This window comes from Jatropha curcas, chromosome 5 (assembly GCF_041381405.1).
Source record: "Jatropha curcas cultivar XTBG-Jc1 chromosome 5, XTBG_Jcur_1.0, whole genome shotgun sequence".
Taxonomy (NCBI): Eukaryota; Viridiplantae; Streptophyta; class Magnoliopsida; order Malpighiales; family Euphorbiaceae; genus Jatropha; species Jatropha curcas.
In genome coordinates, this window is record NC_143155.1 from 3,521,031 (window position 1) to 3,593,119 (window position 72,089).

Below are 72,089 nucleotides of genomic sequence, written 5' to 3' on the forward strand. Positions count from 1 at the left end.
ATGTATATTAAATTTATTTTACATATAAGTTTATAAAAATTCAAATATTTAAATAGTTGATAAAGAATTATTCCTTGAGATTAGTTTAATTTTAATAAATTTATATAAAAATAAAATATTTTTGCCCACATTGCATCTTCATGCAATTAAACAAATGAAAATTATAAAATAAAATCTAAAACGTCAGCAATGGTACTCAAAAAGGACCAGTAAGCAAGTTATGGGAGTCAATTAAGCCTAACCTTAGGAAATAAATAATAATTTTATCTTTTTTATATGAAGCCTAACCAATCATTACGCCCAAAACGATCATGAGAGGAGAGGATTGAATTATTAAAAATTAAAATTGAGAAAAAGAATTAAATGTTGCGAGTAAGTATTTATACATCTAAAAAATACATATAAATTATGATTAAATAAATTGATGTAGGTGAGACAAAAAAAAAAAAAAAAAAAAAGAAGATAATATTGTACTTGAAAGCAATTCCGTGGGTAAAACTATAGTACAAAATTGAAATTATCTGTACTGATGCAGAATTTTTTTCCCACCATTAGATTTACACTAGTTAAATATGAACCGTTAAATATAAAATTAATCACATGACTTATTAACTATATAATATGTTATCAAAAAGTAAAATATTTATTTTTTTATTATTAAATATACATTTTACTATTTAATTGTGTAACTTGGAAAAAAAAAAAAAAAACTCTTTACAACACAACTATAAAGAAATAAAAATTTCAAAGGTAAATAATTTATCTAATAAATAAACTATTTAAAATTGTACAAGCAATATCAAATTTAATTTATATTATTGTTAAAGTATTTATCATGTATTTATGTAATTGAAATTGAAATTATATATACATGACATCTCATAGTATTTTAAAAAATATTTTTTAAATTAAGAAAATTAAAATTATATAAATCAAAAATAATTTTTTTATATTGTTTACTCAGAAATTTTTAAATAAACTTTATTATGTTTTAGAATTCATATAATCTAAAAGGCGCATATAGCATGAATTTTACAACCTTTAATTTGTAAACTGGAATTTATATTTTGTACATAATACATTTTTATAAGTTTTTTAGAATAAATCTTATATTATTTATGCCCATATTAGTTTTTTTTTTTTTAATTATGAACTTTGAGATTCTAATTAAGTTACTTATATTTAATATTGTACTTGAAAATTATATATATATATATAGTGCTTCATATAATTCAACATCACAAAATAATCTAATATTGATAGAAAATGTTTGTACATATGTAACTTGCCATAACAAGTGTATATTTATATTAAAAATATTTTATATTTTTTATAAAATGTTAAGAGGATGGAAGATAAATAAGGGAAATGAAAAGATAAAGTTTAAAAATATATAGATACAAAACGGAGTAACAAGTTAACTAACCTACTACAACGAGTTTCTCTAGACACTTGTCAGTTATAGAGTATTCTTTACCAAAACATAATTATTGCAATGTGTATACTGGTAAAAGTCGAATTCCATATTGTTTTGAAATTACATCTATCTAATAATAAATAGCTAGAGGCAAACACATGTTTTTTTAAGAGAGGTTGTGGTTCCCCAAAAAAAAAAAATTTTAGTTTTGCCCATCATTATGTAAAGATATCTTTTGACCCTCTAACTACTTGGGCTAGGTCCACTAATGTAAGCCAACCTTGCTAGATAGGGTGAGATCCACCAAACATTAAACCCTGTCTTATTGCAATGTATTATATAAAAAGTATTGTTAGTTGACTCATAATGATTCTGCATCATTGCATATAAAATTGACTAATATAACCCTTAAAAAATTTGGAGGGATAAATAGATGGATTGGACATAGTTTTGTATAGAAGTAAGCTTATATTTACATCTTCCCATAGCCAATTGGAGACAATTACTTTACGTCCTAATTAATTATAAAGTCATTTGATAATAATGAAATATTTACATATTAATTACTTGGATGAGAACAGAAAATAGTTTGTATGGATTAAAATTGGATATTGGCACCTAACTTTAGGTAAGTCTTTGGCATATTTTTTTTCTTTTGTTATTGCTAAATATATGTACTTTATATAGTTTTGGCACACCTAATAAACGAGTCTTACCAAAGAAAGTTGTAGCTCACTTAATGCTTGTTCGCAGTCTTGTTCTAATATAAAAGTTTGCTTTGACTTTAACGCTATAAAAAAAGGGAAGACTTTTTTTTTTTTTTTTGCTGAATATGAGATGAACCATTCAAGAGTTATAATTTTGCCATTAAACTTCTGAACATCATGGATTGACTTTTAAGAAGAAACATTAGGAATGTCTTTTCTTTTTCTTTTTGCTTTGCTCTAATTCCTCTTTTTAGAATCATGCATTCAAGAATTTTCCTGCTTTAATGTCAAACGTGCATTTTTTTGGTTAAGCTTCATCTCAACCTTATCTAGGATATCAAATATCTGAGAGATGTCTTTTTCATGGTTTAAAATGCTTTTACTCTTAATAAGTATATTATCCACGTATACTTCCATAATATTTGTCAATTATGTCTTTCAGTAACTCATTGACCATTCTTTGATAGGTTGCTCCTGCATATTTAAGGGCAAAAGGCATGACCTTTAATAACATACCTATGTTTCAGTAATAAAAGCCCTTTTTTTGCATCTCGGTGGTCTATCATGATCTGAAGATATCCTGATATGCATCCAAAAAGGAGTAAACTGCATGGCATGCTATGGAGTCTACCAATTGATCAATAAAGGGTAGAGGATAATGGTCTTTGGAGCATGCTTTATTAAGATATATAAAGTCAATGCATATTCTCCACTTGTCATGGACTTCTTCATAAGTACTATATTGGCTACCCAAGTGGAATATTATACTTTTCGAATTAGACATACTTTTAGAAGCTTGTACGATTCTTCTTGGATGATCATGACTCGATTGGAGGCAAACTTTCGCTTTTTCTACTAGATTGATTTGGTTAATGAGTCTATATTCGAACCATGAGTCATGATGGAAGGATATATTCATGTGGCCTCTTTTGGTGCCCATGCCAAAAATTGTATCTTCTCATTGAAGTTGAGACACTATTTAATTATTTAGGCATTATAGGTCCTCTGCCATGCATATCTGTTTTCCATCCCTAATACTCGTCATTGAACTAAGTCAAGAAGCTTAGGTGCTATATTTTGCTTTGGCTTCTCCAGTATTCCAATGGGTAAGCTAGTCTTTGTTATGACGCTTATGCTCTCCACATAACATGCCTGAATTGATTCCTAACATCTCCGAGCTATAGTAATTACATTATGAACTTTATCAAATTGCAATGTTTTATGAGTCTTTCAATTTCATCCTTGAGTTGTCTACATTCATCTGTCTTATGACCATGATCATCATGAAATCTACAAATTTATTCTAATATATGTTATAGTGAAGCCTTTGTTCAATTTTTGAGGATAATTATGAGAATTTGAGATAATTGTATTTAAAGGAGTAGTCTTCTCCTAGTTTCATTAAGAAGAGTATATCGCCCAAATTGTCTTCGAGGTTGACGATTGCTTCCTGGGCTCTAACTCTTAATTCATATTGCTATAATCTAAACTTTAAGTGGAGTTGGCATCATCAAGACAATTTACTTTTAAGCTCGTTCCATACGTTGTTATTAGTTTGCGATGGATTTTTGACTAGGGATTCGACATATTTATTATTCTTGGTTCCTTTCCTGAGTGTATCAAATGCTATTTCGTAGTTCAGGTTTTTCACGTGATTCATTTGATACTGAATCGAACTATAAATTGCTATAAAGTCTCATTATTATTTTGTCTTATCTTTTGTTGATCAGGAGATATATTTTCAGGTGGAATTAAGGCTATAAAACAATCTTTGAAGCTTCAAGCTATTTCTTTAAAATTGTGAATTAACTCAAATGCTAAACTTTGATACCATTATTGAGCTGGACCATTCAAAGTTGATGAGATTATCTTACACAAGATTATATTTGTTGACATTCTAAAGTTACATGGTTATTCAGAATGTAGCCACGTGACTGCACATGTCCTTAGACCTATTGTGTTCTTTGAATACTGAAATTTTAAATTTACGATGGAGTTCTTTTGCAAAGATATCATCTAATAGAAGTGATTTCTCTCCTAGCTCATATAAATTTGCATTCTATTATGCTTGCAATTGTTGTTGTAGGACTTTGAGCATATTAACACCAACCTCTTGGGGGCTCTTTTATAGGTTGTTGTTTAAGGTTTTACTTTATAGTTATGTTATTGTAGAACTTATTTCTCTGAGTTTCATCATCTTCTTCTATTGAGGATTTACATGAATCGTCAAACTCTTTTGTTTTTAAGATTTGCAATTCTTCCCTAGTTGATGCTAACTCCTCTTGTAATAATTTAACTGTATAAATGAGTGTTCATGTATTGTTTTTAGTTTTAGGATTATTTTATGATTCTTCGAGTTGCTCAACATCCATCACTAACGCTCTTCGTCAATTATTCCATTAGCAAAGGGAAGTTCTTTATTATAGTTTTTCTTTCTTTTTGCGATTTTATGGCTATTGCTTTGGATGTTACTACTTCCAGCTATCATTGAATTGTTAATCGCTTGTGTGCTAAAGAAAAATCTTAGCACATTAATAACTGAGTTCTCCCAAATATGATGGCAATTGATACATGGTGCAACATAAGTTTGTAGGTAAATATGTGCATAGTAGATAAAGATGATGATTGGAAGCAAAACAACAGGTTGGAGGTTGTGGAGGGAGTTCATGCAAACACTTTAGTGCTTAAGTTAGAGAAGGTTATGGAATCTTTATTAATCAATTGGATTAAATGAATATATCTTGATGGAGGACGCAAAGTCCTTTACATAGAGTTTTGGAGGACTTCTTTTAGTGTATTAATTAGGAGATGACGACAATTGATATATGGTGCAATATAAATTTGTAGGTAAAGATAATGGTTGGAAGCAAAATGACGGGTTGGAGGTTGTGGAGGGAGTTCATGCAGACACTCTAGTGCTTAAGTTAGAGAAAGGTTATGGAATGTTTATTAATCAATTTGGATTGAATGAATGTATCTTAGTAAAGGACGCAAAGTCCTTTACATAGCATTTGGGAGGACTCCTTTTAGTGTATTAATTAGGAGATGATGACAATTGATACATGGTGCAATGTAAATTTGTAGGTAAAATGGTGCATAGTATATAAAGATGATGGTTGGAAGCAAAAGGACAAGTTGGAGGTTGTGGAGGGAGTTGATGCAAACACTCCAATGCTTAAGTTAGAGAAGGTTATGAAATATTTATTAAATAAGTGGATTGAATGAATGTATCTTGGTGGAGGACATAAAGTCCTTTATATAGAATTTTGGAGGACTCCTTTTAATGTATTAATTAGGATATTTCCTTTTAGAAGCATATTTAGAGAGTCAATTATGGAGTAAGAGTTGTCAAACAGTTCTAACTGATACAAAGCTGTGAGTTCATGATAGATCAAAATGCAAAGTTTTAATTGTCTAACAGCTCAAAGTTGGGTCGTGTAGTTGCTTCATCAATTTGTGCTCAACCCATGCTGATGTAGTTATACCAAACACTAAAATTTTTGGAACTTTATTTGCATTATTATTATGAACAAATAACAAATTTAACGGAATGAAGGGAGTAATATCATTAAAATTTAACTTTTATTTTCCTTAAAATCTCTAAAAAAACATAAGAATGTTTCATAAATTGGATAGGTAATAAAATTTTGAAGTAATCTATTCAAATGAAATTTTTTGAGCATATAATCAACATATTCAATAATTTATGAGCCAATTTATTCTTAGACATGAATTAACACACCTAATAAAAATATGGAGAATAAATTTAAAGGAATTGAAAAATAAATTTACTCTTCATCTTAATTTGTTGATTCTGATTCGATTTCTGGAATGAGATTAAAAATTTTTTTAATATTGTATTGATTCATTGAAAATCTCAAATATTAATTGGTAAGGCTATTTTTAATATATCAAATCAAAGAAGAAATTCAAAATTTATTGTTTGAAAATTACTCTCTTCGTCATGTGAAAATATTTTTAGCATTTTGTTTTTCTTTTTTAAATATATATATATCCTGAAGCGAAAATGTTTTTAAAAAAGCTGAGTTTGCACTATATGCTTTTAGCATTTTGTTTTTCTTTTTTTTTATAAATTTTCTAATTTTTTTATCTCCTTTCTTAACATTTTTTTTTCTTTATCTTAGTTATCTACAACAACATGATATTAAATTCTAAAATTTTAAATTTAAGAAAGATTTTCTTATCTCTTTTTTCCTATAATTGAGCTCGGTGCACAACCATCTCTCTTATTTGAGATTTCTAGCTCAATGCCATGATGGCAACAAGGACTATGAATGGGACTAACAGAAGGACAAGAACAGAGATAGAGATGGCTCTTCTCACCATGACCATGAACATGAAAGAGAAGATAAGTAAAATTCATTATTATTATTTGGCTTCTGTTTAGGAATTTTATTTTCGAGGTAAACGATTCCTTTATACAGTTTGTGTAGGATCTAGATTCTTCATGAACAAATTGTAGCTATCTATGTGAGGGTACAATGTGCTTCTCAAGTCCTTTGCCTTTCCATATTATGGCTACTACATTATTACATTTCTGACTTAATTAAAATTGCATGGATCTATATATATTTTTTCATTACCCTCTTCCTGTGTACATTTTAAACTGGAATGTTGCATCTAGTTTATTCTTTTGTGGCCTAGATTATGAAATGATATTTATCTTGGTGACAGGAAATTGATGAGAAGCAAAATGAAGTCATTACATCTACCTTGAATGAATTGATCACAGGAAAAGTGAGCTCGAAGAAAGTTTAAAATTGGCTTATGATTTAAATGTTTAGTACGTCCAACATATACTTATCTATTCATTTTTCAATACATTTTATGCATTTGTTATACCTTAAGTTATTAGGTACATGATCACATTTAAACCCAAGGAGAAGAATTGTGAAGAATTTAACATTCATTATTCTTATGTTTCTATGAAGACTCTACTTGGTCAAGGAGGTATGCTTTTGAAAATAAGCACTTTGACTGAGGATGGAGTGATTGCTATCAAGAATGCAGCCTGTAAAAGGTTTCTAGATCAGGGTGTGGAATTGAAGATGATATCTAAAAAGATAATGATTGAATGAATTCTATGTTGCAATGCAAAGCTTGTCGTTTTGGAAGCTAAATCAATGCAAGTTATTAAGGCAACAGAGAAGCAGGAGAAAAACTAAAAGGGATTTGGAGAAGAAAATGGTGGTGCAAGTGTATATTACATTGAATACAATAATTTAATAAATTTAAATAATTATATAATTTAAAAAATTCATTAAATAATATTTATTTAATTTTTATAATTTTAAAATTTCATCATATTTGATAAGCATCATTACGTGTTTCAGTTTAAATAAATAAAAAAATCTATCCATTACAAGATTTACCTTGTATTTAGTTTATTTAGTAAGGTTGAAATTAAATATATAATTATTTAAAATTTTAATTTTTATTATCTAAATGTTAGATATCAATCACAAGCCATTAATAATTTTATTTTAAAAATTAGTATTTATTTAAGATAATTATCTACATCTAAATCCAAGTTTTTGAATTTTTACTTTAGCTTTTTGTTTTATGATTGAATTATTTAAGTTATTTTATCTCTTAATAAGTGTGCGCATATATATATATATATTTTTTTTTTTTTCTTTTTTCCTTTTATAAATTGGACCACTTACTTTTTTTCTTCAAGTCACCATTTTAAAATATTAATTTTTAAACTTTGAAGAGCTCATGTACACTATGCAACAATATATGCTACATATAATTTATAAATTATAAATAAATTAAAAATTAAAAATATAATATACAGTAAAAGAACAACCCACGCAATGCATGGCCCTTTACCTAATATATATATAATCCTGAAAAGAAAAATATTCATACAATTTACTTGGCTTTCTCTCCTTCAAGTATTTCTATTTTTCCCTTTTTATAAATTTTCTCATTTTCTAATTAATTTTTAAACATTTATCTTTCTATATTTAATCTAATATATACAATATCTAAAAGTTTAAATAATTAATACTTTAAAATTTTTTAAATTTTGAAATTAAAACTTTTAAAATTTTTAATTTTTTTTTCTTATTTATATCTATTTACATATACCTATATCTATCTATATATACCTCAGTTCCAATAATTTCCAATCAAAGTGGTTTTCTCTTTTTTTTCTTTTGTTACTTTTCAATTCTCTAAGTTTTTATTATTACTTTATTTATTTATTTCTTTATATATATGTATGTTCAATTTAGATATGTCATTGCCTTTTTCTTCAATTGAGGTAATGTTAACTCTTTTGATCTCTTTTTTTATTTTTTTTCTTAAGATTTTTTAACTTTTTGTGTAATTTTTTATGGTCTCCCTTTTTTTTTTGCATCCCATGACTTTTCTCCCCTTTAATCTTATTTCTTTAATAATATTTTCTTTGTTATATCACTAATCATATGTGTGTAAGTGCAGGTCCAAAAAATATCATGTTGATAAAGATGAAGACGAAGAAAAAGCTAACTACAAATCCATTTATATATTTTTTTATATTTATTATATATTTTAGCAAATTGTAGAAAACTGTAAATTGTAAATTTTTTCCATTCATTGCTTCATATTCGTATATGTTTATGTAAATTTTTAATTATTTATAATTATTTTGATTCATGTGTTATTATTATAATATTTTTTTTCTCCAATTATTGAGTTAGTATATTACATACAATTCAAATATTTTATATTAAAATTGGAGATAGAAATATAAGTGTAATATTTATTTATTTATTTATTTATTATTACTACTACTACTATTATTATTTCACCATTTACATCAAAGAGCAAATCTCTTAAGTTATACATATATATATATATATATATATATATATATATATATATATATATATATATATAGCAAAGTCAACGTTTACATTATTTAAAAGAGAAAAAGGAAAGAAACATTAAATGTAATAAACATATTTAAAATAACAAAGGGATCATATAAATTAAAAAATAAATATATTTAATAAATTAAAAAAGAATTGAGATACCTTATTATTTATAGCTAAAATAAGATTTTTATCTAAATTTTAATTTTATTATCTAAATATTAAAAAATTATATCTAATAATTATATTTTAAAAATTAATATTCATTTACAATAAGTATCTATATCTATATTTCAATATTGAATTTGTAATTTTTTTATTATATCACTTAAGATATTTTTTTACAGTTTAAAAATTATTAGTTATTTAAAATAATTAACAATATTTATATTTATATTTGAATATTTGAATTTCTTTTAGTTTTAGATTGGATTTTTTTTTGTTCTTTTACTTATAATAAATCTATGTTTACATTTTTTTTTTGTAGATGATCTATTTTTACATCTATATATTTTTATTATTGTCTTTGTAGATAGATTTTTTCTACATGACTTTCAAATTTATAATTTTGTAAAAAATTTAAGTAATACTTATGTCTAGGGCTTTTATATTATATGTATTTACCCTATTTTAGTTTTTAATATACTTTTTATAATTTTTTTTCATTTCTCTAAAGTTGTAGGAATTTTTATAAATATTTATTTTTATATATAATAAAAAATAACCTCTAATACTATATATAATAGCAAAGTAATAATCAACCCGCGCAACTCGCAGGCTTCCTTCTAGTTAGGATATAGTTCTTTTGTCTATAAATAAAAGCAGTTTTGCAAAAAATCAATGAGTAATTAATAATATTAAATGCAATAATTATCTCTACTGTTATCTAAAATAATTTAGTCAAATTAATGAATATTTTGTTATAACTTAGAAGAATTAATTGTTTCTTAATCACCATGCAATAACCTTAAACACTTATATTTGTGGAGGGAGGAGTAAACTATAATATAAAAGGCTTCATTTGTTTCCGGAAAATAACTTATCTTTGAAAAAATTTTTCCTTGAAAAAATATTTTTCAAATGACTTATTTTCCGTTACTTGGTTATAATATTGAAAATTAGTTAAAAATATTAAAATTTTAACTTATAAGACCATAAAAAATATATAGAATAATAAAAATTTTGTAATTTAAAATTTTTGTTGATAAATAGGAGAAGAAATACAAAAAAAAAATGGTAAATTATGAAAGTCGCCGGTGATTGGTGGTGGTTAGTGATGAACGGTGACATGTGGTAGTGGCTACCTGTGATTAGTAAATTAAAAAAATATAAATTAATAAGGTTATAATAAGTTTGTCAACATTCGGAAAAAATTTTTCTCTCTTAAAAATAAGAAGTCGTTTTCTTTAAAAATGACTTAGTTTTCCTTTGACTAAATAATATTTTGGGTTGACTTATTTTTCTGAATATTCCGAATAATGAAAAATTATAAAAAATTATTTTTCTATAAGTTATTTTAAAGAAATAAATGCAGCGGATTCAAAAATTAAATAAGAGAAAACCCTTTTGTGAACATGCATGTGAATCATGTGATATTAAGCATAATAAAATTCAAAACAGTGATGGATGTGTTTGGTGAAGAAGTTATTTGATTGTTTGCCGCCATCCACCATTTTTGGTCCATCACTTACAATTTTGTCCCAGACACGGACAGCAAACAATGGAAGTTTGAAAGTGCTTTATGGTTTATGCTTCCAACACAAATTTTTCCTTTCATAGAATTTGAGTTAAGATGCAAATACTGTCTTAGTGCAAATGAAATTATCAAATTGAATTTGTTATTCTAGGTCAGCAATTATCTTTGTTTTTGTTATTCCGTCTTCTTCAATCCAAAATCATATTTTATAAGCAATTTCTGCTTTATTAGTTCAAATTAAGGGTGCGATTGCAGGAAAAAAAAAAAATCAAATTCGAGTAATAGATAGGAATGGCCCAACCATTAATTAATTTAGAGATTAGAATTGAAATGTTGATAGTATATTCTTGGAGACCAAATATTTAGAATGTTAGATTAGGTGAAACAAAAAGTGGGTGGGTGCATATAAATACAATACAACTTGCTTGAAGGAGTATGGTAGATTGATATAAGGGTTGACCCACCTGATCCTTATCACTCCCAAGATGTCAACTTAAGACAACATTTTGTGGTCGGTGACAGCACAATATAAAATACCAATTATAAAATCAACTTAAGTCACGGTACTAGACATGTCATGGTTGCATGAAAATTGCTATTTTTTAATACTTTTCTGCGGATTATTTTTTAATACTAGTGGTTTGTGAAATATAATTAGTCAATTTTGTGTTTTAAAAATAAAAGAGGTATTTCATCATTTCATAAAGTATTTAATAGAAAAGAAGTAAAAATTGGATAGAAAGACTTTATAGTTTAACGAAAGTAAACTATAAAAATACTTTAACTATTTTAAAAAAGATAAGTATGGATTAGTTGTATTTTACAAATTATATGATCGTACTATATTTTTTCCTTTTTTATTTTAAAAAATACAATTTTGTCCCTATAAAATATGCAAATTAACGCATGTGTCCTTGTATATTGGCAATTACACTAAGTTATGCCTAAATTATGTTTCTATTACAACAAGTTTGCCCTTCTATCCTAAATCCACCAATTTAGGGAAAAGACTAAATTGACCTCATATGTAGCTAAGACGAATGAGGCAAAAAAACGTTGGAGGGAAAAGAGGAAAAAGAAACCCTAGAGTTTCGCTGTCATGAGAATAGCTCTTGGGTTCTTCTCCTCATGCCCATGGCTGCAATAGAATATAAGCACTAAAGTTATTTAATAGCTGGTATTATGAGTCGAGAAGGATTGAAATAGTGTTTCTTTGCTCATTTCGTGAAAATTGTCTTTGGAGAAAAAAAGGTACGCCGTTCATACAACACTTTCAATTCAAAATTTTGGTTTTCTTGAAATCTTGATGGCTATAAAATAGTTGTTTTATTAAGTAGATGTGTTTCATTTCTTTTTGAATGCTTCTGTTATTGCGAAAACTGAGAAAAAAGTGAAGGTTTTGGTGTACTATATACTTGGATAGTTAGAAAAAACAACAATGCTCTATTTTTTCATTACAGGATGACTTTCCCTCAATACTTTAGGATATTTATTAAATTTGGAGCTAGGATAGTAACTATATCACATATCAACATTGATAGGTATTCATATCGCGAATTCGTAAATGATTTCTATAAGTTCTTCAGAATTAATGCTACATTTCTTGAGATAAGTTTATACAATGTAATGAGGATTTACTAGCAATGTTTGAGATGTTCAAGGAAGATAGGGAGGTTGAAATTAACGTAATTGCAAGGAATGTGGAGACCGTAGCTTTCAAAAGACCACCTAGTGACGATGGTGAGCCTATTGTTTTTGTTGGAGAACGTTCTGGATTAACAGTAATACAAATTATGTGCCACCTGAAACTTTTGATATTCCCGAACATGAACCAAGTCAATTTGGAGATAACATTGATTTAAATTCTGAGATGCCTGAACATAATAACCTATTAAGTTATTATAATATTATTCTTGAAAATTAAATCTTAATCAATAAGATAGTAAGTGAATTTTACTAATTTTATTAAGTTAATTATTGAAATTATTTTAATTAGTATTTTATGTTTATGAGAGCATTTGGACTTTGGAATAGACAATAATCGGTAAAACTAATTGAATCGAATCGAATTTGCTTTGATTTGCTTTTGGAAATTTTGCTTTAATATTATTTCAATAGAAAAAATCTTTTGTTTTTTTTTTAGTTTGGTATATTTTTTAAGACTAAAAAAAACTGAATTGATGTAGAAAATTAAATCGAACTGATTTGATTCATATTGGTCTTATAAATAACTCAATTTGATTTTTTATATGTAAAATTTCAGGTTATTCTATTTATACTAATTCAATTGGATTCAAATTCAACTGTTTTGGAGGATGGTTTTTTTCCCTCACCTCCGATTAGAAAATGAACTTTAAAAATATTTTCCAATCATAATAAAAGGAAAATGAAGAACTGTAATATATATCGTGGGGATGGGAAGTAGAGAATTAAAACCCATTACTTTTTACTTATCGTGGGGATGGGAAGTAGAAACCGAGGAGGACAGGTGTTGTGAGCCAAAGGAATCTAATCTAAGGGCATATGCTTTCTTCAACAAAAGGCTAAGCTTCACTATGGCCAGTCATAGACTCATAGTAGCTCCTCCTTTGTTGGCGTGTACTTCCACTTTTAAGGGAAAGTGCTTCTTTATTATTATTATTTTTTTAATTTATTTTTCTTTTCTCTTTTGTTTCATCAAGTGAAGGGTCTCCATAGATTGTGGAGCATATAGCATAGAATTGGTAAAAGAAAGATTTAACCCGGCCTAATAGAGGAATTTTAACTCGAGATCTTATAGTATTTTTAATTTTTTTTTATTAAATAGTTCAACTTATAAAATTACATATATTAAATAACTCAATTTAAAAAATCATTCTATTTAATGTTCAAACTTATAAAATTAAATTAATTATATATTTATTGGATAATTTTTTTTATTTATTAGAAGATCACAACGATTACACAACAGCAGAAAGTTGTTTTCTCTTTAGTTTATTAAATCGAGAAAACTCGAATTCAAAATCTTGCACTCTTTACATAAAAAAACAAAATTAACAAACTATACATGATTAGCATATGTATTGGATAGTTAAAAAAATGTGAAAAATTATTATTTTAAAGTTTTATTAATCGCACATTAAATTAGTATTATACAAAAGCTAAAAGCCCTAAAAAGTTTTATTGCTTATAAGAGAAAGGTGCAATATTATTAAATTGGTAATTTTATTTGTCGGATAAGTTTCTTGAAAAAAAAAAGAAAAAGAAAAAAGCACGAGTGGATTAATGTGTTTAACAAAAAAATTTAATATAGGTGTCTCTACGTACACCGTAGATGAGAGATTAAAGGGGATTTAAGGCATATTCCAAAATGTGAGTTGGAGTTATGAAATCTTTTTTCCGATTTGTCTCTTAAAGTTGAAGGATCTCATACATCATCTATTGCATTTGCTGCCGCACCAATTTTGTCACTACAAAAAGGCTCTCTCTTGCTTGGCACTCATCCTGTAATCCATTTCTATGATAAGATTAAAATTTGTATCATCATGATTCAATTTTTCTTTTTCATTAAAATTTGTATGAGACTCAACAATGGAAGCCCAACCCATTTAAATGAAATAAAATAAAGAACTACCTTTTGGTAGTTCAATGTCTCACAAGACTAAGCAACATCTTATAAGGGTTAAACTATAATGGGAGCCCAACCCATTCAAATAAAATGGTTGTGTTTGAAGCATTTTGGAATCCTACTTAATTTTTCTAATCTTACGCTGCCAAATATTAGTAATTTGGCTTAGCACTTTTTAGGAAACAAACGTTTACTTTATATATATTGATTATACAATAAATGGTTATTTTACATTTTAACCACTGCCAAAATTTTACGAAACACTAACATTCATCGATTAATTGCTATCATGATGTGAACAATTAAATCAAATATAAAAAAAATCTTCTAAGTTACAAACTTCTTTTAAGGACCGGCATCATAGGTTCAAACGTGGATGATAGAATTAATTAGAATCTTTTCCACCGGTTTAGAGCCTAAAGTTCCTCAAACAATTTAATTTTTTTCAACTCTAGCAACTTTGCAGCGGCATGCTCCTTCATGGTTTCACTTTTCTTCCATCCGAAACACCTTAAACTCTCTTTTTAAAGTGAGCAGCTTGACTATTTTCACTTGATAGAGGGGTGTCGGATATGCTCCATCCTCGACAACCTCCCATAAGTGTAAAGCTTCTAAATAAGCTTTCTCTTTAATTACCCAGTAATTTTATAAACACTGACTGGTTCCTAAAAAAATGCTACTAGAAGCCATTGTTTTTTTGTATCCCACACCCTAAAATAGGATTCTCACTTCTACAGGACCTTCAAGAACAAGTTAACTATAAGATTTTATACAAGAAAATCGAGGGCAAGAGAAGTTTTTTTGTTGCTTGATACATCCAGCTTTGGTAGAAGCCTATTTATACAAGAGTTTACAAGTTAACAATTAACTATTTAAAGAAGAGATCGATTCTAATATAAGAAGCTTTTGCCTGAAGAAGGCTGCCCAATTTTAGCAAACAGAATGTTTTAAAACTAAACTTACACATGCACTTAGTTTTGAAAATCTAGTTTTTCATAAAGCTACTGATTTATTAACTGAAACATAAATGTATTAGGAAAATTCTTAATACGAATCCAAACCGATGACATTTCTTTTCACTGTTTCTCATCCAAGAGGCATGCCCTGTTACTCGATATATGCATGAACAAAGAATTTGAAAACACAAACAAAGCTACCAGTATACTTCTACTAGGAAATATGAATTACATACAATATAGTTCACGATACTTGTACATCTCACAAAAGATCATCCCGACAAGCATAACAATGTCATGTATTAGTTGCAACAATTAGTGGTATTTCCGGGTCGAGTACCAAGTCACATTACAGCTTAAAGTATTTTAACTTCACATGCGAACCCACCTACATTTAACTCCAGTAATCCCAAAAAAAGCTGTGTCCAATACACTACATGTCCCAAACTTTCCATCAGAAAGCAACTGCAACCCAAGGGGACCATCACTTTCCTCTGCAATGCACAAGGGAAAAGAATTGCTAATGTCATGAGAAGAAGCTGAATGATATTGGGAAAGTTAGAAGAGGGCGTTTTGACTTACGAGTTCATCATCAGAGTAATATTGTCTCCTTTGAGAAGAATCCTTCCTGAAAATTTTGTAAACATAATATAATTTAGGGATTTTGCACGATTGACAAAAGAAAATGTTTAAAATGGGAATTGGCGATTTACCTAAAGACTTTCTGGTCTTTTTCTTGACATTGACTTCCTCAGCATCGTCAAGAACCAAATTCATGTACTCATCAAAACCCTGTTAAGCAAAACAAATGCCATTACAATTCTTGGAAGATGTTAATTATAAATTAATTATTGAACAGTAAATCAAAAGACAACCAAGCCAACGATGTGCGTTTAGCACATATGCAAGAGATTTGTTCACCCTAAGAACCTAAAGAGGGAGAGAGAGGCTATCAACAAGAATATTGCTATATGAAAAAGAACAAAACCTAAAAAGACTACCAAGTTAACATTTTCTAGTCCAGCTCATTATGAAATACTAATGCCTGGACCCCTCATAATTTTGCAAATCCAAAAGCAAAAAAAAAAAAAATAATAATAATAATAATAAGAAGAAGACGAAGAATCTATAAATAAAAACATCAACAAAGCATTATGATACGAGATACAGCTAAAGAAAGCATTTAGTGCAAATGATTTCACACACAAAAGCGCATCAATGTTCTTCCATCTGTTCATATATAAATTTAAAATATGTATATTGATATCAATTTCTTTAGGCAGAAAAGTAAAGTGTTGCATGACTTTGAACCAAAGAGTCAAATCTTTTTATTGATCCAAAGAGACCGTAAGAAAGCTCAAACCAATCAATAAATACTAACGTCAAAATAAAATAGAGGTACCAAGGTAATATAATGAACATAACACAAGCAGCGGGGGAATTTAAAAAATTAAAATTAAGAACTCAAAGGAGCATTGTAGTATATGTTTTTACTAAAAATAAGAACTCAAATAAGAGGCAAAGTAAAAAAGACCAATCAGCCAAGGAGCATTGTAGTATACGTTTTTACTCAATTCAAGCCAACAACATGGTAATAAGATGATCTATATATATATATATATATATATAGAGAGAGAGAGAGAGAGAGAGAGAGAGAGAGAGAGAGAACCCTTTACAACTTATGGAAGGGAAAGAAAGAAAAAGCTATAAGAGAGCAGAAAGACTAAGTGGCTCCATAATCTAGTCCTCGATTTGAAATTTTTTCCTGAATTAGTTAAAAGAATGAAATTGGCTGATATTATGACAATACCACGTGGGGTTAAAACCAAAAATTTTTTGTTGCCTTCCGATGTTTCCATATGCTTCCAATAACACTCTAAAAACTTCACTACACAGCAAGCAAGAGATGTACCATAAATTCCTGTAAATATGTAGCTTCTTAGTATCCACTTAGGTACATCCACAACCTAGAAATCCAACAAATATTGAATTACTCTTTGGATCATCACTCATTTGATTGGGTAACCAATCACTGTGCCTCAATAGTACAAGAAGCAACAGGAATTTATCATGATTTTTAACCATGCAAAAAATAAGTCCAGAGCCGAACATTACATTTTCACAATAGAGCAAAATCAGAGAAATGTGAAGAAAGAATGCCTATGGTTTAACTAAGGGAAAACATTCAAATCAGTGACTCACAAAAACCCTAAACTCATCTTTTACTACTAGACCCTGTCAGCAAGCTGCATGAACCATCAGCAGAGAATTATAGTCCGCAAACTATGGCCTTTAAGGACCACAGTTTCAATCTCATTACAAATCACAATTTCAATCTCATTACAAATGACTGTTGTGACTCCCAAAAGGTACAAACACAAAAGACGTGATATTAGTTTGGTGGTTATTCTATCAAGAGATTGCTGACATTTACAATAACTCTAGTCAAAGTACATTCATCTACCTGTACATCTTGGCATCTTCAAGACATAAGCATTAAATAGTGTCACCGAATGCAAGTCAAATACTCATCGAGGCAACCCAGCAAGATGAGCTGCAGCCTCTAGATCCAAGAAAGCAACTCCGGCCAAGCCTGCCTAGAGAAGCACCTAGGCAGAGGCAGATAGCTGTGGATTTTACATTTATTTGTTCCATTTTCTTAGTCACCTACTAAAATTTACTTTTAGATCGCATACTTTAAACACAATAATGGCAAGGCAAAGAGACACTACTAGTAAAATGAAAAGGCAACATTTATCTTCTGCCTTAGCATCTGCTAGGGCAAAAGGCATACAGCTTTTACAAAGACACCTACAATATGGAACACAATAGAGGCAGATTAGAAGAAGAAGAGTGAATATAACATAGTACAATTCGTGATAGAAACTCGAGTAGATTACTTAAATAGGCAAAGGCAGATAGCTGTGGATTTTTACATTTATTTGTTCCATTTTCTTTAGTCACCTGCTAAAATTTACTTTTAGTTCGCATACTTTACATGCAATCATGGCAAGGGAAAGAGACACTACTAGTAAAATGAAAAGGCAACATTTATCTTCTGCCTTAGCATCTGCTAGGGCAAAAGGCATACAGCTTTTACAAAGACACCTATAATATGGAACACAATAGAGGCAGATTAGAAGAAGAAGAGTGAATATAACATAGTACAATTCGTGATAGAAACTCGAGTAGATTACTTAAATAATTGTCTTTTAGATTTTAGTTTCTTTTCTATCCAATACTTCTTTGTGCTGAACAGAAAGCATGCATCGTGATGAGGAACTTTTTTTATGAAAATCTTGATGTGATGATGAAGCTTAATGTTTGGAAGTTTTTATTAATAAGAGAAAAAGGATTATCCGTGGATATTAAAAGAGAGTATGATAAAAGTTATAAGATAAAATAATTTTGTGTTTGGATGTATTATAAAGGATAGGAAATGATTCTAAATAGCTCACATTTGCTTGATTTACGGTTTAAGAGAGAGGAAAAGAAGTGATGATTTAATATTCAATTACCATATATTTTATAATCTAATAGTTCGCCTTTTAAATTTATTTATGGGCATAAAATTACCTAATTAAAAAATTATAGATGATTTGAGGAAAGGATATCTTTTATTCCATCAATTTTGAAGGGAAAGCAAAATGAGACTCTATGGGATCAGTAATCCCATGCTAGCCTCTCTTGTCCAATGTCATTAAACTCCCCAAAAAGGTTTGTTCTCCTACACACTTTCTTCTCCTTTCTTTTCTTATTCCCACCCCCATGTTAGGGACTTTATCATCAACTGCCTGTTTTGGAGTTCAAAACAAAAAGTTCTATCTAGCAACACTGGCATTAATTAAGCGGTCTTCCCACTTCAAGGGCATTTCTCGTTTTCAACAATAATAGTATTAACACTTTCCCCTTTAAAAAAAACCAATTAGCAAAACTAATTCATTCCCTAGTTACATATTTTCTTTCGCATCTTTTTTTTTTTTTTTTAGAGCTCAAGCCTCAATCTTTAGGGGGTTAAGATCATACCGGAATTAGGGTCCAACCCAATAATATTACTATCAAAGAAAAAAATGACGCCAGCAGAATAAAAAGCACAAATCCAAGCAGCCATAGAGTATACAACGCTAATGCAAACCCAAGAGGGAAAAGAAAAGTAATTAAAATTCACAAGACAGTAACAACTAAAAGCTTTTGGAACTTTAGTGACAAAGACAAAAACAATAACAGTGACCATTACGAAATGGTAGAAAGCTTATTTACCTACATCTTAAAAAGTAAAACGTGTATTCCTTTTAGATACCAGTAATCAAGAAACCCTCAAACTAGCATTACATTTACCAACACAACAAGCATGCCAACCTTCAACCATAATGAGATGTATTATAGCATAAACTACTCCGAACTACAAGAAAATTGAGATTTGTGAATGATCAAATTATTAAAAGCATTCCATTCAATGTTTTGGGGGTAAAGAGAAAAAGATTGTTGAAGCCATAAGTATCAGTTCCTAAAGGGATCGCACAGAAGAACTAGAACTCCAGGCATCTACAAATGCTGAGAATCAGAGAGAATAGGTACTTGCCATGATTATTAAGAAAGTAACGGTAATAGATTATAAGCAGAACCAAACTTTTGTCTTGTAGAAAATTACATTAATAACAGAATGATATTTCTCTATATTTGTCATGTGACTTGTGCTACTCTAGGCAGAAGAAGAAGAACTGCAACAATTAATCCAATAAAACAGCAACAAAATAACAGTATAAAAATGCATCAAAAGCCACAAATATATACTTATTATTAAATTAACATTTTACGAGTGAGCAACATCTTTAAAGAAGTATAATCATGGATTGTGTAAACAATAGCAAACAGATGGAAAAGAAATATAAGGAAAACTACAAAAAGCAAATTAGTTGTGTCCTTTAACCTTAGTAAATCTAAAAACTTAATATCATAAAATTAGAAGACATAGTTTAACTATAGCATACAAATTTCAATTTTTCTTAAGCTGGCCCAAAGACAACCATTCAATCCCATAACACCTATCAATAGTATTTTCCCTAACCAATAAGTTTGATCAACCAACCAAAGAACCTAGCATAACCACACATATTGCTTTCATACATTTAGTTGCTAATGAAACATCAATTTACAGAGAAAAAAAAGAATCCAAATAAATTTTATTCCCAACTAATAGGCACAAAAGATAGTTCTATTAAGATTAAAAAAAAAATTAAACATAAAACTTACTATAATTCGACCTTCGATCCTTAAATCTTTCTGCTCAAAAAGCCAAATCTGGATCCGAGCTTTCTGCATCACCAATACACACAATCCAAAAGGGGGTAAAAAGCAAATATTAGTCAAATATCACAAATCAACTATTGAACAACCAAATTTTAACCAGGCCCAAAAGAAGAATAAATTGACCAAGCCAAGAACAAACTTACACTTTGGAGAAATCTGAAAATCAGGTTCTGGCACAGCACAATCCAATACGAACAGGATAAAAGAAAGTAACAAATGAGTAAAACAGATGACATTCAAAACCTCAAAAGCAATTAGCGGTAGTTGTTAAGTAGCTAAATGGTAAAAGAAATATGATAGTTTGAAATAAACGTACAATAGGTTGGGTCATAATCCTCTGGACCTTAGTACTCGCCATAGCTGCAACAATCGCAAGCACTCCTTAAACCCTAAAACAGGTATAATGATATAAGGTTAACACAGTAGACCACTTCTGATTAAAATTTCACTAAACATAAAATCATAAAACAAATTTTCTTACACGCCATTTGGAACAAAAGAATTCAAAATGTAGAGCCCATTTGTAAATGAATCCCAACTAAAATTCATTTCCAAATTAATCTTTCATGTAATTTGATTGATTTCCACGTAATCACATGTCATTTGAAATAAATTTAGAACTGAATAAAAATATTTTCCCTAACAAAGAAATAATACCAGAGCCAGAAACCTAAAATGTAACGATTATCCAGCCCCTTTCTTTCCTTGGAACCAAACAACTGTGATCTACATAGATACATTAGCATCGAATTCTACCATAACCAAACGAACCAGAGACTTTATCAAAAAAATAAAAGATTATAACGCATAAAAAGCACCACGAAGAGAGAATGAAGATTACGAACCGCACCTGAGCAAAGATTCCGTCAAGGATCGACTGAAGCAAGATGAGGGTCTTTGTTTCCTCTCTCCCTTCTCTTTCCCGGCTGAGCAAAAGTTTTGTTTTTAAACTTTAAAGCGCCTAAACCTAGATCCAACGGCTGTTAAAGAAGTAATGTTTAAATCCTACAGCCCAGGAAAAGAGGTGGTCATGTATGGTTGATTCCAAGTAAAGCCTTATATTTAAAGATAAATATTTAAAAAAACAATAAAAAATGATCTGGGCTCAATGTTGGCTAAAGTATTTTTGGGCCCTGAACTTAAGCAAGTTTTTCTATTGAGCCCTTTTTTTGAAACGTTGTCGTATTAAACTGTCTAACTTTGCACAAGAAGCCCTCTTCCAACCCTTTAGACGAAGTGTGCATCCACTCAAAAATTGGAGCATGTCTAACATTATGTCTCCATTAAGCATCCTTTACTTCACATCGAAACGATGACGTGCCAATATTAATTGTCTTCACCTTCCTATTCTACTGCCACATGACCGCTATGCTATAATCATCAAAGAGAAACCTAGTGTCACTTCTTTACTGCATCATCAAAGATTCTACATCACCTCTACATCACATGCTAAAAACTCTGAAAATCGCTGTTCAAGTTTCTTGAAGCTCATCAATAGCGTCCGAACGAAGAGGGCGAATATTTTAGCTCATAAGTAGCTCTAGGGAAAGCGAAGCTATGTACTGTATTTCTTTGAATAATGAATCCATAACTGCTCTCTCACTTTTACTTTTTGGTTTCTACAAGTACGTCGCTACAGTAGCAGTTTCGTTTATGGTGATTTTGTTTAAGATTCAAAGGGGGCAGAAAAGAGAGCAAATCAACACCAAAGCACCACCAGTGAAACCTAAAATAACAACAATTTTCTTGCACTCTTGCGATGACAGCATTTGACGATGTGGCGAGTCAAAAAACGCATCCTAGTACAAGCCTTTTTAACAATCTCACCACAAAGATCTAAATTAAGTGAAAATAACGACATAACAAACTTAGAAAAAGTGGGTATTACCAGAATTGATCCTATAAGATTATTTCCAAAAACATTGAAAAATAATACAACAGATTTGTTAAATGGCAGAAGACGAGTTCCACATCATCATTTCCTCTCTCTTGCCTCTACATCACATGTTAAAAGTTTTTTATATAGATTTTTTACTCTGAAAATCGCTATTCAAGTTTCATGAAGCTCATAAATGGCACCCGAAAGAAGATTGGGAGTAATTTAGCTTATAAGTAGCTCTGGCGAAAGCGAGGCTATGTACTGTATTTCCTTGAATAATGAATCCCTATAACTTCTCTTCTACTTTTTAGTTTCTACAGGTACATTGCTACAGTAGCAATTTCGGTCATGGCGAGTTTTTAAGATTCGAAAGGGGCACAAAAGAGATCAAATCAACACCAAAACACCAGCAGTGAATCCTAAAATAACAATAGCTCTCCTGTGCTCATGCAACGACAGCATTTGACAATGACGGCAAGTCAAAAAAAAAGGAGATTGCATCCTAGTACAGGCCTTGTTAACAATCTCGCTACAAAGATTCGAATTAAGAGAAAATGACGATGTATCAAGCTTAGAAAGAGTAGACGTTACTGGAATTGGTCCTGTAAGATTATTTTCAGAAACACCGAAAAATACCAGAAAATATTGGTTAAATGGCAGAAGAGTTCCATCAAACCAGTCCCACTCTAGCTGAAGCAAGTTAAGCCAGTCGAAAGTAGATAACTGAACCAAAATCTGACCAATAAGGTTATTAAAAGAAAGATCAAGGACAGGAAGCCTATGCAGCTAACAATAAAATGGAAGGAGGTAAATATGCAGAGAAAGAGTTGTGGCTTAACAGCAGAGAATTCTTTGGTTACATGTCCTCTAGCATAGAAGAAGGGTCGGTAGGTTATGGTCCTCATTCAAATTAGGGATTAAAGCCTGGTTTGAAAAATATGATATCGTTTTAATATGAAAGGTAAGACAATCTTTTGAAGCTTGATGGAAAGATAACTCTTTATGCGCTCCAATTTTTTGAGTGGATGCATGCTCCATTGAAAGGGTTGAAAAAGGGCTTCATGTGCAACATTCGCGAAGTTGGAGGGTTTAATAAGACAAAGTTTCAAAAAAGGGTTTAACAAGAAAACTTGTTAAAGTTCAGGGGCCCAAAAATGCTTTCATCCCTCAATTTTTCAGGCTTTACTTTGGATATGATCCTTTTCATCTTTTTATTTTTTATTTAAAATAAAAATATAATCCATCTATCTTAAATATTGATCTTTAGATATGGTAATAATAGTATGGGGTAATTATAAATTGGAAAATAATGAATTGGTACCTGAGTTATAGTTAAATTGACATATGAGGATCTCTATTTTGAAAAACTAATTATGATGACTCTAAATTATGAATTTATTAACACTTTGATCTTTTCATCCAAACTAAAGGGATCAAGGTGTTGATGGAATCATATGTGAATAATTTATTCAGAGCTAGTAGAGCGGGATCCACTTTTTGGGGAATATGAGTACCAAAGTATTAATGACAATTCAAAATAAGGACCTGTTATTAATTTGACTATAATTTAAGGGCCTATTACTTAATCAATTGCCAGTTAAAAAGAGGCTATTTTGGATAGAAGGACCAACATTTCAACGAATCATAAGTTAGAGACTTCTTTAGCTTTTGAAAATAAAAGTTACTGCTATATTTTCAGTTACTTTATCGTCCATTGTGTCTTCATCCTTCATTTTTAAACTATACGACCATGTGTCCATTTATAATTATATGGTAATGAAAGAAAATATGATTTTTACTATTAATTTTTCATATTTCTATTATCAATTACTATTAATTACTCCATTTTATGAGAACCAAAAGCTAATAAAAAGCAAATGATTTTCTCTCCAATTAAATTCTTTAAATTTAAAGTCTTTCTCAATCTTGAAAAATAATAGTAAAATTTAGCTCAAATTAATCATAGCAAAGGGAAAAACAATTACTCAAATATTATACATTCTCTCTCTTTGGTGAAGACATCATGTTAGCACAGAGGAAAATAGCCATGATTCTCTTTTATATATACACTAGATAAATATCAGCGCATTGCCGGGTTACTCTATTTTGATGCACATTGCACTTTGTTTTGAAAATTTTTTAATTTGTAAGTTTATTGTAAATAAATAATAAAAGTAATTAGAAATTTTTTAGATAGAATGAATTTAAGCTATGTCTGTTTAAATTTTTAAGTCTTCAAGTTTACCTTACACTTATATATTAAAAATATCCTATCATGTTCCAGTATTATATAAGGAAACGTAAAAACATTATTTTTTAAGATACACTTACATATCAAATATACTAAAATTTTAAAATGAGATGTGATTAAATTTTAATAATTATTATTAATCATTTTTATAAAATTTATCAGAAATAATTATTATTAATTTGGAGTATTTTTTGGAGGAAATTCCCATTTCATTAGAAGTTATTGGGTAGAACGATTTTTTACCTTTTATGGGCTGCTACTTCAGGGAGATATAAAAGGAAGTTTATTCAGTTGATATTCAACGCAAACATACATACATCAGTATTTCTAGTTTTTCAAAGAGGAGGACATGTTATGTTCCAATTTGTATTTTCTTCTTTCTTTAGTGACAAAACCTTTCTTTTTGTATCTTCAAATGACAATGTATTTAAAGCAAAGGCCGTCAACTGATTAATAAAAAAGGAAATTCATAAAAAAAAAAAAAGAAAAGAAAAATACAAAAGCTGAAAGAAGAGAGCACCAACTCAACTTTTAAAAATATTTTTTTTGCTTCAAGATTATATAGATATATAGATATAGGTAATAAAGAGAGCAATTCAGTTCAAATTGATGCAAATACCCTTAAAAAAATGGACAAACTACAGTGAAGCAATTTACAGGAGGATTTATGGTTAATGGGAATAACTTACTCTTTGAGTTGAGATAGAGCATTTGTCCTTTGCACCCGTAAATTCAAACGATCATGGTTGTAGAAAGATATTTGTAATAAATTATTTAATCAATTTTAAAATGAATAACGAAAACTATCTATTTTTAATATGTCAATACACATATATGAAAATACTAATATTGTAGAAATAAAATTTCAAATTAAAATATCATTAGAATGTTTAGATTATACTCACCTTTAACTAAAAATTTTCTGGAAAACTTCTTTGAAGACAATATTTTTTTTTTTTTTAAATTTTTTCTTAGGTTGATCTTCTTCTTCAACTAACAAAATCTTGATGCCTTGTCTTGAAGTTACTCTTGATAGAGCAACATATAATTGTCCATGTGACAAGGCATGTTGTTTCATGTATTTCCCAACTGTTTTAAGTAACTAGCCCTGACTCTCGTTAATTGTCATTGTGAAGCTCATTGCAATTGGTAATTGCCTCCTCTTATGTCTGTATGGCCACTCCATATCTACATTTGATATTATGATTCTAGGTATCACAACATTGTCTCTAATATTTGATCCAGTAATAATCTTTGCTCGCATGCACCATTTTCCAGGTAGAGCAACAGTTAGTCTCGTGCCATTGCAAAGACCATTATAATGATTTAAATTGCGCAACAACATTATCGGTACACCAACTTTGAGTTGCAGCTCATGTCTTGGCAGTCCTGAACAGATTAAGGAATTTAGAAATTTTGTAGGATAGAGGATGTAATGATAATTTGGACTTTATTAATCTCTCAAAAATAATTACTAACACAAATTTTTTTATCATTTTTTCTATAATATTTAAAAATAATAATTTCTATTCAATATTATTTCAAGCATTTATTTAGTATTTTTTACTTATATAGTATATTAAAATAAAAAAATATGTTCACCTTAATAATTAAGTAAAATATATATACTTTATACATAAATATGTAAAAGGAACTATATTTCTAACAATCATTTTACATTTTAACATCAACCGCTATTGAAAATTTTCTAAATAGCAACATTTATCGACTAACCACCATATACTAACTATCAACAATCAGTTGCTGATTTAGATCCTTAAATTAATTATTATGCAATAGATAATAGGATAATATTATTATGATCCTTCTTTTAATTACATATAGGTCCTTCAAATATTTATTATTTCAATAATAATTTTCTATTGAAAAGTTGAATTCCAGACTTTAGTAAACAAATGCTATCCTAACTTATTGAAGGTAGGCTTTTGAAGGAGTGTTCGCAATAAATAAAAAATATTTTAATTCAAGAAATGAATTTATTTCTCTATTTTTTGAAAAAAAAAAAAAGGTAAAGTATTATTTAGTTCTTAGGATATTGTCAAATTTATTATCTCATCCCTTTATTTTGGAGAACTAATTATATAGTCTCCGAATTTAGTATCCATTCAACTAAATAGTCCATACATAAAAAAAAAGATATTTTACCATGAGTCAACCCAAAAAAGCAAATTCGAAGGTGAGAAAAGACAAATTAATCTCCAAAATACCATTATTTAATACTAACATAAGAGAGTACTAAAGCAAAAATATAAATTGGTTTTAATATATTTATTAAAGACTTGGTTTTAATGTATTTATTAGTATTAAAGACTCATATATTTGGATTTGATTTTGCAAACAAAATTATTAATTTTATTTACTAAACAACATGAAATCCTTGAGAAATTTAAGAGAGACCCAGAAAGAAAATCTCTTTATAAATATCATTAAGTGCTCATACATTTTTATCATAAAAAGAATCATATACAATAGAGACATATAGAGCATTATCAAAAAAATACCTCGAGGACTCTAAATAGCACTTTACCAAAAGAAAAGAGAAAAAGTTACATTTTTATCCCTATTTTTAAATATCATTAACTACTCTATTCTTACATTTTAAAAATTACACTATTTTATCATCATATTTTGTATCCGTTAAACGAAATTATCCTTCCATCCATTATTTGAGATTTAAGCCATTGAGTGCTAATAAAATTATAAGACTAACCTTATAAACATATGAACTAAATAGGAAAGATTATATTTTTGTTTCTATATTTTGACATAATTAACTATTTTATCCTTATAGTTTAAACATTATATTATTTTATCCCAGTGGTTTAGATATATTAATGACTTAAATCTCAAATAATAGACGAAAAAATAATTTCATTTAACTGAGATAAACTATAAAGATAGAATAATGTAATTTTTAAAATGGAAGAATAAAGTAGTTAATTATGAAAAATGTAGAAATAAAGTCTCATTTTTTTAAAAAAAATAATAACACTTCATTTCGCTAAATGGGAATACGATAGTACTGACCGCATCATATCTTTAACTAGTTCTTGCTTTAAAAGTGGGTGAATCCTCTGGTTTCTTGTACAAGTAAAATCCATTTCTTCGCTTCTCTGCTCCCTCTCTTTGTATACCGTCCTATTCGGAAGACCTTTTTCGCTCTCGATCCTTGGCTTCTTCTTGAATCTTTAACCATGGTGCTCGAGGTAAACCCTAAATTTTCTTCTAATTGCATCAAGATTAGGGTTTTCTTGTTGTTCTTGATGATTTAATCGATTAATTGGTTAATATTGTTGATTTAATTACACAGGCAACAATGATTTGTATTGATAATTCGGAATGGATGCGAAATGGCGATTACTCTCCCTCCAGATTTCAAGCTCAAGCTGATGCAGTTAATCTCATTTGTGGAGCTAAAACACAGGTTTAATTTGGTTTTAAAGGATTTTATCCTTTTTTTCCCCTTTTGATTGATCATTTCTAATTGAGTTAGTCTTAACTTGTGAATTTCAAGGGATTTTAAATGAATGTGTTTTGGGTGGTATTGTGCAGTCTAATCCGGAGAATACAGTGGGAGTTCTTACTATGGCAGGAAAAGGAGTTCGTGTTTTGGTCACTCCAACTAGCGACCTTGGCAAGATCTTAGCTTGCATGCATGGTTAGTTTCTTTCCTCGCTTTTTGCATGGTACCTTGTGTTTTTTCGGTTATCCCTTTATGGTGATCGGATTCTCCGTTTGTGGTTGCTAATCTCTCATGAGCATCTAATAGCAACCGCTATCAATTTTTTTTTTTTTTTTTTTTTTAAAGTAGTTTGGAAGGTAGGTATTTAGTGAATAATTCCCCTTTGCAGTATTTTCTTTTCAATTCCTAGTATCATCATTGGAACTTGTTATATTTTTATAATGCATAAAATATTGATATATTTGGACAAAGGTTAGAAAGAGTAAGGATGTTTGTGTAGAGAGGGAGAGGGAGAGAGAGAGAGAGAGAGCTGTTTTTTTATCTTTCAGAGAATGAAATTCGAGGAGTAAATGAAGAAAATGGAGAGTTAAGGGTTTGATGGGGGTCAGGTGGATATTGGAGGCTAGAGTTTGAGACGGGTGGTATCTTATTGAAGTATAATTATGCGTGTCACATCAAGCTGAGAATACCATATGGTGGAACTGAAAGGGTGGGGGTTTGCTAGCTAACGTCGTTCATATACAAGGAGAGGGAGGATAGAACAGAGTGCGAAGGGTAACTTTAGTTTCTTTTTCTCTTTCGTTTCTGTTAGTTAGTTGATGTCTTTAATTTTATATATTGAAAAAATGGGGTTGTGGTTTTTGCTAATATCTTTTAATTTAGTTTGTTTTCAAGTTGCAGACTGTTCTTCGGTAGAAGTTTAATTTTAAGGTGGTTTTTGTAGTTTTTTGTTTTGTATGAAAATCTATTGCACTTTTTCAAGGCATTGATGGAAATTAGACTACTAATTTATTACTTATGGTTTCCACTAAAGAGAAGTTCAGGGTTTGCCATTTGGTATAAATAGCATTATATGTGTGATGCAACAAAATCTTCATGGACTTCTTATTTCAACAAAAAATAAATACATATGTAAAAGACTGTTGCTTCGGTGGTTTTTGTTTAACCATTAAGATTTAATAATTTGAATGATAGGAGGCTGGAATTAAATATTATGGATCCAAATGACTTCCTTCAAGTATTGAATGGATCAGTTTTTTGTAAGAGTTAATTTTTATGAACACCAATCTCAGTTTTTAAACACATCAATGCCTTATTGTGCACTTTGCACCTTCACATTAGACAATTACATCCAAAGTAGAATATGTTGCAGATGGCGTGTGCATGGTTGAGTTCTGTTATTTAAACTATCCAAGTAAAATTTGGTGCCATTTCTGCATCATTGTTTTCATTCAGTCTTTCTGCCTATATGAATCACATTGAACCATGTTGCTCTCCCCTCAATTTTTAGGTTTAGAAATAGGTGGTGAGATGAATTTGGCTGCGGGGATTCAGGTGGCTCAGTTGGCTCTGAAGCATCGTCAAAACAAAAAGCAGCAGCAAAGGATTATTGTCTTTGCTGGAAGGTGTGTTTTGATCATGCCAGCTAGTGCGCTTACATTTTCTGCTATTATTCTTATATTTTAACCAATACAATGTAAAATTGGTGTTTGCAGTCCTATCAAACATGATAAGAAGGCATTGGAGATGATTGGAAGAAAGTTGAAAAAGAACAGTGTAGCTCTTGATATTGTTGATTTTGGTGAAGACGATGATGGGAAGGGAGAAAAGCTGGAAGCTCTTCTTGCTGCTGTTAACAATAACGATACCAGCCACATAGTTCATGTGCCTCCTGGCCCAAATGCCCTTTCTGATGTACTTATCAGGTAAGGTTTTGAATCTTGTTTCTCTTTTGCTTATCATACTTTGACACCATTACTTTTCTGATTCTTGCTGTTTATTTCTTTTGTCCAACGGCAGTACACCCATCTTCACTGGGGATGGAGAAGGTGGAAGTGGTTTTGCTGCAGCAGCAGCAGCAGCTGCAGCTGGCGGAGTCTCTGGTTTTGAATTTGGTGTGGATCCCAATCTTGATCCTGAGTTGGCTCTTGCTCTTCGAGTTTCAATGGAGGAGGAGAGGGCCAGGCAAGAAGCAGCTGCCAAAAAGGCTGCAGAAGAGGCAGCTAAGCAGGAAAAAGGAGGGGAACAGCCATCTAGTTCACAGGACGCAACTATGACAGAAAGTGCCAGTGTTACAGCTTCTGAAGCTGATAACAAGAGAAGTGATTTAACGGTTGGTGTAATCTGTTGTTGAGATTGTTTCTTGCCTACTTTCACTAGTCATTCGTGAATGCTTATTTGTAAATGCTTGTTTGTGTAATGGGTTGTATATGCTATTTAATTCTGAACTGCCATGCTGAGATCTGCTGGAGTTCTCACTTAAAGTGCCAACAGATTTATAGGACTTCGCCAGTAACATATTTTGAGAGAGCTATTGCTGTCAAAAAAACAAAAAATGGAATGGTGCTTCTAAAATAAGCATTTTTATGCCTTGTTGCTAGTAATTTGGTCCTAACTTTTTTGTATCCTTATTTCTTGTTGCTTTTGCTTTCTTGTCCTCATTGCTGGCATGGGATGTGATCTCTATTTATATGGTGACTGACTTTAAATTAACGTAGGATGAAGAGAATGCTCTCCTACAACAAGCTCTTGCAATGTCAATGGATGACCCTGCCTCTAGCCATGAATTGCGAGATACAGAAATGTCAGAAGCTGCTGCAGATGATCCAGAGTTGGCACTGGGTGAGTCCTAATGTCAACTGGAACAGCTTTGTTGTTTATGCATGGGTTTCTGGTTCATCTTTGTCTTTCCTTCATTTATTGCAAGGAACATGATGTGGCAAAATTTTCTTTTATGATTTGCATGGAAAAACTCTGTAGTTCTAATAAAAATGCTTGGTATGGTAAGCAACTTACCATATAGTTAAGTAGTCATACTTGTAATGGGGAAGTGGAAACCTGATGTTTGAAAAGTTCTTGCCACATGTATCACTATGACACTAGCATAATTAGTCTCTATATCGAAGCATTCGCTAGTACTAATGTAATCACATGCTTAGAATGGTGTAGTCAGATTTGGAAATTTGTGCATTTTCTTAGAGAGAAGTTTGCTGATGACTTGCCAGTGAAAAACGCAATTTATTTTGAACATCTTGGGTATGCTTATTGGTTTGGCATTGAATGCCACTGGACCTCTTATGTTCTTCAGTTGATGGAGCCATGCTCTACAGTGTTTATCTCCTCAATTAGGCATTTATCATTTCCTCTACGCATCAATTTTATTGCCAATTTTATTATTGTTGCTACTAATGGGATCATTCTTTTCTAAGCCCCTGGTTTCTGGTGCTTGCAGCTCTTCAATTGTCCGTGCAAGACAGCACAAAAGATTCAGAAAGCCAGACAGATATGAGCAAATTGTTGGCCGACCAGTCGTTTGTATCTTCCATTCTTGCTTCAGTATGGGCTTCTTCATTTTAACTGTTACTTTCATCTTCCCTATCTAACAAAAAAATTGCAAAAGTAATATGGTATCATTAAATGCTGAAATTTTTTGTTAATTCAATGCTTCTACAGCTTCCTGGGGTTGATCCAAATGATCCTTCAGTTAAAGATTTGCTTGCTTCCATGCAAAGCCAGTCTGAGGTGAGTCCGTTGAACCTTTTAGGTAGCATGAATAGAGTATAATAGCGAAATATAATTCTTTTAGCGAGCGTGCTGCATTTGCCTCAAATTTTCTTTTCCTTTTTTTGCTTTCTTCTATGTTTGTTCCTGCCTGTCACAGAAGTGATATGACTGCCTGGTGGACATGGTGATGAAATGTGATGACAAGACTAGATCATATCCCAGCCTTAAACATCTCGAATAAATTTTTTATTGATAATTGACTTCCCCAAACGAATTAGACAGCAACCCTATTTATAATGCGGGTGAATTTCTAGAAACATTTTGAACATAAGGAAATTAACAAGCCTGATTTCATTTTTTTTTTTTTTTTTTATTGTAGCCTCAAGAAAAGAAGGATGAAGACAAGCCAAAGGAGGGGAAATGAAATTCTCCATCGCTGCATTCTCATGCCAAATGAGCTTTAATTGAAAGAATGTTGGAATTGGAAGGTGCATAAAATCAAATCTTTTTTAAGCTTGTTGAACTTTGAGCTTTTGGTCTGAAAGTCCTTTTTCACTGTAGCTGTAACATTTTGATTTGTAATGGAAGGGCTTTATAAGTCGGGCATTATTTGAATGGGAAAAAATGCGCAGAATATTGAATTGTATCCCTCTTTGCAATGTTTCAATATTTTTTTTTGTGGCACATTGTTACTTTAGAACTCGAAACTTTCTGATTTGCTTTTGTTGTCGGTCACAATGATGTGCTATTGTTCTCTCTCCAACTCACCTTAGTTGAGTTTTTAAGTAATATGTCATAAGCAAACCATTGTTTAATTTGGCTTATAAGTTGATTTATAAGTTGAAAAAGCTTTTTAAATAAGTTAAGAATAAGAAATACTTGATTATTATCTATTTATTTTGTAGTTTTTCGACAAAATGAATCCATTAAGTTATAAAAATGGCCAAATTAATTTGTTGTACCTCAAACTTTACTAGATTTAGAGATAATTATTATTTAGTCCTTATAGAATGCCATAGTTCAATAGTCCAATCTATAACAGCCGCTTTATAGCTACCAAAAATCCATATTTCTTTGTCATCTTTAGATTAATGGGCTTAAACTATAAAAATACTCCTAACTAACTAAGTGACTTGTTGCAAAATCACCGCAAAACATTTGTACCATGGGATGATTCCTAAGTTGGAACTGTCTAGGGTTTGGCAACCCTCAGACAGTACAAGTGCTCAAGGATCTTGTCTTGAGCTATAAGTCAGATGTATATATTTTATGGGAACTTTGGTGCACTTAGCGAAATTAGAAGAAATCAAGAGGTTTTTGGGGTTTGATAACTGCTTTGCGGTGGATTGTGCGGATCGTAGTGGAGGATTGGGTTTACTTTGGAAGAATGAAGTTTGTTTAACAGTAACAGGTTTCTCAAATCACTGTATCGATAGTATTATTTCATCTGCGAATCTAGAATGGAGATTTACGGGATATTATGGTATGTCGAAACGAAATGGTAGGATGGCATGAAACTTATTAATGGCTTTATCAGTTAGAGATGCAAGACCGTGGTTGTGTATGGATGACTTTAATGATTTAGCAGCTGCTGATGAGAAGTGGGGAGGGAATGATTACCCAAGTTTTTTATTGAATGGTTTTAGAGAAACTATTCTTGACTGTGGCCTTTGTGATCTTCTAGGGGTATAAGTATACATGGGGCATGCTTTGGTTTGACCAAATTCTCGCACGTGAAAAATTGGATAAAGGTATGGGTAATGGGGCATGCTCAAATCTGTTCTAGGATGCTATTGCTAAGACTTTAGTCAAACCTACTTCAGATCATGACCCTATCTTAGTTCATACAGATGGGTTAGTGGTGCGGGACTATGAGCAACGCTTTAGGTTCGATAACAGGTGGCTTGCAGAGGGGGATATTGCATATGTGGTCCTGGATTCTTGGAAAAAGGGAGCTGATCGGGGAGTTGTGGAGCAGAAACGAGTTTCACTGAGGCTTTGAAAGGGTGGAGAAGAGATCGCAATTTTGATTTTTCGCAAAAGAAGTTGATCAAGTATTTAATGGAGAATTCTCGTGTTACACAGCTAGCAGCGGATGGTCGAAACTTGCAAGTCGAATGGAACCAGATTCTTGCCGAGGAGGAGTTACGAAGATGTCAGATTTCAAAACAATTTTGGCTGACTCAAGGGGATAAAAATAATAAATGTTTCCATCAAGTATAAGGCTAGATGGCGAAATAACAGGATCGAATCTTTGAGGGATGTGAATGGTGTGTTGGTTACCAAAACTGTAGCTGTGCAACAGTTGGTATTCGAGTATTTTTTTTGATGTTTTTGCGAAAGGCGAATCCGAGTTTACTAGGCTTTTAAATTTGGTGGAGGTCGGGATCACTGAGGAGGACAATACCAGGCTGGTGGCGTCAGTTTCAGCAGAGGTGTGCATGGCTTTATTTCAAATGAACCCAGATAAAAGTCCAGGTTCTGATGGTCTAAACCCAGGATATTTCAAAAAGTACTAGAGGATTGTCGGGAAAGATGTGGTTCAGGGATGTAATAAATGGCTTCGTGAAGCTCAGAAACTCTTACTGATACTCTCATTGTTCTCGTTCTCAAAATTGATAGGCCAAAAGCTCTAAAATATTTAAGACCTATTTCTTTGTCCAACGTGCTTTATAAAATTGTTTCAAAAGTACTTGCTAATAGACTTAAGTTAGTTCTTGCTAAAATTATTTCAAAACATCAGTATGCTTCTATTCCTGGTAGATTGATAACCGAAAATGTTTTAGTCTCTTTTGAAATGTTGCATAATTTAAAAAAAGACAAGAGGTCAAATAGGGACTTATGCTTTGAAAGTTGACATATACAAGGCTTATGACAAAGTGAATGGGGACTTTTTTGGAAGGGATGTTAAGGAGATTGGGTTTCTCAGACACTTGGGTTAGATGGATGTGCATGTGTTTTAGAGATGTGAAATACTCGGTTCTGGTTAAGGGTAAAGTGGTGGATCCGATTATGGCTAAGAGGGGTCGGAGACGGGACGATCCTTTGTCCCCTTACTTTTTTTTATTTTTTATTTTGTGCTCAAGGTTTGTCAGTATTATTTTCTGAGGCTGAACGGAGGGGTTGGATACATGGTGGGAGAGCAGAGGTAGATGTCCTAGGATTTCCCACCTGCTTTTTGCAGATGACTCTTAAGTTATTTTCTAAAGCCACAACTATGGAAGTAAGTAAGGTAAAAAATATCCTGGATGAATATGAGAGAGCGTCAGGTTAGACGGTTAACTTTAATAAATTTGGCATTTTATTTAGTCCTAATATGAGGGTGGAGGTAAGAAATTATATTTCAGATATCCTTGGGGTGTATGGTTCTATAGAAAGGGGGAATCATTTAGGTTTATCATCTTGTATTAGGAGAAGCAAGAAACATGTCTTTAATTTTTTAAAAGATAGGATTTGCAAGCGAGTTAACAGTTGGTCAAATCATTTTCTATCTAGAGCTGGGAGGGAGGTTCTTATCAAATCTATTTCGCAAGCGATTTCCATATATTATATGTGTGTTTTTGAATTACCCTTAAGTCTCTGTTATGAAATTCAAAAAATTCTTAATGGCTTTTGTTGGGGTAGGAAGAAGGAGGGTGTGAGGAGTCTCCATTGGCTTTCATGGGGTAGGATGAATCCGAGGAAGGGGGATGGAGGAATGGGATTTCGAGATTGTCGATGTTTTAATGTTACTATGTTAGGCAAGCAGGGTTGGCGTTTGATCACTAATCATGATAGCCTTTTTTATAAAGTATTCAGGCGAATTATTTTTCGGATAGGAATTTTTTACAAGCTTGTTTAGGAAATAATCCAAGTTTTTTTTTTTTGGAAGGCTATATTGTCTTTAGTAATATATTAAGGCATGGTGTAAGGTGGAGGGTAGGAGATGGGGCTAGCATTAAGGTTGTGAATGATCCTTGGCCTGGAAATGAGCGTACTTTCTATGTTGAAGATGGTGCTTCTTTTATTGATCCGGATATGAGGGTAAGGGACCTTTCTGTGGAAGGAGAAAGGAGATGGGATATTGGAAACATTATGAATTTATTTAGTGCCAGTGATGTTCAAACTATCCTTAATACTCCTTTGAGTAGAGGTGAGAGAAAAGATGAGATGGTATGACATTTTGAGAAAAGAGGTCTATAGTATAAGGTCTAGTTACTGTCTAGTTTTTCGCGTTTTAAATAGAGAAGCTAGCAAAGTGCCCGTGTGTATTGGAACAAAGTGTGGAGGTTAAGCATTCCCCCTAAAGTCAAAGATTTTATTTGGAGATGTCGAAGAAATATTTTACCTATTAGAGATAGATTGCTTAAGAGGGGTATTACTATTGCAAATTAATGTCCTTTCTGTCCGGAGGTGGGGAATTTGGATCAGCACCAATCATTGTGAAAGAGCTCGTAAGGTGTGGAGATGTAGGAGGGTTGAGATCCCCATTGCTAATGTCACTTTTATGGACTTCTTTTTGTAGGCAATGACAAACTCTAATGTCTCCAAGGTGGAAGTTTTATGCATGCATGCATAGCAACTGTGGCAGTCTAGAAACCAGTTCATATGGTAGCAGAAAACTATTCCTTGTGTAGCGTGTCACTTACAAGCGGTCGATGCCACAGCAGTTCAAACATGCTTTGGAGATCTAACATACAACTCAAGCTGGAACGGGTCCACAGGCCCGCCATCATCGTATCCAGGAGCTAAACGACGCTGATTTGCATGCCATGAACAAGTTGCGCGTCTGGCATGGACATGTTGAAGGAGCAGTATTTGAAGCTGCTCAACTCGCAGGGTATGACGTGTATTTCGAAGATGAAGAGGGTCGATTTATTAGAGCGCTGTCAGGCTTTTACGAAGGAACTCCAGTTCCAGACAATGTGGAAGTGTTAGCGCTTCGTTTTACTTAAGTTTTGTTATTTCTAATTTGTAGGAGAACGGTAATTTGTACACTGATTCCCAGCAGGTTTATTTTGCTTTAGACTCTAATACTTTGGACTTGTCTGAGTTTGGGATGGTTATTAGTGATTGTAAAGCTTTATTAGCATCTAGGCCTGATGTTGAGGTCAAATGAGTTAGAAGGTCGGCTAATTTAAGGGCTTATAATTTTGTTAGAGCTTCCAATAGATATGCTAGAACCCATATAGTCTATCTCGCTCTTTATGTTGGATTTCTTTTCCTAAAGATAATGGAATACGTATTATTTCTTTTCAAAAAAAAACATTAATACCATTATTCTAAAAACCCGATCAGATTAGCTGGTTAGATCGGTTTAACTGAAAATCGAACTGTGGCTTGGTCTGAATTGCATAATAAAACCAATAGTTTTAAAAAAATTGACATAAATCAGTGAAAATCAATTAAAATAGTAATTCGAACCAGCTGAAAATCAGTTTGATTTAAATTTTGAATTCTTTTCAAAATATGGGTCTTTTTAAAATTTATGCCCCTTAAAAATTAAGCCCATTTAATTGTGGATCTCTTTATTTTTAAATCCAAAGTACTCATCTGCTAATTAAAACAATTAAATTGCCCGACTTTAAAGTTAAATGTAAAAAAATTATATTTTAGAATAATTAATTAATTTTTTTAGTATTAAATTTAGTCATGATTTATTCTTTTGTTTAAAATTATTTACTGTTTTTTTAATTTTTTATAAGAGCCAAATTTGAGACTATCTTTTATTTGATATCAAAGTTTTTTTTTTTTTTAACCTATATTTTCAATTTTATTTAAATATACATAAAAATATTATATATAAAAATCTGATTGAACCGAGAACCGTACTGAACTCAGTTCAACCCTCCAGTTCAATGAATTCCTTTTTTCACTAGTTCATTAATCAATCCGATTTTCAGAACACCGGTTAATACATATGACACTGCAAATTAATCATTTAAATTAATGGCGGTAAGTAGATGTTAGTCACACAAATTTTTTTCTTTTTTAAATGAATATTTATTTATTACATAAGAAATAATTTCTTATTTAAGATTTAGATTTAAGTACAAAATTAAGATTTGAATTTAAGTATAAAACACAATGTTATTAAATCTGGCTCGGACGTTCACCCGTCCAAAGAACTGGTTGGATAGTTTACTGGTTTAACTGACGGGTCAATAGTTTAATCAACAAGTCACAAAAAAAAAATATATATTTAAACTAAATGATTATAATTTAAAATAATTATAAATGATTTTTAAATCTAATTAGAGGTTATAAAAATTATTAGAGTATTAAAATACCAATACAAAGAAAATACAATTATAATTTAGTTCAAATATCTAACTTCAAGTTTAATTAAATATCAATATCAAAATAGCATTAAAAACCAAATTAGACTGAAATCTTAAAATTTCATGCATAGTACAAATCCATTGGCTAGAATTTATATCCATTAGATTAAGACTCTTACCTGTTAGAAATTAGGGATTTTGCTTGCTTGAGTAGTTGAATTACAAAGTCTATGTGAAGTTAAAACGGCAAATATAATATTATAATATAAAAGGCAGCAAAAACATCAAACTCTTTCATTGAAAAGCATATTTTTAATCTAAAAATAGAATCAGACCGGATTTTATAGATTTCTACGGGTCGATGGTTTTTCAAATTTAACCGCAGTTCAGCTGGTTCAACTTCAATTCTTCTTTTTAACTAATTCAAATGTAAAATCGGCTCGATTATGAGTCCGATTCACTGGTTCTCTGACTCAACCCACCGGGCTAGATCAAGTTTAATAACTTTATTAAAACTAATAAAACAATTAAATTTAAGACTTTTTAAAAAACAATTTCTTTAAATTATCCAATAAAATCAAGGGGTAAATTGACATTAAAAAATTTTAATCATGCCATTTTTTCTACAATCCCAACATTTTCCATTCCTGTTTTTATATATATTATAATTATAAAAATAATGTTGTAACATCCTAATATGCATGTTAATGTGAAATTTATTTAAGAGTGTTATATACCTCTTCCTTGTAGAGTACTTCACAAGGATCTCTAATTGTATTTATATTTATAACATGTCAGCATGTTGCAAGCTATTATCGACTTTAAGAATTTTGATGTGTTAACTGGTTTAGTAAGATTTAACTATTTGAGTAGTTTTTTTATAGAACGTTTAAAATTAAATATTATAGAAGTAAATTTTTATAAAATGCTATCTTAATTTCTAAAAATTAATTCAAATGCTATATTACCGAATACTATAAAAAAATGACGTTTAATTTTGACTAAAAACTATTTAAAAAATTATTACCGAACACGACTTAAGTATATCAAAAAAATTTTATATATACTTATCCAATGTTGAATTTGCATAGATGAGATTTACAAATGTCTTTTTTAATTAATTTCAAAGTTTACTTTATGTAATGACAACTTTTTTATACTATTCTTTTCTTTTTCACAATGCTCCAAACATTTTGAGTTTATTAATTTCACTAATTACCGCAATGTGAATTTTTTTTTTCCCAAAAATAAATGCAAACCAAACCTAGATATTTATGAACTATTTTTTAATATTTCTACAATATCTATAAATTTTTATTTAAATATTATTCATGTTATTTCTTATTAACAAATTTTAAATATTCATCAAAAATCTAGTAACCCCAAAATTATAAATGAACATGATGGAGCTTAGTGTCAGACTCAAATTAATGCGCATTGATTGAAATAACTACTCTACACTTGCATGAGTTTATTATTATGGCCCACCTTTTTTAAATATTTTGGGCCATGGGCTTGTCCTTCCTTTTTAAAAAAGAAAGGATTTGTCCAAACCTTAATTAATCATTTCTATTAGAAGTAGGTCACAACTCATTTTCATTTTCATTTTTCATTTTTCATTTTTATTTATTTATTTGAAGGTCGTGGACCACCCATAAATATGAGTAGCTTCCTTGTTCATTCACCAAATTGTAATAAAATATTTAATAATTTAACTAAATTATTTTATCTCACCTAATTATTTCAATATCAATAGTTCTTTCATCATTAATAAAATTAAGGGAGAGAAAGCGAGATTTGATAAGAAGGCTCTTAATTAACTATTACCAAATTTTCTGGAGATAAAAAAATTAACTAATATTACCAAGTTTTCTCAAAGGGTTAAACAATTTTGTACCACTAAGCTATATGCCTTGGTGTGCATCTATTTTTATATTTTGATATTATGGTTGTGTTCGATAATAATTGTTAAAGTAGTTTCAACGTTTTGACTAAACGTTATTTTTTATAGTATCTAGTAATATAGTATTTGAACTAATTTTAGAGGTTAAAGTAACGTTTTATAAAAGGTTAACCTTTGTAACGTTTAGTTTTTAACTTTTTATGAAAAGTTACTCAAACAGTTAACTGAGTCCAACGCAAATAATATTTTATTCATTAAATTGTATACAATTTGAAATTAGAGTGTTATTGTAACTAAAATTGAAATTCATGGTACTAGGAGAAAGATATTGGATTTATGGTACAATTAAAATTACCTGCAAAGTTTGGGGTATGTTTGATGATTTAGCTTGTTTTGAGAATACAATATTTTCCATTTTTACTTTTGTATATATTAGTCTTTTTTATGACGTGTGTTCACATTGACTATACTCGTCATATACTCATTTTTTGTACACTTTTACTTATTATCTATATAGTATTAAAACATAAGTTTTTGTTTAGATTAAAGTAAATACAAGTGGTTAATTCGTATTGCACTTTGTTATACAAGCTACATATAATGTTAATTCTTATATACTAAATTCTATTTTTATATAATGAATCTCAAACTGAAGTAATAATAGTAATCATTTTGACTATAGTATTAGAGAAAGGAATATATGCATATATATACAAATTCTTAAAACTCCAAAAAGTGACTCAAAACAGAAATAAATAGTTCTAATTTTTATTTTCAAGTTTTATAAATATTATTTTCTTTCAAGTCAAACAGATTTATAACATAAGAGAAAAAAAATCAAGAAAATTAAAAATTTTAATCATAAAGAGGCTATCTATTTATTGCAAGAGAGATAAATTTCTTACTAAATTAAAATGATAAAAGTTACAAATTATGCAATAACAAAAATAAAAAAAATTATTATTAAGACCAAAACTCTTTTCAGAGCTCACCTAATAAAAATAGTTTCAATATATATATAAATATATAAATATATTAGTAAAATATTATATATATTTTTAAAATTAAAAATTTAAATTATTCATCAATGTCACGCACATTTTATTTGAAATAAAATTTTAAAAGTAAAAAGTTAAAAGATTTAATTATGTATATTTTATTTGAAATTTATTTTTTAAAAAATATACTCAATCAAATCATACAAACATAAAGAAAAAATATTAATAAAAACAATATACATTTTTTTACTCTTAAATAAAATATTTTGTGTTGAAAATTTTATTTTTAAAAAATATTTCCAATCAAATCATATAAATATAAAGGAAAAGGAATATTAATAAAGAAAATATATGTTTTTTTCTTTTTTATATCTCTTTGAAATAAAATATTTTAAATTATAATTAAAATAGAATCAAATATTTAAAAAATGAAATATAAAAATTTTCAAATATCTCGTTATCATATACATTTATTAAAAAATAAATTTTAAAAAAATAAAATTTAAAATTTTGAAATGCTTAATTATCTATATGTATTTATTTAAAAAATAATTTTTATAAATTTTGAATAAATGAGAAGTTCAATGAGTCATAATAACATTGTGGGCTACACAGCAGGGGGCAGCCATTCCCTTTGAATAACATTCACCAAACCTTTGTGGTGTAGGGGACTCGAACTCTCTACATCTTCTATGAGAGGTAGGAAAACCAATTAGACCACATCTGATTAGCAAAATTTTTATAAATTATATCTAATCAACTAATAAAATATATTTTTTTAATTAACCATCATTAAGTGTATTTAAGACATTTTAAATTTCATTAAGAGTGATATTGAAAATCTCATTATTCCCCCGTATTTTCACATTTATATATAGTATAGACTTGTCTTTTTTATGACGTGTGTTGCACGTTGATTATGCTTGTTATGTACTTATTTTTTTGTACTTTTATAATTTTTCTATCTATCTAATATTAAAGCATAAATTTTTTGTTTAAATTAAAATAAATATAAGTGGTTAATTTGTATTACACTTTGCCGTATAAGCTACTTGTGATGTTACTTTTATGTACTTAACTTTATTTTTATATAATGAAGCAGTCTCAAAATAAAGTTTAACTCAATCCCTAAATCTAATCTTTCAGTCCCTAATTTATAAATAGATTCTTAAAACCCTAATAGGTTCTTGAAAAGAAAATCAAGTGATCCCCTACCTTCTGCCTTCAACCCCCAAATCAATATTTATATACAACTATAACAAAAAATAATAATAATTTATTTTTTTACTGCTAGGTAAAATAAAATAAATAAAAATGTGATTTCAATTGATAATAGTAATCACTTTGGCTACAGTGATAATATTACTTACCCAATGCACTAGAGAAAAAAAATATATGCACATACACACAAATTCTTGAAATCCCAAACTAGAAATATATTATTTTAATTTTTTTCAAGTTTCCTAAACATTATCTGGAACAGGACTATTGGTTAATCCCAAGTTTCTCTTTTCTATTCCTACTTTTATATATATCACTATTATTATAAATTAAAATTTCTAAATAAAAATATAAATTCTTTAAGTAATATAATAAGAATATCTTAGTGAATAATTATTAAAATATATATTTTAATTTCTAATATAATTTTTATTCACTAATATTATGAATTTCTAATGCATTGGAATTACTAAATAAAAATTATATTATGAATTCAATGTACAAAAATAAATATATATTAAATTTAAAAATTGAAATCGAATATTTCTAAATAGGTGTCATATTAGGGTCTAATATATACCTTATAAAATTTAATTTTATATATATATATTCCTATTCATTTTTTATAATGTAATTTTATATTAATTTTTTATATTAATGAAAACCTAAGGTTATAATAACAATGCTACGTGATTGAAAAAATTTTCCTACGTATATTCATATGTACAATTGAAATTTATAATTATATATATATATATATATATAATTATTATATTAATTTGTAAATAGAGAAAGTTAATATTATACTTACCGCAAGAAGAATATATGATTGCAAACTAAATCATTCTAAATTAGCAAAAACTTGATGCAATAATTCTAGATAGTCAAAGATGACAAATTTTTGATAGTCAAAAACAATTAAAACCAAACATATATAGTATTATGATAGGACAAATTCCTAATTAGAATGTGATTAAATTTATAATATTAATATAATAAAAATAATAAATTGATATCATATTAGAATATGATTAAAGTCAAATTTCTAATTAGAATGTGAATAAATTTATAATTTTAATATAATAAATAAGACTAATCAATCAATAAAATTAAAAGTCTGCAAAGGCGTTTTAAGAAGCTAATATTCCCCATATATACTAGTCTTTTGTTTGACATGTGTTGCACGTTGACTATACTCGTTATATACTCTTTTTTTTTTTGTATAATGTTAAAGTATAAGTTTTGTTTAGATTAAAATAAATACAAGTGATTAATTTGTATTGCACTTTGACATACAAACTACTAACAATGCTACTTCTTATGTACTTAATTCTATTTTTATGTAATAAAGTGGTCTCAAGATAATGTTCAACCCAAACCATAGACCAAATCATTTAGTCCCTAATTTATAAATGCAAAATTTTAAAAATCTAATAGGTATCTAAAAAGAAAATCAAACCATTACTCAATCTTCCTCTCTTGCTCTCAACCCCAAATCAATATCTACATACAATTATAATAAAAAATAAGAATACATTATTTTTACAGCTAGGTAAAAGAAAAGAAATGGGAAAATTATCTGAATTGATAATCGAAATTATTTTAGCTATAGTAGTTGTATTACTTACTTAATGCATTAGAGAAATGAATATATGCATGTATACATAAATTCTTGAAATCCAAAAAAGTGACTCAAACAAAAATATATAGTTTTAGTTTTACACTATTTTTTTTAAGCCAAACAAATTTTTTTACACTAGTTTTAATAATTAATAAGCCATCTATTTATTGCAATGGAGATATAAATCTCTTATTAAATTAAAATAATAGTAGTTATAAATTATTCAGTAACGAAAAAGAAAATAAAAAATTATTATTAGGAATAAAAATCTTTCAAAATTTTAAAATATTTGTCTTCCAAGATTTAATTATGAAAATTCTATTTTAAAATTTACTTTTTAAAAAATATATCCAATCAAATCTTACAAACATAAAGAAAAAATATTAATAAAAATAATATACTTTTTTTTCTTCTTTTTTATCTCTCCTCAATAAAAGATTATATATATTCTATTCAAAAATTTATTTTTTAAAAAATACAATCAAATTATACAAACATAAAAAAAAGAATATTAATAAAAAGAATATATTTTCTTTCTCTTTTAATCTATCTCCTAAATAAAATATTTTAAATTATAATCAAAATATAATTAAATAATGAATAAATAAAATAAAAAAATTTCAAATGTCTCGTTATCATATATATTTATTAAAACATTAATTTAGCAAAGATAAAAATTAAAATTTTGAAATGTTTAATTATATATAGTATTTATTTAAAAAATAATTTTTTAACTCATTAGGAGGTCCGATGGACCGAAATAACGCTGTGGGCTACACAACAAGGAATAACCCTCCCCTAGACTCACTAAATCTGTGAAAACACTTGTGGTGTCGAAAAGACTCGAACTCGAGACCTCTCACTCTTCACATAAGTGAGAAGATAATCAAACTACACATGATTGGCTTAAAAAATAATTTTTATAAACATATCCAATCAACTAATAAAATGGAATTTTCTAATTGGCCATGCAAAGGTTATTTTAGGATATCCTAAATTTCATTAAGCTCGCTATTAAAAATCTCATTATTCCCCCCTATTCCCATATATAATAAATAAAAGTAGAGAAGCCTATCTTAAATGACAGCCAAATGTAAGTCTCTCAAAATGCCAAGTATAAGAAGAAGCGCTATTTAGCATAATTGTAAAAAGATAAATTATAATGGCAACAATTGTCAGAAGATAAATTGTCTTATATTTGCAAATAATGAAAGAAAAGAAAACTAATATTAATAAACAAAAATTATTTTATTTGAAAATAAGAAAGAAAGACAAGGGAAAAAATTTTGATAATTTTCTCTTCAAATTAGAAGAAAAATAAAAAATTATAAAAATCAATTTGTAGAGAAAAATTAATTTTATTTTTCTTTTATATAAAAAATAAGTAATATAAGTTTTTCTTTCCTCTATTAGTTTTATTTTTCTTTTATATCCAAAAAAAAAGTAATATAATTTTTTTCCAAAAAAAATTTAGTTCCTTCTTATTTTTTCTAATAATTTATTAATAAAAAAAAGACACAAAAACAATTTTGAAAAAAAAAAAACTTCACTTTTTCTCGGTAATAAAAAAAACCTTGGTTGATTAACTTGGTGTATGGAGTAGTCTCATATACCAGGAGATAAGTTGCACGGACATGAGATGTAGAAAAGTACATGATATGATAATTTTTTTAAAAAGTAAGATATTTACACATTTAAGACACACTATACTAAATAAATATAATACATTAATATTTCAAATAATAAATGATCATTTATAATAAATCATAAAAAATTAAAAATACTTAATTTATTATTTCAACATAATTAGTTAAATTCTTAAAATTATTATCACTATTGAAAAATATATTAATAACGTGTGTGCATTTTTTATGCATGTCATACTAAGGTGTCAAAATGGGTCATGACACGTGGATAGATGCACCTAACACGCGAAATAAATGGATTAGAATTGAGATTAAACATGTTTGTGTTATAAACGGGTTACCCATGTATGACATGTGTTTAGTGTCACAGGTTGACACGCGAGTTAGGCAAGTGGCTCATTTATTTAAGAGTAAAAAGATAATTTTAGTGTTAGAATAAATACTCCAACTAGAATCTATTTAAATTTTATTGTTGTATTACTTTTTTATTTTAGTTGTGAATCTTGAAGAATTTATACATTTTATGTATGAAAATTTATTTTTAAATACGATTGGAGTTAAATAGGATAAAATTTAAAAATATTATAATTAGGTTAAGTTGGTCTATATATGTCAACACAATTCACTTAAACTGTTTATTATATTAAGACACAGTTGTATACGGTTTAACCTATTTATGGTCTTAGATGAGTTATACGTATCGTGTTCATGTCACCTGCCTAATTTTCGTATCGATAAATTTAACACAATTATTAAATTGGTCGTGTTCATGTTAACTCTAATCATATCGCTTATTAGGCGAATCCGTGTCGAACTTAACACGTCCATCCTTTTTGACACCGCTAGGTCATATCATGCATGATTTTTATCATTACATATCTTAGTAAATGGCTTCGCATGATACTTAAGAAAACACATCTTAACATTACAATTTTTTTTATCATATCTTAACGAGATACAATTTTGTAATGCATTATCTTTTTATTACACAATTTTTGAATGATATTATAAAAGATTATTTCATCATTTAATATTGGTTTGCTCGTTGCGCGGTTTGTAAAACTATTATATACAGTATAGATAGATATAGTTATTATAGATATAGATTATAGATTACGTTTTTCATTGAATTTATTTTTCTTCTTATATACAAGAAAACGACCCGCGGTTCTTCACCTAATTTGAGTATAAGATTTCAACTTTCAGGTGGACTTACAAAATCTGCGAAAATGAGGAATTTTGGTCATGAAATCAGATATTGTTGAATAGTTTTATGGATTTTATGATGCCAAATGGAAAACTAAAATCCAAATCCAAATCCCTAAAACTGTAATTTCTCTTATAAAGGGTCCCGCCGCGCCCAGTCACTGACTGTTTTTTTTAGTTTTCACATAAAGATAGAAACTTCATTGCCAAATGCGTCTAACATGTGGATTGTCTCTGTAAAAACAAAAAATTGAGAACTCCTCCACTTTTCACCAATAAAAACAAAATCCTTTACTCTTTGGCCGGCATGGAGATGCCAGAGAAGAAACCAAAGTCCATTTCTGGTCATTTACTATATGTCAATTTCAAACCCTTTAATTGTCTCTATAAATTGGTTAGTCAAGAACTGAAAAAACTTAGCTCTTCTTTGTTGCTCGTAAGCTACAGGCAATCATTGAAATGGGTAGGATTCAAAGTTTTTTAGCATGGGTTTTTGCCTATGTTTTTGTTGCCTCTGGGTTTGGTTTGTATGGAACAGTGAGTGGTGGTTATGTGAAGTACAGTACTGGGAATGGAGTTGTTCAAGGAAAACTCAATGTTCATTTGGTAGCACATTCACATGATGATGTTGGTTGGTTAAAGACTATTGACCAATACTATGTTGGATCAAACAACAGTATTCAGGTTATATTTCTTACTTAGTATCATGGTTCATCTTTTGTTTTTTGGTCAATAATCATGTTATAAGGTAATCTTTTGTTCTTTGCTTGTTTTTTGCTGTAGGGTGCTTGTGTTGAAAATGTGCTGGACTCAGTTGTGGCATCACTTCTTAGAGATCCAAATAGAAAGTTCGTTTTTGCTGAAATGGTAAACAGTGCAGATATTTTTTGATTGTTGATTTTTCAGTGTATATATATTGTACCTTTAAATGTCTAGACTGTTATGTATAAGTTCCAACTGCATTTTATATGCTCTATTAAATAATCAAGCAACTTATGCATTACTAATGCTTCTCTATGTGAAATTTGGTCATTCCTGATATGCGAAGCTAGGGCCTTATGGAAGTTGACACCTGATAGCAATTTGATTACAATCTTTGTAAGAAATTTATTGTTTTTTGGAATATGGCATACATATTGATTCTTAATAAAAAAAAAAAAAAAAAAAAAAATCATCTGTGTAAAAATTGGAAAAAGAGAGTGTTCCAGTTTTAAAAGAATCATTTTCTTAGTTCTTAATATGTTGTGAAATTCAATCTTTAGTAGAATGCTTAGATTTCCTCTCAAAATTTAGGGTAAACATATTGCTGGATGTGTATGCATGAGAATTCAGTCCCCTAACTAATGATATGTTGTCTACGGGTAAGTACCATGTAAAATTTATCAAATAGGCATAGCCTGGTTGGAATACCTTAGAAAATCTTAGATGGGGGGTCATGGGTTTTCCAATCAGGCCTTGCAATACCAATGAACCAACAAAAAAAGCACCGTGGAAGACTTTTCTCCTACTGCGTATGGGTTGCATATTCTTTCTCGTTGGATCACATAGTTATGGGACCATTGTTCTCAAGATTGTCAAATGGTATCATTGTTTTGCTGCTATACATTGTTGGACTACTTGGTTTTTCTCTGCTGTTTAACAGCTGGGTGTCTGAGAGCATATAGTGTTAATTCTTGTCTGTTGTCATTATTATGACAATTATCTAATGCAGTGAAAATGAATCATAGGCTTTTTTCCAACGATGGTGGCTAGAACAAAGTGAAGAAACACAAGGGCAAGTGAGGAAACTAGTAGATGCTGGCCAATTGGAATTCATGTATGCAAATTTAAGCAGTAGGATTCATTGTTTGGAAAGAGAGAAAGAAAGAGAGAGATAAAAAGATGTTTAAATTGTATAGTTCTTTGGCATGTATGACAAGTATTTAACTTTTTCATTTGCAGAAATGGTGGCTGGTGTATGCATGATGAAGCAACATGCCATTACATAGACATGATTGATCAAACAACACTGGGTCATCGTGCAATAAAGGCACAGTTTAACAAGACTCCTCGTGCTGGATGGCAAATTGATCCATTTGGACACTCTGCTGTTCAAGGTTACCTGCTTGGGGCTGAGGTAGATGATTTTATATATGGTCAATCACCCAATACAGTGGTTGATACATTTCTCATAAATATAATTGTTCTTATAACATGCCTCATCAACATGTTTTGTTTTCTTTGAAACATGTTGTTTCGGCTATGTTTTTCGTCCTAACATGTGAGACATTCTGATTGGTTCCATTGCAGCTTGGATTTGATTCTGTACATTTTGCAAGGATTGATTACCAGGACAGAGCTAAGCGCTATGTAGATAAATCTCTAGAAGTTATATGGCGTGGTTCCAAAACTTTTGGTTCTTCCTCTCAGGTACCTAACAACTATTGCTCCACTTCTATCAATTGCTCTATGTTAGAAATGATGTGTTTTGTTTACTGTTCACTTTTTATGCCCTTTTCAGATTTTTGCCAATGCTTTTCCTGTACATTATAGTCCTCCTCCAGGTTTCCATTTTGAAGTGTTCGATAACTTTGAGCCTGTTCAGGTTCCATTGTCTATGATTATTATTTTTCCCAATTTCTATATGATCTCCTTTTGAGCCTTCCTGACCTGTCATATTTCATTTCACATTGCAGGATAATCCTCTTCTGTTTGACTATAATGTTGAGCAGCGGGTCAGTGACTTTATAAAAGCTGCTATTGCCCAAGTAAAATTTAAGCTCCCTTCTTCTCTTTCTCTCAAAAGCCTTTATGCTTTTAATTTTAAATTTACTTCTATCAGGAGAAATATTGAACAATTCGCATCACTTCAGGTGCCAAGATTTATGATATTTCTTCATCCTTTTCTACAGGCAAATGTGACAAGGACAAACCACATTATGTGGACCATGGGTGATGATTTCCAGTACCAATATGCTGAGTCTTGGTTCAAACAAATGGACAAATTGATTCACTATGTTAACAAGGTAGAGCTTTATGTGAAGAGAGAAATTTTATCTTTTGAATCTTATCATTTAACTTGCATGCTCCTTCTCTGATACAATGTCTCTCCAACTCCACCCTCATTATCTACACATTTTTCCCTATCATCAAATATGTATTGCGTGATTGTTTAAGATTTGCAAAATCTCCTTTTAGCACTCTATGCCAGCAAATGGCTCTTGAAAAGGTAAAGAGTTGTAGCATTCTTTAAATGGGAAGGAAATACAAGGCCACTGATTATATTACTGGCAGTATGTGCTGGAAAGATGGGGAGATGCTTTTCATATTTCTTGTTTTGGATTTGATTTGAAATCTTTTATTCTTATTCTTTACCCAGAATTAGCTGTGGCAACCAAATTAAATACATGCACCATAATTTATTCTGCATTGACTAATTTGTGTTCTAATTGTTAGCTTATGAGCTTGGAGAGGTGTCAATAAGTGTTACATGTAATTTTGCCAATTTTCCCACTAGGTGTGACGTGTTTTCTACGAGAAATTTTGGTCTTGTCTAGTATCTTTCTCTCACTTTTTAGTTAGTTATTAAACGCAAGGTACAGCTTTTCATGCTTTATTTGGTTTTTGTGTTCTTCAATTTTTTTTCTTGATGTTTATGGCTCATTACCTAAGAATTCATATCTGTCATTATTCCTTGAGGTATTGTAACATTGATAACAAGAATTAAAATGTTATCTGTTCAAACTTCATGTGAAAAACTTGTCTTTTCAGTTGTCTTTCCCCTTTTCACTCATTTAATATACTTGGTTTTGAATATACCATTTTTTGTATCTTTAACCTGCAGGATGGTCGAGTAAATGCCTTATATTCTACACCGTCTATCTATACTGATGTGAAAAATGCAGCAGATGAATCATGGCCATTGAAAACTGATGATTATTTTCCGTGAGCATTGATTGTTTCTTTTCTCACCTTTTCTTTTCATCCTTCTGATGCAACAAAGCTATTGACTGTCTATCATGTATATATACTTGCTCCTTGTTAACTGGTAGGTATGCAGATAGAGAAAATGCCTATTGGACTGGATTCTTTACTAGTCGCCCAGCTTTTAAGCGCTATGTTCGGCAGCTCAGTGGATATTATTTGGTATGATGCCAAGATCATGCCTTGATGGTTATTTTGCCTTGGAAACATATAGGAAAGGTCATAGCTTCTAGATGCAAGCCACCCTGAAATATGCTTCTGTTTTTATAAGTTTATTTCTTATGTTGTGGCCTTTTCACGCTGTATAAACTATACGCATAGGTGTCCCTGTAGAAGAGGATGGCCTCTTCCTATCATGAAAATTGTGTCTGAGTTTTCTCATGTTTTTTTGACTTTAGAGTACAGTTATGTCACTGAAAAATTACCTTCTTGTCTAAAACAGGCAATACGACAACTGGAGTTTTTGGTTGGGAAAAAATCCAATGGTCCCAGCAGTTATAGGCTTGGAGATGCTCTAGGTATAGCACAGCACCATGATGCTGTCACTGGAACTGCCAAACAACACACTACAGATGACTGGACAAAACGTCTAGCTATTGGAGCATCTGAGGTGGGCAGTTGACTTTCCTCTGAAATTTCATGTACTCGTTGTTTTCTCTATGCACAGCAAGTTTTTTATAATGCTAAATGCTTCCATTATATAGCTCAAAATTTAACTCATTCTATAGGCAGAAGATACTTCAAGTTCTGCTCTGTCGTGCTTAGTGAGCAAATCCAAAAATCAATGTACTGCACCTGCATCGACTTTCAGCCAGGTAGCTTTACCTTTTTTTCTTATTAATTTTCTTACAAAATGCAAAGCTCCACTTTTAAGTTTGTAATATTTTTATATATTCCATAATCTCTTTGTTATTGATTGTATATTTTATATGAATTATCATATGTGCTAAATGTGACTTGCGATGAAGTAACATAAATTGCCAAAGTCAGTATACTGCAAAATAGTTGAATGGTTCCATAGAGCAATGTAATTATATGTGGATTTTTCTTTTCCTCTGCATCTCGTTGTTGCTACACATGCAATTAGATAATCAACTTACTGTTCCTAGCCTAATCAATTTTCTTTTTCCCTTCTCCCTACATTGTTGTGCAGTGCCAACTGCTAAATATCAGTTACTGTCCACCAACAGAGGAAGCTGGAGATGGAAAGAGTTTGGTACTACTTTCATATATTTCTTAACTCTGATTCGATGAGTACATCACTAGGTTCTTTACTTATCTTTTTCAACTGGTTACTTTCAGATTATAGTAGCGTACAACCCTCTTGGATGGAATCGCACAGACGTTATCAGAATACCGGTAAGTAAATGTTCGTTCTGTTGTTTATACTGTCACAAGCAAATGATTTTCAATTGCTCATATTATTTACAATCACATACATGATGACAGAATGCATAAGATCACCAAACTTTCTGATAAATATCATGCAATAACTGTAGCTGTAGTTAAAATGGTAGGGTGACAATAAAGAAGTACCAGAATTAGTAGTTACAGGTGTAGCTTCCATTTTGATCAAAATGAAAAATTTTGGCCTTGATTGTTTGGCTCCATCCAATGAAGTTCTATAAGCATGCTGATATTTTAAGTAGGCCTTCAAGTTTTGTCCTTTACAGTGGTCTCTAACAGTGTTTTTTTAAGTGCAATGCAGAGGCTACAAATGGATAAGGGGCTGGCCTCCTACATTAAGCATTTCCAGAATTGTAAAATGAAGCTTTTGTTTCTTTTAATGCATCTATTGTTTCAACCTTCTTTTATCCCCGTATATAGTTATCTTAAAACTATATTGCTAAATGCTAACCATTCTAAAACTTGGTGATGACCATCACTTATTTTCCTCTAAGAATTTGTTGGTCTTCATTCGTTTTTCAAAACTCATTACATAAACTATATCTCAAAAGATAGCATGCAATGATTTTGAGATAATGAGATTTGAAGCTTTCTAACGCGACAGCTAATAGTTTTTGAAAATAATTGTTCTAGCCTTTTCCTTTTTCTTTTAATGAATTTTCATTGTGATTTGAACTTGTTAGGAAGTTATTTCACATGGTAAAGATGCCAGGCCCATTAACTAGGCTTGCATCTTTCACGAGTATGTTTCTAGTCGAGTGATTTAAATGTTCCACTCTTTGTTTTGGTCATTACTTCAATCTGGAGTTTTTATGCTTCCCTGAATTGCAATTTTTGATGTTATCCTGTGCTTTTTGTTTTTTATGTGTCCTACATTTTTTTCCTATAAATAAAAGTTTTTATGACTTCAAATTTAATTCTGAAGCCACAATGACTAACAGGTTAATGATGCCAATCTTGTCGTCTCTGATTCCTCGGGCAAAACCATTGATTCACAATATGTGATCATGGATAATATTACAGGCAACTTAAGAAACTTCTATTTGAAGGCCTACATAGGACTGTCATCCGATCATGTTCCTAAATACTGGCTTGTCTTTCAAGTGTCTGTGACCCCACTTGGGTGGAGTACTTACTTCATCACTCATGCACCTAAGACAGGTAAAATTTCTGATCTTATATTCTCAGTTGACCCGTTTCATATTTTTAGCTGCGCCCATTGGGTTTATGTGCTGATAGAGACCATTGCTGAATTCCTCTAAAGTTTATCTTCCAAAAAAGAAGACAATTAAAAGTTGAAACTTTTTTTTCTTATTTCTTTCTATTTCCTTTTTCTGACACTGAAATGATGCAGGGAGAAGAAGAAATGGACTCCATGAAACGGGAAGTTTACTGAAAGAGACCATTGAAATTGGACCTGGAAATTTGAAAATGTCATTTTCTTCTACCACTGGCCAACTCAAACGAATGTTCAACTCTAAATCTGGGGTAAGCTGCTTCGCATTCCTGCTTTTTACGGTAGGTTTATAATGTTCTTGGATAATTTTAAGGTTAATTACAAAACTCCCTGAAACTTGCCTTAATTCAATATACAATTTGATGCCTTAGGTTTGGAAATTAGCAATTTTAGTCCCTATATTACAGCTATTATAAAAATGTCAAGATTTAGAGGAACTGAAGTATTCTAAAATTTAATTATATATTTAGGAAGTAAAATGTAATTAATTTTAAAATTTTAAAGACAGAAGTGCAATATAATTTAAAATTTCAGGGGCTAACGTTTGACAAAAAAAATCTTAATTTCATAATCAAGGACCAAGTATTGAGTCAGTTTTTACAGCAAGGAAACTCATGGACAAAATTTGCTAATTTGAGAAAAGTAAGGACCAAAGAGCACAGTAAAATAAACTTCCTGGAATATTTGTGACTAAACCTTATTTTACAAGCTCTATATTCTTATTTTATAACTGAAAATGCTGGAGGCAATCCTCATAGGGACTTAGATTCATTCATATTGCAATGTGCTTTAACAATTTTGCATGTTGATCCATTGACTCTGGCATCTGAAGTTCTTTAACATTACAAAAGAAGGAAGTAGAGTCCATGTTACTGGTTTGTGTTATATGGAGATGTTTTGATAATGAAATGAGAGATCATATGTAATTTATTGTTCATTTTTTACTAGGTTGATATACCAATTCAACAGAGCTATCTTTGGTATGGTTCAAGCTCCGATGTCCAGGTATGTAATTTCTGTGTTTTAGGATTTTATATTTGGCTTTAAGTTCATGGAAGTGTAGCTGATACGGTTGTGTTCTATTTCAGCAATCCTCTGGTGCATACATTTTTCGGCCTAATGGGTTTCCTCCCAATATCGTTGCAAGAAAAGTGAGTTCTTTTTTTCCCCTATTTTCAGTTTTCATGTGATCAAAATCTGCCAACTTGTTCTTAAGCAGTACTAGAAATAAAGGAGTGGAGATTGTAAGATACAAAGTAAGAGAAGAGGAATGGAAAAGGATATAAAGAGAGAGAATAAGGGGAAATAAGACAAAAAAGAAGAGATAAGGAGAGAAAGAAGAAAAGAAATCTAAGGAGGAGACCGTTAATTAAATCTCAATTAGTTCATCTTAAACTCCCTTTGATAAAATCATTCATTTAGTTTTAAAACATCTAAATAGATTTGTATCTATCATGAAACATTTAATAGTTTTTTTTTTAACTATTTAGGTTCCTTTTCCACATGCTACGTTTAGATTCCTTTTCCTTTTAGCTATTTTTTCTTTTTCCTTTCTGGGTCTGCAACTTAAAGAGGAGTCTGGCATTAGGTGCCATTGGATATCAGGTTTGGGGTTTGATACGAGACTCTCCACATATTCGCTTAAGGTTTTGTAGTGGATGCTATAAAGCCAACTATTTCACGTAACACATTTAGAGCTAAATATATTTGTAGAAATTAAAGGAAAAAATATGTTTTATTTCTTTCAATTGTGTTATATTTTTCAACCTCTACTCCACTATATATATATATATATAATTGTTCTAATATAGGAAGTAATCTAAATAGGAATAAACCTAAATTAAGAAACACAATCTTTACACTAATTAGGAATAAACCTAAACTAGGAAACACAATATTTACTTTAATCACAAAGATTTCAACACTCCCCTTCAAGTTGGTGCATAGATATTACTCATGCCCAACTTGCAAATTAAAGGATGAAACAACTTGCTATGCAAACCCTTTGTAAAAACATCAGCTAGTTGCTTTTTTAAAGCTATACAGGAGACACTTATAAAACCTTCAACTATCTTCTCTTTTATAAAGTGACGATCAATCTCTATGTACTTAGTTCGATCATGTTGGACTGGATTGTTCATAATAATGATGGTTGCTTTACTATCACAAAATAAGGATATATTTGTTGTTTTAACCAACTTTAACTCTTCCATTAATCTATGCAACCATAGAAATTCACAGATTCCATGTGCCATAGCTCTATATTCAGCTTCTGCACTGGACCTTGCAACAACAGCCTGCTTCTTGCTTCTCCATGTGACCAGGTTTCCTCCAACAAAAACGCAATAACCTGAGGTTGATCTCTTGTCATTAAAGGAACCAGCCCAATCCGCATCTGTATAGCCTGTTATTGTTAAATGACCATGTTTAGAAAATAAGAGTCCTCTACCTAGAGCTGATTTTAAATATCTTAGAATCCGATGCACTGCTTCTAAGTGAGACTTCCGAGGGTCATGCATGTACTGACTCACTAAACTTACAGCATAGGCAATATCTGGTCTAGTATGGGCAAGGTAAATCAATCTCCCGACCAATTTCTGATACTTGCCAACATCAACTGAACTTCCCACTCTAGCTTGAAGCTTATGATTGGCTTCAATAGGTGATTCTGCAGGTTTACATCCCAACATACCAGTTTCTTTAAGGAGATCAAAGATGTATTTTCTCTGAGAAATAAAAATCCCTTTTTCTGACCTAGCAACTTCTATCCTAAGGAAATATCTCAACTTTCCCAAATCCTTAATCTCAAACTCCCTAGCTAACAAATTTCTCAAGTGAGTCATTTCTTCTTCATTATTTCCAGTCATCACTATATCATCAACATAAACAATAAGCAATGTGATCTTACCTTCATGATGTTTAATGAACAAAGTATGATCAGCATCGCTCTGAATATACCCAAAAGAAAGCATAGCTTTACTAAACCTTTCGAACCATGCTCGTGGTGATTGTTTCAGCCCGTATAATGACTTCTTCAGCTTGCAAACTTTTCCTCTGGTTTTTTCATCATCAAATCCAGGAGGAATCTCCATGTACACCTCTTCTTTTAAATCACCATGCAGAAAAACATTTTTAACATCAAATTGATGTAACTCCCAGTCAAGATTGACTGCACAAGACATCAAAATTCTGATTGTGTTCATCTTGGCTACACGGGCAAATGTTTCCTGATAATCAACTCCATGGGTTTGACCGAATCCTCTGGCTACCAATCTAGCCTTGTACCTCTCAATTGAACCATCTGCCCTATGTTTAATTGTGAACACCCATTTACATCCAACTGGCTTCTTTCTTGGTGGAGGAGTTACAAGATCCCATGTCTCATTTTTTGCCAGAGCTCTCGTCTCCGCAACCATTGTAGCCTTCCATTTTGAGTCCTGTAATGCCTCTTGCAGTATAGAAACAGACAAAACAAAGGCTCTATAGGAAGGGGACAGAGCATTATAGGAGATAAAATGGGAGATGGGATGTTTAGCGCATGTTCTAACTCCTTTTCTAAGAGCAATAGGAATATCAAGGTCATTGTCAGAAGGACTGGAATCAAGATTAAGATCAAAATCAACAGGAATTAAAGAAGGCTCACCAAGTTCTTGTTCTTTCAGGGACTGAAATTGGAGAGGACGGTTGATCAGAGGTCTTATGCTCCATGGTTGTATCTGTATTAGTCCACCATGTGTAGGTTTTCAAATCAGGTCTATCCAATCTTCCTAGAGATTTGGGTGGTTGCTCTATGTTGCTATCTATGTCTACAGGAATCTCCCCCTGGAAAGAAATGTCATCCATCACCTTTTCCATCTGATATTTCTCCCCCTGAAGAGGTGACTGGGAAGGATAATAAGATTCAAACTCCTGAAAGGTAACATCCATACTCACAAAGTATTTCCTAGAAGAAGGATGATAACACTTGTATCCTTTTTGAGTAGTAGAGTAACCAACAACCACACACGTCAAGGCTTTAGGATCTAATTTGCTTAGACTATTCTGATGAATAAAGCAAACACAATTAAAGACTTTAGGAGGTATAATATAAGAGTTTTTTACTTGAAGAACCTCTAATGGAGTTTTAAAATTTAAAGTATGAAGAGGCATACGATTGATAAGGTGAGGAGCGGTCAAAATAGCATCCCCCAATATGATTTGGGAAGATTCATAGTGAACATAAGGGACCTAGCTACTTCCAGTAAATGTCTGTTTCTCCTTTCAGCTACTCCATTTTGAGCACTAGTATTAACACAACTAGTCTGATGTATAATACCATTAGAATCTAAATAGGTACGAAAAACTACATTCATGTATTCAATACCATTATCAGTTCTTAGGATTTTAACATGCGCATCAAATTGAGTACAAATCATTTTATGGAAGTTCTGAAAACACGAAAAAACTTCATTTTTTGTTTTCATCAAATAAACCCAAGTCAATCTAGTGCAACAATCAATAAAGGTCACAAACTATCTATAACCAGAAAGAGAGACAGTTTTTATAGGACCCCAAACATCAGAATGAATAGTAGCAAAAGGAATCAAATTCCAGTAATGCCTAGTGTGATTAGCAAGTTCACAAGCATCACATACTAATGAATTAAAATCACATTTAGCAATCAAAGTGGGAAAAAAAGTCCTAAAACAGAAAAAGAGGGATGTCCTAATCTCCTATGCCATTGAATAACTTCATGGGAAGGATTTCTAGAAGTTCCTAACAAAGCTTGACTGGTACCCGCGTCATCCAACAGATACAGTCCATCACAAAAGCTACCACTGCTAATCGTTCTCCTCGTATTCAGTTCCTGAAATATACAATGAGTAGGGTAAAAAGTTACTTTGCAATTAAGTGCTTTTGTGATTAAGCTAACAGATAACAAATTAATAGGAAATCTAGAAACATGAAGAACATGTGAGAGTTTAATATTGGAAGTACAGTCAATTGAACCTGTGCCAGCAATTGGTACTTAAGGAGCCATCCGCAATTTGAATTTTGTCTGTGCCTTGATACTTAGAATATGTGAGGAAATGTTTTATAGAGCCTGTTGTATGTTTATTTGCTCCTGAATCTATAACCCAAGAGGCTTTTGCAATTTTTGCAAGAAATGTAAGGAAAGCATTACCTGAATTAACAAAATTAGAGGTTGCAGTCTGAGTTGAGGACGAATCAAGCTGTGACAACAATCGTTTTAGGGACTGAATCTCCTTATTGAAAAAGCTTCCAGCAGTAGATGGTTCCTCAGATAAAACTCCACTATCAGATATGTGTGCCTGTGGTCTAGAAGAACTGACCCGCTTTCCTCCACGCCCTTTAGTTGGGCGTCCATGTAATTTCCAGCAAAACTCCTTAGTGTGCCTATTCTTACCGCAATAGTCACAAAATAATTGATCTTATCTGAAGAACTACTCTTTGCAGCCTGGATATGTTCTCTTGCAGAATTAGCAATCAACCCTGCTTTGTCAATGGTAGATCTGTGAATCACAGCGTTCCTCCTAGTCTTCTCTTGCTGTACAAATGAGTATGCTTGTTGTAAGGATGGAAAGGGATCTCGTCCAAGAACTTGGACTCGAATCTGATCATACTCGTTATTTAGGCCAGCCAGAAAATCATACACACGTTCTACTTCAATCAACTTTTGAACTTGAGTCGCATCATCAATACATCTTGCTTGAAAGTCTTCATAATAATCCAGTTCCTGCCATAACCCACTAAGTTCAGCAAAATACTGAGCGATAGTCAGATCTCCCTGCTTGGTTTCATGAACTTTCTATCGCAATTCATACCTCTGAGCATAGTTTCCAGTTTGTGAATACGTCTTGATAATAATCCAGTTCCTGCCATAACCCACTAAGTTCAGCAAAATACTGAGCGATATTCAAATCTCCCTGCTTGGTTTCATGAACTTTCTATCGCAATTTATACCTCTGAGCATAGTTTCCAGTTTGTGAATACGTCTGTGAAGCAGCATCCCATATCTTCTTAGCTGTATCAAGAAGCAAGTATCCTCGGGAAATAGTTGGCTGCATGGAATTTATTAACCAAGACATAATAAGAGAATTCTCGGATTTCCACTTGTTAAAGGTCGGATCTGTCGAAACTGGTTTAGTTGCTCCACCATCAAGGTATCCCTGCAAACCTCTAGCTTCAATGAATAATAAACAAGACCGAAACCAAGCCAAGTAGTTTGTTTCATCTAACTTCACCGGACTAATCTGAAGTGAGGTGCTCTCTGAGTGAAAAACCATATCTACATTCTTTTCGTCAACCATATCTTAAAAAAAAAAAAATTTAAACGACAGCAAGGGTAAAAAAAAAAAAAAAAAGGCAGTAGCGGTAAAAGGCAGCAGCAGTGGTGGAAAGGGAAAAAATATCCAAAAAAGGCAAAACTGGTGTTGAAGAACCAGTAGGTCTGAGTCACCACACCGAGTCGAGGTCGCCGGAACAAGAATCGTCGACGGAGCTCGCTGGAAACAGCCGCACGCGCTGGCGCGCTAAGAACAGTCAGAATCTTCTGGAGGCGCGTGTGCACACGCGCGTGGTCAGACGGTGACGTGGTTTGGACGGAGTGTCGATCAGCGGTCGTTCTTCCTTCTGAGACGGGCGGTGACGACCAACTCCCACTTCCGGCGGTGCTATGTGTATCTCAGACCACTTTGCAAACTGAAACCGTTGCCGAAAAATTAACGGCAACGACTCTGATACCATTTAGAAATTAAAGGAAAGAATATGTTTTATTTCTTTCAATTGTGTTATATTTTTCAACCTCTACTCCACTATATATATACAAAAAATTGTTCCAATATAGGAAGTAATCTAAATAGGAATAAACCTAAACTAGAAAACACAATCTTTACACTAATTAGGAATAAATCTAAATTAGGAAACACAATATTTACTTTAATCATAAAGATTTCAACATATCTAATTTGTTAATTAAAATTATTTTGTAACTATCTGCAGGTGCCCTTGAAGGTCTATCGTGGACCTGTAGTGGATGAGGTCCACCAACAATTTAATTCGTGGATTTACCAGGTCATCAATTTATATATAGCTTTATCTAGTGATAAATGGGTCAATGTTAGTATATTTCTCTCTATGCATCATTAGTCTTTTAAAGTTTGACTGGTAATTTTACAATATGTTTCAACAGCTAATTGTACACAATTACAACCATTTCCCAAGGTCCTTGTTCACTAAATATTGTTTATGTGTGTTTGTTAGGTCACAAGACTTTACAAAAACAAAGAGCATGCTGAAATTGAATTCACTGTGAGTGAAATTATTAGTATTTTATTATTGTTTGTGTAACTCTTTTCCACGAAGAGACACCTTTTCAAACAGATTTATGCTGCCAATGACTAAAAGCACCATAGTTGTCTTTTCTTCCCATTCATACAAGTGCATGCTAAATATGTTTGATTCATTAAACTTGAATGAGTTATGTCTAACAATATTTATTTCTGAAGATCGGGCCAATTCCCATAGAAGATGGTATTGGAAAAGAGGTCATCACACGAATGACAACAAATATGGTCACAGACAAGGTGTTCTACACTGATTCTAATGGAAGGGACTTTCTAAAGCGGGTAACTCTCAGAATGGTTTCTTTCTTTTAACACCAAAAACTTTTGCAGCATCCTTTTGGAAAAACATGCAATAGTACTGTGTTTCTTATGTTCTCAGATTAGATACACATAGATGCTAGCAGAGAGACATTTTTATCTTTACTCTCATAATATTCCACGTGGCAGACAATGAACTCAATCCAAGGATTATCTTTTGTGTTTTCAAAATATTTTTCTGTGCATTATTTTAGTGGTAGACTCAAAGTATCTGTTGGAAATGAAGATTTAAGATTAGATTTTATTTTTGTCTAATATGTTTGCTGTTTGGTTAAAACGGTTTGGCTAACAGTGATATGCAAAGCTCCAAGCACATGATGCAATAAGCCTTAACTACAGACTCTGTTCTTGTTGTTGGTTGATCATGTGTCTTGAAGAAGCTGAGAAGTTGTACATGGCCTCTAGTTATGCCTGTAGAGTTGGAAATCAGAATTATACTGTCAATTGCCCCATTTTTTCTTGTTTTAACATATTTTCTTGGAAGCTCTCTGCAGCCAATTCCCTTGTGAAGTTTGTTACACCACAGCTAAATGTCCTTGTGCTCAGTGAGTGGTGCCAAGTGCTAACTCAAAAAAAATGATGTTTTTTCCGTTTTTTTTTCTCTCTTCCTGCAGATTCGAGACTATAGAGCTGACTGGAACCTCTCTGTTAATCAACCTCAAGCAGGAAACTATTATCCAGTAATTTTCTCAATGCTAACATCAATCAATATAATGTGTCTACATCATGTGAATGCTCCGAAACTTGCCAATATTGATTCTGTTTGATGGCAGTCAATGGGGTACAGTTATAATATACATGAATTATTAGTGCATTTAACATGATTCTGTTTTGGGGTTAGTGCGTGCAGGAGAGATGTGTCAAAATAGTCTCACAATTGACCTGTGCAGCTGTATTGATTTGATGTTTTTAATAGCCTGATTTTGCTTGTGCTATCTGAAAATCAATAAGACACAAATGAGCTACTTTTGGCGATATTGCCTTTGTTCTATGTTTTCTGTTTGTTTGGTTCAATATACCAGCTCAACCACAAAAAAGATTATGAAATTTTATTGCATTGAAAAGGATCGTGATTAAATCCTATTGGGTTTCAATTCGGGATTCTATCTATAGCATTTGGTGGTTTCAAATGCCACTGACTACATGACCTCATCTTTGTGATTATATATGGTCATTAACCGTCCTTATAATTTATATGAATTGTCTATGTGAATTGCTTAGTAACTAATCTTATATTTTTGCATATGCTCATACACGCTAGCTTGTCTATAGATATCATATTCTGGTTTGTACTCCGGAGAAGGTGAACATTATTGTCGAAATCCAGTGTTTCAGAATTATCTGCACAACAATTATTACCAACTTGTAAAATTGCTTTGTCATGTTTTCCTTGTATTGACGAAGAAATTCCCTCGTTATGATCATTTTAGGGCTAGACTACATTATTTTATTAACATTAGCTTTTGTTGCCTTTTCCAGCTTAACCTTGGACTTTTTATAACGGATAAGAAATCTGAATTGTCGCTCTTGGTTGATCGTGCAACTGGAGGGGCAAGCATCAAGGATGGTCAAGTAGAACTAATGCTTCACAGGTTCAAATAGTTGCTTGATTTTGTTTTCAACATTCATTAATTGTATCCACTTTTCAGTACGGACATGTTAAACTGATTGTTGTTTCTTTTACTACACAAGGCGTACAATCGATGACGACTCTAGAGGAGTTGGTGAACCCCTTGATGAAAGTGTTTGTGTTGAAGATAGATGCGAGGGAATAACGGTATGTCCATGACAAAATTAACTTTTCTCTTGAGAACTCAATAAATACTTCTTATTCACATTCTTATCCTGCCTCTTTATCGCATTTAAAACTTAACAATATGCATGCTTCATCTGAGCTTTTTCCTACAATCTACATCTTTATTCAGATTCGAGGAAATTATTATATGAGCATCAACCAGCTCGGAGCTGGATCAATCTGGCGGCGAACAACTGGCCAAGAACTTTACTCACCGCTTCTATTAGCTTTTGCACATGAGGTATGCTTCATTTCACTTGTGTTGATCAAGAACACTGTAAATATCAATTTGGTCAAATTCTTAAGAGATACAGTATGGGGTAGAATACCACATGGACTAAATACAAGATATTATGGATTAGGCTCTCCAACCTCAATGGCTAGCTTTTTAGGTATGGTCTTCCGAAGCTTATATCAAGATATTCTAACGCAAATGATTTACTGTTCAGAAAGAGGAGAATTGGAAAGCGTCTCATTTGACTGAAGGAACTGTCATGGATCCAAACTACAGCTTGCCTTTGAATGTTGCTTTGATTACTCTTCAGGTGATGGTGCCTACCTGTGTTATGAACAATATAGATTTCAATCTCTATATCTCTCTCAGTCTGATCCCATATTTGCAGGAACTGGATGACGGAAGCGTACTCCTTCGCTTGGCACATTTATATGAGGTAAACTTTTTATTCCATAGAAAGATTGATTCTTCGGGATCCTTCCTTTCTTCAAACAGAATGAACAGGTTGCAGGGCAGATGCTTTCAAAGCGGACTCCCCGTTCATTATTTTTCCATCTAGTTCAATGCCATAGCTTCTTGGCTGCATCCTTGAACCACTCCTAAAGTCAAAGTGACTACAATTGGATTCTTTTTAACCAAAATTCTTCAAAAAAGGATAGTATTTTTTAAAGAACCTATCGTAGAAAATAAACATGCAATGAACCTATCTATTTTTATAAGTACTAGCTGTTAAAAGTTTGGATTCCTAGGTAAACACTTTCTGCCAAGAGTAAGATATTAAACTTTGAAGATTGCATCATGTTGATATTTCCTTTCGTATTCGAGTTTATTAAATAATATTATATTCAGAGACCAAGTTAAGTAGAATATTCTGATGTGGTCAGGGAGGAGAAGATCCAAAGTATTCAGCACTGGCTAAAGTTGAACTCAAGAAGATGTTTTCTGGGAAAAAGGTAAAGATTATGATAGTTGTTAACCTGAAAGAGGAAAAATATTGATTCTTGGAAATGATATGATGAATTCTGTGTTAGATACAAGGAGCATACAGGATGACAACATGCATTTCTTTCTTGTCTCATGATGTATTTAATTAAATGGAAAACAGTGCTAATGAGCTTTAGCTTAGACTCCGTCTTTTTCTAGAAAAATAACATATCTTGAAAATATTTTCCAGATTTTTCAATGTTTGGGTGCTCAGGAAAATCAGTCAACTGAAAATATTTTTCTGTTAAAAAAAAGAAAGTCGTTTTTAAGAAAAGAAAACATTTTCTCAACATTTACAAACTTATTATAATCTTATAAGTACATATATTTTAATTTATTAATCACTGATTGCCACCATCATCAGTCACTAGTTACCATTGGCCATTTTAACATCATTTTTTATACATTTTTCTCATATTTAATAATAAGTTTCTACTATGAGATTTCTATAATCATAAATATTTTACTACATTCAGTCGTTTTTTATGTTATCCTTCATTTATTTGTTCTTGAGATATCTTCAATTAAATATAAAACTGGCATCAATGAGCTTTGGCACAATGTTATTAGAGTAGGCTGTAAGGTGGTGAGTTTGATTAACCGAAGAGCTTGGAAATTCGCTACTTATAATCATTTTTGTTTTGGAGCAGTAACATTCTGGTTTTATCTCATATCTATATTTTTCCCCCTTGAGCTCTTTCAAAAAAAAAAAAAAAACTCTTTTTCCCCCTTCAACTGAAGTAGAAGTATCTTGGGCGAAAAGATCTATGATGGCTGTATCTTAACGATGTTTAAACTTTAAACTTTCAGATAAAGGAGCTGAAGGAAATGAGTTTATCAGCAAACCAGTACAAGTCAGAGATGAAAAGGATGGAATGGAAAGTTGAGAATGACAGTGGAGTTCAACCTTCACCACTTAGAGGTGGCCCTGTTGATAGTTCAACTCTTGTTGTTGAGCTGGGTCCTATGGAAATTCGCACTTTCTTGCTCAATTTTTGAATTTTATTATGCACTTAATGCTTTTCTTCATGAAATATTCAACTAAAATAACCCATTAAGTTTCTTTTTTTTTTCTTTTTTTTTAACATAATCCTGCTTGCACTGGGTCCATGAAAATAAACAAATTATTAAAGTGATGTAAAAAGAGTTTATACATTTTAGTAACATAGAAGTGCTATTGGATTTCAGCAGCCGTCATCTCAAAGTAATTCATCAAATCATTGAATTTCAATCATTTAACCTTTTTCGAAATTATTCAATTTCAATCATTTAATATTTTTTTTAAATGACGCCAATTTCAATCATTTAATAAAAAAACAGAAGGAAGAAACAATTCTTTGCGAAAAAGTAAAGAAGTGGCGATAACATCTGGAACCGAGAGTAGCCAATTTTCCTTGAATAATATTTGTTTAATTCCTATTTTCTTGTGCACAAAATTACATATAGAAACAACGGAAGAAATTAAAATGCATATAGAGATATTTACTTGGGATTACAGAATTGATCTAACTGTAGACTGATATAAATCAGCACAGGAACTCTTAACGCTCCTCTGAGTTGAATTTATTCCAACCCTCCTGCAAATCAACCACCCGTAATACTAAGGATCAGAATATTTCATGTTTTATGCCATAGCAAAACTTATGATCTATATTATTTTTTCAAATTTTTTTAAAAAGCTTCAATCTCAGAATGTCTTATCTTGTAGTATAAGTATAAGATATCAAAGGTTCAAATAGGCATCATGATGATTCCCGAACTGCCGCTTTCAATTTTAAAACCAACAGTTCCAATTCCGATTACACAATTTTAAAACTAACAGTTCCAATTCCAACTATACAATTTTAAAACTAACAGTTCCAATTCCAATTATAACAAGGGTAGAACCAAAACCGCACTGCTTGTAGGTTATTTCTATAATTATTTTGGAACCGCTGGTCCCAATTTCGTTTCGTTTTGAAACCAAAATTAGATTATCATTTTTCAAACTTTTTAATTTTTTCTTCTTTTTTAGTTTTGTAGCTGGAACAAATAATAACAATATAATAATAATAAATATTACTTTGAAAAATACTAAGCTATATTAATAAGAACTCTTATTTATTTTAAAAAAATTATAAGAAAACAAAAAACAAATTAGGAGCTTCTTTGCAAACATTTTTTTTTTTTTTTTACGATTTCAAACTGGAACCGCCAGTTCGGTTCAATATAATAAAGAACCGGAACTAAACCGTTAAGGCATAGTTTCAGTTATGGTATGAAACCGAAACCGTTGACCATGGTTTGATGCTAGTTTTGACCAGTTCAGTTTCACTTTAGTTCCAATTTGAAACCGAACCATGGTCATGCCTAGGTTCAAAGCTTTAGCAGCTGTCTTCCCCATCAAAGATTTCAAAAGAAAAATGCGTGTGGATGTGGCTTCACAAATGAGAGATTTTCCTATGGCGACTTTTCCCCAGCCAATATCAATGTTGCCTTCTCTATTGATGCATAGAGAAACAGTGCCACAGTTTCAAATAAGACCAATTTGTCTTAGAGAGGATATACTTTCTGAATTATGCTTTATATGCAAATTACTTATAACTCAAGTTGAAAGGAACAGGGCATGCCATTAGCAACGCACCTTCAAAAGATCAAACACCTTCTCACATATGTACTTCTGCTGAATACTTGCACCACGTTGCTGTAATTTGTCAGGATGAACACAAAGAGTGGCTTTTCTGTAAGCTTTCTTTACCGCAGCTGCGGTTATAACTTCTGTTAGTGGAATTGGTCGCCAACCACTATCTGGCCCAAGTATCTGCCAACCAAAGAGTATCTTCAGATAAATATGATATTAAGAATTATGAAACATATAGGACAAAAGATGCAGAAATGTAGTGATTTATATTTCTTAGTGGACCTGCACAACAGTATAAGTTTATCAGGAAGGTCAATGGCAAAGCAGCAAATTAAGAGTAACAGTTCATTGTTCAAATATGATGAGAATCTAAAAATTAAACAATGCAATTAACGCAGCTAACATTGCACCTGTGGAAGCCATTCCCTACCAAGAGGTTTCGACAAAGCCACGCACATTTGAAATTTTCAGTCAAACTACATGTTCATATTTTATTCAACGGCGGATAAAGTAATGAAAGCTTTTCCTTTTTCTCTTTTTTTTGCATGCTTTCTACAAGAAGAACATATAAAGCATTCATGCTGAACTTGCTGCAAGTAAAATCCAACATACATATTGCAGTGTCGAAAGCAAAGCACGCAGGTTGCCCTCTTTCCCGCTTGACCACCTCTTCACATCAGCATCCAGAGTTTCTGCTAATCTCTATAAACAAAAGTTGACTCAAGACAGTAAATTAAAAGTGTTATTTCAAATAAATGAGTTTGTGAAATTTCTTTCAAGTTAATTACATTTCTCTCTGCTTGTTCTCTTTGAGCAAGAAGATCACGCATGTTTTTCTCTGCCAGGGCTTTCGCCTGCAATACGGCCAAAAATGTAGAGTTAACCCAGATATTAAAAAAAGAAATATTCACCACTCTAGTCAGACATGAAAATCATACCGCACGTTCAGATGTTCTTCGATATCTCTCCAACCTGGCTTTACACCTCTGAGCTGATTCACCTTCAACTGCTTCGGATCTTTCTGTATAGTGAGGACATTGTGTAAGATTACATGGTTTTAGCAGCAATGAGGGGAAAAAGGGACCGAGATTTTAGAAGGTATAAAGAAGTTCAGAAGATATTCCAGTCCACAAAAACACAAGGCTGGTTCTTAATTGATTAAATCCCGTACCATTATATACCATGGAATATTGATATCTTGAACCACTAAGTGATCCAGCACCTTGGTATTGCATATCTTGTAGATCCTGCCATTTAACATCCATCAAAACTCTGTTGGAGATTGTGCGCCAAGGAAAAGAAAAGTAACAACAAGAATGTACTCACAGAGGTGGAAGAACTTGGTCTCATTCCACTATTTCTGGAAGATACTGAGAATTTGTCTGAAACAGATCTTTCTACACGTTCTCTTGCCTCAAAGGTAGCCCTTTCAGCCACTGCTTTCTCAAAAGCACGCTCCCTTGCCTCTGCAGTTGCTCTCTCTACTGCAGCACGCTCTGCCCTGAACCTTGCCTCCATGGATGCCTTATCAGACTTTTCCCTAGCATCTGCACACGCCTTCTCTAGTCTTTCACGAGCCTCATTCAGAGCTCTTTGTCGAGCTTCAGCCGTTGCTCTTTCCACAGCAGCACGTTCTGCCCTCTCCCTAGCTTCAACATATGCTTTTTCACGCATTTCCATTGTTGCTCTGTCAACAGCCATCCTATCCTTCTCTCTTTCCCTCTCCCTCTCCCTCTCTTCCTCTATCTTTCTAAGGCGTTCCATTTCTAGATCTCTTTCTCTCTTCATTCTTTCAGAGTCTTTGCATTCTGATGAAAGGGTCTCACTAGAATTCTTCACTTTTCTCTCAATGCTCTGACTTGCATTAACCTGCTGGGTCATCCTGTGAGTGCTTCCTTTTACTTCAAGTATAGCTGGCTGAGCTCCTTCCAGTTTCCTTCCCATTTCAACTGATTCTTTCACTATTCTAGCCGACACAAAATTATCCTTGTTTCCCTGATTTAAGGGTACTTGAGTTTGCTCAAAATTCTTTCCTATATCACACTTTTCATAAGCAAATTTCTTACCCTGATCTCCAGCATCTGAATCAACTTGGAAAGTGCTCCAAACATTTTCAATGGTCTTCTGTTCATTGCTAGTCAAATCTTTCGTGACAACTTGGCTCCTATCATGTTCTATGCCAGATGCTACTTCCTTTTCACTATTTCTTTGTTTGGCCAATCTATTGCTAGTTTCTTCAAGACCAAACTCCTTAGCTGATTCCAGTTTTTCATTGTTCCCCTCATGCATGCCAGTTAATTGAGTAGCTCCAGAGTTCTTATCATCATCCAGCTTACATGATTGGTCTGATACATTGCGATCCTCCCTCTGTTTCTTCTCATTTTCTTCTCTTTCATGAGTTTCACCTAGTCTTTTATCATTCTCTTCTTGCTCAACATCCACTTTGAGTATCGTCTCATTCTCTTCCTTCTGAAGAGCCTCTTTGAACCTCTTGTCATTTCTCTCACAGGCCTCCCTTTCTTTCTTTGCATTCTCTTCCCGGACAGCAGCCTCCCTTCGTCTCTCTTCCTTCTCAAGAGTCTCTTTCAGTCTCTTCTCATTCTCTTCCTTCTCCAAAGCCTCTTTCAATCTCTTCTCAATTTCATCTCTTTCGCGAGCTTCTCTCTGTCTCCTCTCACTTTCCTCTCTTTCGCGAGCTTCTCTCACTCTCCTCTCACTTTCCTCTCTTTCGCGAGCTTCTCTCTGCCTCCTCTCATTTTCCTCCCTTTCGAAAGCTTCTCTCTGCTTCCTCTCATTTTCCTCTCTTTCCTGAGCTTCTCTCTGTCTCTTCTCAGTCTCTTCTCTTTCGCGAGCTTCTCTAAGTCTCTTCTCATTCTCCTCCCTTTCGCGAGCTTCTCTCTGCTTCCTCTCATTTTCATTCTCCTCCCTTTCGCGAGCTTCTCTCTGCTTCCTCTCATTTTCCTCTCTTTCACGAGCTTCTCTCAGTCTCTTCTCATTCTCCTCTCTTTCGCGAGCTTCTCTCAGTCTCTTCTCATTCTCCTCTCTTTCGCGAGCCTCTCTCAGTCTCTTCTCATTCTCCTCTCTTTCGCGAGCCTCTCTCAGTCTCTTCTCATTTTCTTCTCTTTCGCGCGTCTCTTTGTGTCTCTTTTCATTCACTTCCCATTCAAAAAATTGAGTAGCTTCTTTCCACTCACCAGCTCCAGCAATTCTATCAGACCCTTGAGATGACAAGGATTCCCTTCCATGATTCTCATCTGCAGCTCTTTTGGCAACATTTAGATGCTTTTTCCCTTCTAATGAGTCTGAAATTGGCTGGCTTGTCATTTTAACTTTCTGCTTCTCCTCCAAAATTGAAAATTCCATTCCATTATCTTCTCTTTGACTAGTGTTCTGCCCTCTATCATCTTGCCTACTATCAGAGCCACTTACAATCTTAGTCACTTTTTCTACCTTATCTTCTCTGCCCTTCTTTGAACCTGATTTACGAGTTTGAAAACCCTCCCTCTTCCTCTCCATTGATTCTTTGGCACTTTTGAGCTTTGACTGAGCTTTCTCCATTGCTTCTTTCAAAGAAGCAGCAGAAGCTGCAGCTGATGAACTTGCATCTACCTCTACATCAAAGTAGCGAGGAGAACTATCTCCAGCTGTCTCTTCAGAGGCAACATTTTTACAGTTTGGAATTGCTTCAGCATAATCTTCCTTTTTAACTTCTAATGCAGGCGGTGGTCTAAAAGGAGGTGGCAAATGAGAAGGCCGAGTCTTAAGGCTGACATCAGAAATTGTTACAAACGTCTCGTTCGGAAGAGAGCCATTTCTGACAAATTCCCTGTGCATTCCAAAATCATTTTCAAATAGCCCATCAGTACTACCATTGACTGGGTGTGACATGACTTTTCTGAGTTGCCTTCCTCTCAACATTTCCCCACTGCAGTCCATATTGAGATAATCATCATTTTCTAGCAGATATTGGTACTCGTAGTCTGTCTTTGGCAAGGAAGTGCTTTTATCAACAACAAAAGTGTATCCAGAAACATCGTGCAGCTGTGTCATGTGCGTGATCCCATTTCGCAAATCTTCATTGCTTCTTTGACCAGCTTTATTATATGCTATGTCAAATTCGATACCACCATCAACCGAATCATATAAGTCACCATTTGATAAGCATTGATCCTTTGCAGAATGATCCAACTCTTCTGATAGATTTTCAGCTTCTGCTGGAGTCCTATTAATGAGAAAACAGGAAAGGATACTTTAGCACCAAGTTCTAAAGTAGCTTGGTGAAGATAGATTAAAATGCTTATGGTTTATCATCCAATAAAAGTAAGGATACAGAACCCGCATCATAATAATAATAATAATAATAATAATAATAACAATAATAATAGTAATAATAATAATAATAATAATAATAATATCTAAACATATATAGACACACATAGAAACACACAACCACACACCATAAATAATAATAATTTTAAAAAATAAAAGATTTAGTCATATAAGCAGTCTGCTATTTCCCGTAGAGCTGACAGTAGCAGATAGCAATAGAAGCATCAGATTGCATGCAAAATCATCCATTTCTTAGATCCATAAATTTTCAGATAAGCCATGTCATTTCATATGCACAAGCAACCTTTCAGTGCATAAAGCTACCAGCGGAATCTAGCAGCTATGTCAGCATACATTAAATTCCTTTCCACAATTCGATAAAAATCATAATGAATCAAGTCAATTAGAACTTCTCTTCTTATTGGTAAAGAATGACGTCAATCTCCCTCCAGAACATCTTATAACGAGCCTTAAAAACTTCACAAACCACAGTTGCACACATGATCAGTTTCACTCAAAAATAAATGTCAAATAATAGTGTGCCACAAATCAGTTTCACTTTCTCCTGCATCAATGGAGAGTGATATAACTGGTGTATTGGCTCTCTCAGCCACCCATGTAATGCAATCGGCAGCTCAGGGGATGGGATAAAAGCAACTCAGCTTCTCAGCGTTGCTGGCAAAAACATCAAAGAATTGTCAGTGGCATCATAATGTCAAAGTGATCTCAGTAATCTACACAAAAGCACACAGGAACATAAGAAGCTCAAGAAATGGAGCCATTAGCTATAACCATGAGCCCAGTGCATAAAGTAGAGTAGATAATAAAGAATGATTTCAGACCAAGAAAAACAGTTGAAGGCATCAAAACATAGGCATTCATAGACAAATATTGAACATAATGGAAACTAGGCATTCACACGCATATGCATAAACGTGTTGAAAACTAAGTCAATAATATGCTTTATTTATTATCAGTGGGAAAAAATTACTATTAAAATAACTACATGTAAATTAAAATTTCATGTTTACCAACACCCGAGGGGTGAGATGGAATGGCAAGGATCCTTTTTCCCTTAACCAGAGT

General features: G+C 31.7%; 4 protein-coding genes across 6 annotated transcripts in view; 2 read left to right on the plus strand and 2 right to left on the minus strand.

The window, feature by feature from the left end:
- Positions 1 to 15,445: 15,445 nt before the first annotated feature.
- LOC105628956 (uncharacterized) lies at positions 15,446 to 21,585 on the minus strand. Of its 3 annotated transcripts, none has more exons than XM_012210455.4 (7): positions 21,428 to 21,585; positions 20,894 to 20,966; positions 20,721 to 20,747; positions 20,521 to 20,583; positions 15,981 to 16,059; positions 15,850 to 15,895; positions 15,446 to 15,761 (listed from the first exon to the last, which is right to left on the minus strand). In XM_012210455.4, the coding sequence occupies exons 2-7, from the start codon at positions 20,933 to 20,935 to the stop codon at positions 15,752 to 15,754; spliced, it is 267 nt and encodes an 88-aa protein (XP_012065845.1). In that variant the 5' UTR covers positions 20,936 to 20,966; positions 21,428 to 21,585; the 3' UTR covers positions 15,446 to 15,751. The 3 variants fall into 3 exon arrangements, with proteins under 3 accessions (XP_012065845.1, XP_012065846.1, XP_037492213.1); XM_012210456.4 differs by having other exon boundaries at positions 21,423 to 21,559; XM_037636285.2 differs by having other exon boundaries at positions 20,894 to 20,937; positions 21,428 to 21,556.
- A 6,190-nt stretch (positions 21,586 to 27,775) lies between these two features.
- On the plus strand, positions 27,776 to 32,598 carry LOC105628958 (26S proteasome non-ATPase regulatory subunit 4 homolog). The gene is made up of 10 exons (XM_037636264.2): positions 27,776 to 27,934; positions 28,039 to 28,152; positions 28,281 to 28,386; positions 29,702 to 29,816; positions 29,907 to 30,116; positions 30,211 to 30,523; positions 30,909 to 31,032; positions 31,643 to 31,746; positions 31,864 to 31,932; positions 32,294 to 32,598. The coding sequence occupies exons 1-10, from the start codon at positions 27,923 to 27,925 to the stop codon at positions 32,336 to 32,338; spliced, it is 1,212 nt and encodes a 403-aa protein (XP_037492192.1). The 5' UTR covers positions 27,776 to 27,922; the 3' UTR covers positions 32,339 to 32,598.
- A 14,443-nt stretch (positions 32,599 to 47,041) lies between these two features.
- LOC105628959 (Glycosyl hydrolase family 38 protein) lies at positions 47,042 to 65,241 on the plus strand. Its single transcript, XM_012210461.4, has 29 exons — positions 47,042 to 47,453; positions 47,553 to 47,636; positions 48,497 to 48,585; positions 48,711 to 48,885; positions 49,059 to 49,178; positions 49,270 to 49,353; positions 49,445 to 49,516; positions 49,661 to 49,774; positions 50,593 to 50,693; positions 50,801 to 50,894; positions 51,175 to 51,342; positions 51,461 to 51,547; positions 51,886 to 51,948; positions 52,035 to 52,091; positions 53,081 to 53,300; positions 53,494 to 53,627; positions 54,325 to 54,381; positions 54,465 to 54,527; positions 60,379 to 60,450; positions 60,640 to 60,687; positions 60,885 to 61,004; positions 61,655 to 61,720; positions 62,520 to 62,632; positions 62,733 to 62,817; positions 62,966 to 63,076; positions 63,285 to 63,380; positions 63,459 to 63,506; positions 63,955 to 64,023; positions 64,865 to 65,241. Exons 1-29 carry the CDS (start codon positions 47,229 to 47,231, stop codon positions 65,051 to 65,053), a joined length of 3,024 nt encoding a protein of 1,007 aa, XP_012065851.1. The 5' UTR covers positions 47,042 to 47,228; the 3' UTR covers positions 65,054 to 65,241.
- Positions 65,242 to 65,423: 182 nt separating this feature from the next.
- Positions 65,424 to 72,089, minus strand: part of LOC105628960 (Chaperone DnaJ-domain superfamily protein) — an 8,617-nt gene continuing 1,951 nt past the window's right edge. The window contains exons 2-8 of the mRNA XM_089721938.1: positions 68,001 to 70,896; positions 67,846 to 67,921; positions 67,613 to 67,695; positions 67,463 to 67,528; positions 67,287 to 67,376; positions 66,678 to 66,854; positions 65,424 to 65,631 (exon numbers count right to left, since the gene is read on the minus strand). Coding sequence (XP_089578064.1) covers positions 65,596 to 65,631; positions 66,678 to 66,854; positions 67,287 to 67,376; positions 67,463 to 67,528; positions 67,613 to 67,695; positions 67,846 to 67,921; positions 68,001 to 70,896 — 3,424 coding nt within the window. The 3' untranslated portion in view covers positions 65,424 to 65,595. The remainder of the gene's footprint in view (positions 65,632 to 66,677; positions 66,855 to 67,286; positions 67,377 to 67,462; positions 67,529 to 67,612; positions 67,696 to 67,845; positions 67,922 to 68,000; positions 70,897 to 72,089) is intronic.

Excerpts from the sequence above, each read along its gene's own strand:
- LOC105628956 (XM_012210455.4), bottom strand. The coding sequence starts at position 20,935 with ATGGCGAGTACTAAGGTCCAGAGGATTATGACCCAACCTATT. Across the intron at positions 20,584-20,720 it reads TTTTCAGATTTCTCCAAAGT|AAAGCTCGGATCCAGATTTG; the intron begins GTAAGTTTGTTC and ends TTGGTGATGCAG. Across the intron at positions 15,896-15,980 it reads AAAGACCAGAAAGTCTTTAG|GAAGGATTCTTCTCAAAGGA; the intron begins GTAAATCGCCAA and ends CAAAATTTTCAG.
- LOC105628958 (XM_037636264.2), top strand. Across the intron at positions 30,117-30,210 it reads CTTTCTGATGTACTTATCAG|TACACCCATCTTCACTGGGG; the intron begins GTAAGGTTTTGA and ends GTCCAACGGCAG. Across the intron at positions 31,033-31,642 it reads TGATCCAGAGTTGGCACTGG|CTCTTCAATTGTCCGTGCAA; the intron begins GTGAGTCCTAAT and ends TGGTGCTTGCAG.
- LOC105628959 (XM_012210461.4), top strand. The coding sequence starts at position 47,229 with ATGGGTAGGATTCAAAGTTTTTTAGCATGGGTTTTTGCCTATGTTTTT. Across the intron at positions 47,454-47,552 it reads GATCAAACAACAGTATTCAG|GGTGCTTGTGTTGAAAATGT; the intron begins GTTATATTTCTT and ends TTTTTGCTGTAG. Across the intron at positions 52,092-53,080 it reads CAGACGTTATCAGAATACCG|GTTAATGATGCCAATCTTGT; the intron begins GTAAGTAAATGT and ends AATGACTAACAG.